At 34.5% G+C, this 70878-nt stretch overlaps 7 protein-coding genes across 12 annotated transcripts; 3 read left to right on the forward strand and 4 right to left on the reverse strand.

Moving 5' to 3' along the window:
* On the reverse strand, positions 1028–4322 carry LOC109720931 (54S ribosomal protein L51, mitochondrial). The gene is made up of 4 exons (XM_020248297.1): positions 4184–4322; positions 3379–3511; positions 1695–1801; positions 1028–1502 (listed from the first exon to the last, which is right to left on the reverse strand). Exons 2-4 carry the CDS (start codon positions 3456–3458, stop codon positions 1330–1332), a joined length of 360 nt encoding a protein of 119 aa, XP_020103886.1. The 5' UTR covers positions 3459–3511; positions 4184–4322; the 3' UTR covers positions 1028–1329.
* Positions 7401–11889, forward strand: LOC109721182 (probable prolyl 4-hydroxylase 9). 2 transcript variants are annotated; one of them, XM_020248632.1, is made up of 8 exons: positions 7401–7560; positions 8763–8894; positions 9534–9691; positions 10155–10257; positions 10666–10761; positions 11044–11109; positions 11188–11307; positions 11754–11889. In XM_020248632.1, the coding sequence occupies exons 1-8, from the start codon at positions 7420–7422 to the stop codon at positions 11835–11837; spliced, it is 900 nt and encodes a 299-aa protein (XP_020104221.1). In that variant the 5' UTR covers positions 7401–7419; the 3' UTR covers positions 11838–11889. The 2 variants fall into 2 exon arrangements, with proteins under 2 accessions (XP_020104221.1, XP_020104222.1); XM_020248633.1 differs by lacking the exon at positions 11044–11109.
* LOC109721692 (somatic embryogenesis receptor kinase 1-like) lies at positions 15799–18782 on the forward strand. The gene is made up of 7 exons (XM_020249433.1): positions 15799–16031; positions 16117–16249; positions 16352–16423; positions 16524–16667; positions 17378–17449; positions 17542–17613; positions 18476–18782. Exons 1-7 carry the CDS (start codon positions 15932–15934, stop codon positions 18543–18545), a joined length of 663 nt encoding a protein of 220 aa, XP_020105022.1. The 5' UTR covers positions 15799–15931; the 3' UTR covers positions 18546–18782.
* LOC109721694 (transcription initiation factor TFIID subunit 4-like) lies at positions 19024–24321 on the reverse strand. Of its 2 annotated transcripts, none has more exons than XM_020249434.1 (6): positions 23243–24321; positions 22837–23145; positions 22709–22765; positions 22475–22615; positions 20892–21036; positions 19024–20035 (listed from the first exon to the last, which is right to left on the reverse strand). In XM_020249434.1, the coding sequence occupies exons 2-6, from the start codon at positions 22903–22905 to the stop codon at positions 19845–19847; spliced, it is 603 nt and encodes a 200-aa protein (XP_020105023.1). In that variant the 5' UTR covers positions 22906–23145; positions 23243–24321; the 3' UTR covers positions 19024–19844. The 2 variants fall into 2 exon arrangements, with proteins under 2 accessions (XP_020105023.1, XP_020105024.1); XM_020249435.1 differs by having other exon boundaries at positions 20916–21036; positions 23243–24313.
* Positions 24669–31088, reverse strand: LOC109721173 (transcription initiation factor TFIID subunit 4b-like). 2 transcript variants are annotated; one of them, XR_002219163.1, is made up of 9 exons: positions 30502–31088; positions 28900–28991; positions 28657–28789; positions 28485–28540; positions 28357–28413; positions 28171–28278; positions 27127–27283; positions 25679–26205; positions 24669–25514 (listed from the first exon to the last, which is right to left on the reverse strand). XR_002219163.1 is itself a non-coding variant. In XM_020248623.1 (8 exons), exons 1-8 carry the CDS (start codon positions 30590–30592, stop codon positions 26066–26068), a joined length of 834 nt encoding a protein of 277 aa, XP_020104212.1. In that variant the 5' UTR covers positions 30593–31088; the 3' UTR covers positions 24669–26065. The 2 variants fall into 2 exon arrangements, 1 of the variants encoding a protein (XP_020104212.1); XM_020248623.1 differs by having other exon boundaries at positions 24669–26205.
* On the forward strand, positions 49727–52781 carry LOC109720993 (BTB/POZ domain-containing protein At5g67385). Of its 3 annotated transcripts, none has more exons than XM_020248374.1 (5): positions 49727–49912; positions 50413–50482; positions 50571–51185; positions 51329–51877; positions 52024–52781. In XM_020248374.1, the coding sequence occupies exons 1-5, from the start codon at positions 49818–49820 to the stop codon at positions 52525–52527; spliced, it is 1833 nt and encodes a 610-aa protein (XP_020103963.1). In that variant the 5' UTR covers positions 49727–49817; the 3' UTR covers positions 52528–52781. The 3 variants fall into 3 exon arrangements, with proteins under 3 accessions (XP_020103963.1, XP_020103964.1, XP_020103965.1); XM_020248375.1 differs by having other exon boundaries at positions 49757–49912; positions 50413–50495; XM_020248376.1 differs by lacking the exon at positions 49727–49912 and adding an exon at positions 50094–50141 and having other exon boundaries at positions 50413–50495.
* Positions 53577–55608, reverse strand: LOC109720994. The gene is made up of 3 exons (XM_020248377.1): positions 55447–55608; positions 54204–54407; positions 53577–54101 (listed from the first exon to the last, which is right to left on the reverse strand). Exons 2-3 carry the CDS (start codon positions 54282–54284, stop codon positions 53667–53669), a joined length of 516 nt encoding a protein of 171 aa, XP_020103966.1. The 5' UTR covers positions 54285–54407; positions 55447–55608; the 3' UTR covers positions 53577–53666.

Below are 70878 nucleotides of genomic sequence, written 5' to 3' on the forward strand. Positions count from 1 at the left end.
GTAACGAAATATTATATACTAGTGCAGAGACCCGCGCGATGCAGCGGGTAGATAATAGAAGTAAAATTTAAAAATTTTAATAAATTTTATATTTACGATTTATTGATATATAGAAAGCTATAACATATTAAGTACAGTTAATTTGTATGACTAAATTTACATAGTAAGCAGAGACCCCCGCGCGGACCGACTCAGCGAGCACTTATATAAGTCGCGGCTCGGCTTCGCGAGACGATGCTTCTTGAAGGAGACAATATTCTTCAGAGGCTCTTCTTCTTCTTCTTCTTCTTCTTTGTTAACACAATGAGAGAAAGAGGGAGATGAGTGCGGAGTAGGAGATTAGACAATGATATTTTTTTATGATGCATGTAAAAGAGTTACAAAAGAGAGGGGGTAGGAGATTAATTAATGGAGGAGGAGAGTGGTGCATGTAAAAGAATTACAAAAGAGAGGGAGTGGGAGATTAATGAAGGAGGACAGTGGTTAAAGTTATAAAATAGAATCTTAATATGGTACATGTAATTAAATATTGCATGTAATTAGAGTAGTGGTGAGGTGAGTTAGGCGTTAAGAAAAGAAAAAGGTGGTTTGATTTAAAGTTAGATTTAAAGTTACATATAATTAAATGTTGTAACTTACATATAATTAGAGGAGTGGGGAGGTGAAGAATTGAGAGTTGAAAAAAGGAGAAGGTGGTTTGATTTAAAGTTGGCTATGAGAAGTAAGAATAACATGCCACGTGGCAAAAAGTATTGTGGCTTCATATAGATTTCTAGATTGTATAGCTTGTAACAGAGGTTTAAAGCTAATTATGAAAGTAAAGAAACAAAGGTTTGATGTATTTTACCAAATATATTACATGATGAGCAACATCTAATCACAAATTTCACAAACATTCACCGCATTCAATTTATCCCTAATTAAAATTTCTTTATTCTCGTCGCATCCTACTGCGCACTCCTATCATCACAGAAACCTATTATCTCAATTCTATGAAATACCCAGCAATGATTCAAAAGCTTTCAACTTACTGAAATCACAACTGCAAAAACATTAGATGCAATGTAGTGTCAACTTCAGAACTAAAACCAAAGATTAAACATTTAACTTCAAAAGGTAAGATTCTTTCCATGTGCAAGCTTTGGCTAACATAACATTTCCGAAAGCTCATCACACAAGTAACAACAGACAAAATTGAAATTACAGAGAGATAGGATTAATCACCGGCGTAGGCCTTCGATTTGATTAAGCAACTTCAATGGCTATTAAATCACTGAGGATATAAAAAACTGCTTCACTTTTAATGCGGCAGAGATCGGAGAGATTCGTTTAGAATTTGACTGCGGTCGTCCATGTTCCTTGAACACTAGGATGTTTGGTGACATGCCTGGTCCTCAGCTTCACCACTTTCCTTCCTAGGGCATTCCTTAGCCTTGTTGCATGCAACAGTATGTCCTCGGAAGTTAAGTTCTTTACGCAGATCACCCTCTGGTTATGGTTTTCTGTGATAGGGCAAAATACCGTTATTCTAACTGAGAAAGGAAAGAAAAGTGGGCCCTGCTTTGTGTTTACAGTTTATACACAATTATGGATATATATACTTCAACAAATAAAGCTGTAGCATTCATAGGCTAAAGCTGTAACATTCATAGGCTTTTACATCCATAAGCACTTAAAGAGAGCATGGAACTTACTGTAATAGCCTTTCAAGTGAGGATGTTGACCCCGGATTAGTTCAGTAACCACCTCTAGCTGGGGATTATTCTCCTTGAATGCTGGTAAATGAGATTCCATGAAGGCCCTGCCATTTTGAGCAGTTCATTAGTATAGAAGACTTCACTGACGTGCAGTTGCTCTTCCTCTAATAATTGTGAATTGTCTAACAGCCAATGTATATTTAATTTGAACTCTACTTCTGCAGGTAACAAGTTATCAGCATTTGTAGAGAAGAATTGTATATACTAGCTTCCTGTATAGCAGCTATACAGTATACACTTTGCCTCTCTCCACAAAGCAAATCATCTGAGGAAAGAAGCACAACCAGCCAACAGACATCATGGCGAAAAACTAATGAAGCAGCTTGTGAGTTGTGACATGTAAGTTCCCAAGCAGGAACGGATAAATTCAGAGAAGCAAAAAAAAAAAAAAAAAAAAAAAAAAAAAAAAAAAAAAAAAAAAAACTTGAAGCAGTCAATGTTCTAAAGACCTCCAAATGCAGAGGTCGAATCAATTTGCTTTTGGTAAGGACTAAAATAATTAATCACTTCTTTTTGGGCTTTTTAACCCAATAGTGCAGGGTGGAGTTCCAATGATACGGAATATTTCCCTCCAATCCATTTGTACGGCTTTTACAGATTACTACAAAGAACTCTACATGCATCTATTTCGAACACATAGGTTAAAAGGCAGAAGAAAATAAATACTAATCATTTTACAACGAAGTTATGGAGCTAACAATGTAAGTGCAAAGGTATCCGTTCATGTCTCAAACAGCAAAGATGCCTAATTTCTTTGTAAAGACATTGCAATTTGGCAAGGTGAGTGGCAATTTATCCTTTAAAAAAAATGTAAGTAGGAAATCATAGACCAAGAATTTGACAATTTTGCAACTGAAAATACTCATGATGGATGAATATTTCTTTCTATCTTCAAAAATAAAGATAAATTTTGTAGTTACAAGAAAAATGAAACCCTATTCATTTTTTACTGGGGAAAACTAACAGCGATATGAGACTTGAGAACATGAATAGCATGACTCCCATGGGCAACTCAAGTATAGCAAATCATGACGTACTGACATAGCAATACCATAAGTTAGCTAAGAGATTGCAGAGAAGTTCGTAATTTATTAAGAGGTTCTAAAGCAATGATGCTCCTGGATGGTGAGTTCAACTGAAGAAGTAGCGGCAAATGCTCGAGAGAAAGAAACAGTAATGACTGCCTTGCAGAAGGTTCAATACAGAAGTCGTATAAATCTATGGCGGAGATGAATATTCACTTATCATCACTAAAATCCCAGGAGAAAGGGGGAAATAATGTCAAATCATTAGCATAAGGTGAAGTTCATTCCAGTTGTAATAAAATGAATTGATTATTCTACTAATAATCTAGCAGTAGTTCACAATTCGACAAGTTAAACAAGCGTCGCTCTAAATATATAAAAAGATTATTCAGCACATTTAGACAGAGCAAATCGAGTTCTTCATCTGCAATAATAATAGAAACACCTAGAATCATGAGCTCTACTTCCTCTTGGAGTTAACATTTGAATCAAGTACTTAAACAACTAGCTTTTGTGATATCTTATGTATTTAGGCCAGTTTCGTTTGTCGATACTTGTCGCAACAAATAGTATGCAGCGTCAAAAACAAGCCATACCTGATTCCCCTGCTACTTCCTCCCCAATCACAGTAGCTCACTATGAGTTTCTGAAGTTGCCAGACACCTCTCAGGGCCATTTATTCTGAATCTCAACCCACCAAAATATTCACCAGAAGTAGAAGAATTCAGCCTGCAGGGAAACAAAATGTCGCCGTCGAGCATAAATAAGCAGAAAATTAACAAGGAAGAGACTACTGAACAATTGACAGTGCTTCTTGCTACCACCAAATAGAAGCAAAAAAAGTATTTTTTTTCCCCTTTTTTCCTCAAGTTCTTTCATATGTAGAATTATTAATTAGTATAAAATGACATTTCAAAAGTATTAACTTTTTCCATGATAAATAGATTACATCTGAATGAGAAATAAACCCTACATCAAAATCAAATCATTCCCCTTATTTCAAGGCGAAGTAACTAAAAACCTAACCAAAGAGATTAAAATTGGGTACAAATCAGTTTTTGGTACACAAAAAGCTAGTTTCTACAGAAGATCAACATAATTGAAACAAAAAGATCTAACAAAACAAGGAGAGCAAATTAAATATAATCAAAATTTCCAAAAATAAAAATAAAAAAACAAAAAAAGAGCAAATTAGATCTTACTAAATTACCAAAAAAAAAAAAAAAAAAAAAAAAAAAAAAAAAAAAAAAAAAAAAAAAAAAAAAAAAAAAAAAAAAAAAAAAAAAAAAAAAAAAAAAAAAAAAAAAAAATAATAAAAAAAAAAAAAAAAAAAAAAAAAAAAAAAAAAAAAAAAAAACAGAGATCGGATAGAAAAAGAGTAAATCAAATACCGATCCTGACCTGCTTAGCAGATGGAGAGGAGAACAGCGCCAGGAGAGGACACGGAATCGAACGTAGAGAGAGAGAGAGAGAGAGAGAGAGAGGGCGATGGATTGGAGAGAGAGAGAGAGAGAGAGAGAGAGAGAGAGAGAGAGAGGGGTTTTTAAAAAAAGTTTATCATTTGATTCTTGGGCCTAGTTGAGTCGAAGCAAACTTTGGCCTATTTAAAGCCGAGCAAAGGAATATAGTGTTTCTATCGAAAATGTTTAATTCAAAATTTTATCATATTTTATCACTCCAATATAATTTTTTCGTGTACAAATAAAAGCGTCGAATTGAACTATTTGTTTTTAAGATTACCAAATGCTATCGAATGAAATTTATGTGATTTTGATTTATTCAATTTATACGATATATTCTTCTTAAATTCACAAAATCAAGTATAACCAAATATGTTGAGACGTAAACCTTATGCCATTAGTAGTGCACCGTTGGCACCGCAGTCCTGCTCATTGTTCGCGAGCCAGCTAGCGTCTGCTCGAAATGAGTTCGAGATCGATTGCTCATTTAATAAACGAGCCGAACACGATATATATATAAATATTAATAAATTTTTGTTATTAGAATTTTAGACTAACTCAAATGTAAATAGACCTATATTTTTTATAAATTTAATTATTAAATTAAGATTTTGATTTTTTTTAAATTTATTTTCAGCTTTTTATTTTGTAGTAGAACTGATAATATAATTTACTGTTTACGAATCAATTTATATTCAATTTATTAATAGACAAGCCAAACACGTAGCTTAATTTTTCGGCTCCAAGTTAGACCCTACGCTATTATGTTGGTAACGATCACTCACGTCGACGCATCAAAGCGTTGCTAAGATAGGATCATCAAACCTTGTCTTCAATTCCAGCCGTTCATCTAATGACGGTCAAGTCAGTGGAAGGCCGAGATTATCTTTCCCATTAAATATCCAAAATTTTATAATATGTCAATACAGTTCTGAAAAAAGGTTTTGGAAGCCAAAAACGAGTGCTTTGTTTGTAAATAGTCCCCTGACAAATTTTATTTGTAAAAATAGTTTCGTCCAAAAATTATTTATAAAAATAGCTCTGTCCCTGCCACACCAGCGCCACGTCAGCGCCACGCGTGCAGGGCGGGCCCAGGTGTTTAAGTTGAACACGGTGAACTATTCACCGTGTTCAATACAAGATTTTTGTATTGGACACGGTGAATGGTTCACCGTACCATTCACCGTGTCCAATACAAATACCCCAATAATGACTAAATTGGAGGTATTTGTATTAGACACGATGAACCATTCATCGTATCTAATTATTTGTATTGGAAACGGTGAATAGTTCATCGTGTCCAATACAAATATTTCGATCTTAGCTATTTTGTATTGGACACGGTGAATCATTCATCGTGTCTAATACAAAAACTTTGTATTGAGCACGGTGAATGGTTCACCGTGTTCAACTTAACCATCTGGCCCAGCCCCGCCCGCGTGGCGCTGACGTGGCGCTTTCGTGGCGGGTCCAGGGTCGTTTTTGTAAATAAATTTTTGACAGCGCTAATTTAAAAAAAAAAATTGTAAAGAGGCTATTTGCAAAAAAAAACCCAAAAACGATTTAGATATTTGTAAAAAAATTAAATTTCCTGCTACCAATAATGCAAGATAACTAAGTTTTTACATAATTATAATCTGATTCCCTATTTGGATACATCTCATTACTTTTGTAATGAACAATTATTTTATAAATTATTACAAAATACCCATCAAGTATCCTAATGATGAATTTTTTATTGTATTCTTCGCAAAATAGTATGACCGTCAACGGGCCGGATAGGAGCGAGCTTGAATCGCTTCGTGTTTATTTATTAAATAAATTGAATGCGAGCTGTCTCTTTAAAATTTCAACCTAAAAAATCTAATTCAGGGACAACTTATTTATTAACAAGTCGAACATGAGCAACCTCACGAACAATAAGTTAAATTACCAGCTTTACTACTGTATTAAAAATTTTTAAAAGTAAAAAAATTAAAATATTAATCTAATAATTAAAATTTACAAAATATAAGATTTTTTAGAACTGGGGATCGATTTCGAGCTAATTTTGAGCCGAATATGAAATAACTCACGAACATCGAGCTGAATTACCGGTCATATAGTATAAATCAACATTACAGTACGCAAGTGTGAGATCCACATGTCGGTGTTTCAGTTATGATATATATAATATAATTGTTTGACCCCAAATTTAGGTATGCTAGTCAACTCAGAATCGGAATTGAAACCTGAATTCGAAACCGAAATAATCAGCTTTCGAAAATCCATAATCAAAATCGTATCCGAAACCAAATCAGAATCCAAACCCAAAACGATCGTCTTAGTTTACCAAATTTCAAAAAATTCATATTTAAATCTAAAAGTTTAAAGTAAAAAATAATTATAAATTATTAAATATTTTACATATGTTAGACAATATAAAACAATTGGGGTTTAGATTGGATATAGACAAAAATTATATCCAAACTCCCAGTCCTTCCATTTTTTTTAATTAATACATCTATAACCGGAATAGATACTTATTTAGCATGATTGAACCTACACTGTCCAAATTAAAATTTGAATAAAAATTTCAAATATTCATATTTATTGACAACCTATATATATTTTACGTATTATTCATAATTTTGCTACCCACTGAATGAAGAGCAATTCTAATGTACGCAAAAAATACTCCAAATATACTAAGCTTCTCAATTATAGGCTATTTTTAAATTGATACCTCCTTAGTTTTAAATCTTTTAACCATCAATAAATCTAACAAAATTTATTAATTTGATTGACTAAATTGCTCAAATCAAAAAAAAAAAAAAAACTAAAAAATGAAATGATATAGAAAAAGTTCCATTTGATAATACCCTATAGTTTAGGCGTCTCCGTGCATTTTTACCACTCCGAAACTGTGGACGCAAGCGTTCACAATAACGTCGAGGGTCAAAACCGTCAACGTTCTTTTCTCCTCGGCCCGCACGCAAGATCATATGCGGACCCGCGTCCGCCCCCTCCCCCCCTCGGATCCAACGGACCAGCGCCGCGTCGCATAGAGACACTACGCTCACCACCCGCACCATCGTTCCCCGCCCCACAACGTACGCGCCCTCGCATTTTAAAACCTCTACGGGGGTGGAGGGATTCCGCATAGAAGGAGCCGCATAGATTGGAGGGTGTGCGACGATGAGGATGGTGAAGGTGAGCGAAGGGACATTAATGGGGAATCATCATCGGGGGAGCGACGTTGAGCTCGCGCACGTGCTCCTCTACTGCGCCCTCTTCTTCCTCGTCGGGTTCTTCGGATCCAAGCTTTTCTCTAATGAGGTTAGGTTTTTTTTTTTTTTAATAAGTAGATAAAATCCTTGTTACTAGTCGTGTTCTTATCTTTGTTAGAGATGGTGATTTGTGTTCTCCGAAAGATCGATCAAATAGAAAATAGTTTTGCAATAGTTTTTTTTTTTTTTTTTTATTTGTGTGTGTGTGTGTTTGATTGAAAGTAAGTAGTTTGATTTTTGGTTATTAAAAGATCTTGAGATCGATAATTTGGTAGAATAGCATAGTTCATCTACGATAGCATGGTTCATTTATTTTATTCGAATAAAATGACTAGAATGTGGAATATGGTATATTTTAGGCATTTGATTGCTCTTTGTAACAACTTAAGCTTATCCTCCGAAAGCTGCGGGAGCGGTGTTTTTAATATTTATGTTCAACGCTCTCCTCATTTACCAAATAATATAAATATTTTGAGTAAATCAAAAGAATATACCAAATACGATGTTCAGGCATCCAAACATGACTTAAATGATGAATGTGAGGAATTGAATCAAGGCCTTTTGGAATTGACGGAGCTTAGGACGTTTAAAAAATATAAAATCACCGTTTTCTATAAGCTTAAGCTTTCTGAGGATGTCGGTTTTTTCACATAATTTAACATGATATCAAAGCCGAATATACTGAATTCAAGTCACGTCAGACTCTTAACATAATTGATTTTCTCTCATTTAATTCAAGTTGGATTATGGATCTATCAAAATGTCTCAAGCCCGGAGCCCCAGACGTAAGCAAAAATGTTAAATATAAAAATATAAAAGTACCGTTCTCTTCAAGCTTATTCTTTTAGAGACAAGGACCGGGTCTCGTATCATATTGTCTAGAATATTGAATCAATAAGAATGGCATAATAACTCTATCTGGACAGATAGAAACAACTCTATTTTCAATGGAAAGCCGCCCACGGTTTCTGGGTCTCTTGAACGCCTCAAAGCTCTGATAAGCACTCGGAGTACATTGCTTTGACGCCCTCACGTAACTCCCCTTTTTTTTTTCTTTTTCTTTTTCAGTTTTCTTTTTTCACCTTTTTCCCGCTTACTCGGAGGCCTAAGCTGCCTCCAACTTGTATGCCCAGTTCATTAGACTTAATGAATGAAGCAGGTAGCTTGCTACCTATTTCTCAAAAAAAAAAAAGAAGAATGGCATAATGATATAGTTTTTAACAAATTTGAAGTTTTTTTTTTCCCTCCAAGGATTTTGGTGTTGGCCATGGAATGCGTCAAGAGAGGATGATGAGAGGAGTAGATGGAGTGGAAGAAGTAGAGTTGAGGAGTGTGCCTCATGGGGTCACTGGAGAATCTCACCTCTCTTTGATTCCATTTCAGGTTATCCATGTGTCCTTCTTTTGTTGTTTTCAATTGCAATCGATGTTTTACTTATATAAAGTAACTCATAGCTTGTTAGTCTATTATATAGATTTGTTAATTGTATTAGATTACACCATGGAAAAATTCTTCTCTTAAGTAACATTATAGCATTTTTCATGTAGATAGTCATTTTGAATTATTATCTCCTTTTGTATCGAGATAAGCGAAATCTCTGCTTCCTGATTTTGCGTAAATAATCCGTGAATTATTTTACATTGGACACCCATTCCTTTTTCTCTATCATAATATGGAAATGGAGTAATAATATTGGCATATTTCTGGGAATTTTACCGAGCATATGATGAAAGAAATGAAGAATTTGAGGTTCAAAGTGTTTTATCTCTACAAACCCAAACATATGCTTTGGGCCTAAATATTTTTTCGATCCTAACTAGATTTTTGAACATTAAGACCTCTATTTTACATCAATCCTTGGCATTTTGTATATTGTAATTCTAATGAACCTTAAAACAAATATCGCTTTTCAATATATCATGTTTTACTGCGCATTCAATTAACTTTTACAGGGTATCCATCTTGAAGTACTTCAAAATATTTATCAAGGAGTTCAATTATATACTCTATATGTGGTAATAGGTTCTGAGTTGGCAACCTCGCACACTCTATTTTCCTGAATTTGCTAGTGCAGAAGAATGCCAAACTATAATCAGAATTGCAAGATCAAGCCTTATTCCGTCGACGTTAGCCCTACGTGAGGGAGAAACTGTTGAAAACACCAAAGGAATAAGAACAAGGTAATTGTTTTCAAATTTCCATTATATTGTCCTTAAGATGAAGAAGATAAAGCTTTGTAGGCACCTTTTCAAGTGAACCTCATACTAGAAGAGTGAACCATTAAGCCTCATTTGGATACACTTCTCCTTCTCCTTTTTGTTTATGTTTCTTCTCAAGTTCCATGCTATTGGATGAGCCAGAAGTAATTCATTCATATTATTGTAATTGTTGGTTAGTTTGCAAACACTTTTCTTTTGTAAATAAGCAAAAGGTGAAAAAAAAAGTTGTTACTATTTTTCCTTTTGTTTTGTTGCCAAACAAATTAATTCATCGAAGCCGACACATTTAATCGCATGGAAATTGAGTGGGAGCAAAAAGTAAATGTAACCAAATGAGGCTTTAATGTCCTGTTTTGTACAACTACAGAGCCAAAAGGACAATTTAATTCAAGAACTATTTGACTATATCTGTTTAGGGAAACAGTACAGGAACATTTATCACTGCATCTGAAGATTCAACTGGCGTCTTGGACCGTCTTGAGAAAAGGATTGCGACAGTTACTATGATTCCAAGGGACCATGGAGAGGTATGTTGCTTTCCTTTTATTCTTGTTCGAAGATGAGCCTTATGCTATTGTCCTTATTATTAAACCACTGGAATCACCTCCTTTGGTAAATCCTTTCTTAGATCATCCATATCTATTTATCGCTTTTATAATACCGCCATAACAGGATGATGACCTAACAAAGATCAAAATATAACAACATTGTGACAAATTCTTTAATCTGTTGCTATATGTTTGTGCTTGTGTGCTGATCAATATTGTTTAAGTACGGGTGCCTTAAAATCAGAAAAATTGAGTTCAATACTAATTCACTAGCCAATCTTCATTGTACCGTCCTGTAAATGTTAGCTGATTAGTTGATCTCGATCTCAAGGAAATGCTGATGTATTATTGCATGTACTGATGTCGAGGAATGTGACCATGTTGTAGGCCTTCAATATTCTTCGCTATGAGATCGGACAGAGGTATGCTTCTCACTACGATGCATTCCACCCAGAACAATATGGCCCGCAGAAAAGCAACAGGGTATACACTGAATTATAGGTCTATTGTATTCCATATTTATATTTTGCAGTGATCTTAGATCCGTTTTCTAATATTGATCTCAACATAAATATTCTTTTCCCAGGTAGTAACTTTTTAAGCCTTAGAGATATGTATAAGCATGCACTAGTGAAAAGAAAAATGATTCGCTTCTGTCGATAATTAGAAAACAACATGGTCTTAAACTCTATAGCAGAATACTAGCGAAAAGATTTGGAGAGCTTTGTTCTGTAATCGTCGTTTTTCAATATGGTATGTTCTCAGGTTGCTACATTTCTATTGTATCTAACTGATGTTGAGGAAGGGGGAGAAACTATGTTCCCTTTTGAGGTGAGAGGAAGTAAAAGTTGTGCAGCAATTTGTTAGATCATATTACTGTTTATGTAAGGGGCCTTTTCTCGCTTGTAGAATGGTTCGAATATGGATATTGGCTATGACTACGAGAAATGTATTGGTTTGAGGGTGAGGCCGAAGAGAGGTGATGGTCTTCTTTTCTATTCAATGCTGGTGAATGGCGCAATTGATCTGGTACGCACTGTTTTTCCGTGAACTCCTTTATGAATGCTTAATTTTACTTACTACTCATTTTACTTTCCGTCTTAAGAAAGCAAATTATAGTGGCATAACCACGCTTGGTTCGCATAAGAGTGAATGACAAACATGATGAGTCTATAGGATGGGCTAGCTTAGTTTATAACTCGCTCTATTGTTACACTATTTACAATTTAAAAGATAGAAGTAAATATTGTAAAAAATCTGGGTTATCTTTCAATTTCAACCCTGTTTTCCAAATTTTTGAGACAAAAAGTTTTATCATTCCATAAACTTCTGCAGGAAATTTTGTTTATGAGTGAATTCATGATGTTTTATTATGTATTCAAATTAGTGCTGCTACTTTTTCTTTTTTTTTCTTATTAAGCTCCTAAAAATTATAATATCTGATATTTAATAACCTTTTTTGGGAATTTTTGTAGACATCGCTTCACGGAAGTTGTCCGGTGATAAAGGGCGAGAAATGGGTCGCAACGAAATGGTTAAGAGATCAGAAACAGGACTAAAATTGATAATCATAGATATATTTTTTTTGTTCACTGGACAATAATTATTCAGCAGTTATTTTGGGCAATTAAATGCCTCATATGTATGTGCAGCTAATATCAATTGATCACATGAAGCTCATACAAGTTTGTAAGATATCATTCTGTGAAATGCATCCTACTGAAATTCTCAAATTGTTATAATTTTCACATTGTTAGTTACTTCTGGGTTTTTATGTCCAGCTGATTTTCTTACATACAAACCCCCCAAATTTTTTGTTTTTAGACAGTGAACTAAATATCAGAAAAGCAAGATTTAGAGAAGGATTAAGGTGATCTATGAAACACTATTTTTCCTGCAAGTATGTTAAGATCATATGCCAGATCTTTATGAAATTTATATGAAAAAAACTACGTTTAAAAGTGGGTGTAGATCTTACTTTTCATCTATTCAATGATGAATTATTGTCCATCAGTCAGATGATGTGATTTGTTGAGTGAATCCTATCTTCGGATGGGATGAGTGTAAATTTTATACCACTTTTTGGGTGTATATTTAGCATCGGTCTTATTGTGATTTCTAGTTTGAACTTTCACAATTGTTGCAATTAAATTTTATAAGCCAATTTAACTGACTAAAAGCTAATGCATTGTTGATATGGATGTGATGTACTATTTTAATTTCTGAAGTATCATCAATAAAAATCCTGCCATTGTACATCACCGATACGCTAAAATTTAATTAATTAAATTGAATTGATTGCAACAATTTTAAAAGTTCGAATAAAAATTACAATAAATTAAAATTTGAGGACTAAAGTGCCACTCGCCTCATAGTTTGAGGACCAAATATGCAATTTACCCTTATAATAATCAAAGACGGTTTCATGTCCACTAATTAAAAGATCAAAGAATTAGATACTAGATCAGTTAAAATAATGAGATAAGAGCATATTGCATCATTACGCAATTGATTGCTTTTCACTTTCCTAACTTTTACAATTAGGTCTTTATTATCTACTAATTATTTTTGTTTTGATTAAGAAGCTTGTTAATCACTAAACATCTATTTTCTTTTATATAATATTAATGTTTTAAGCGATCTAATATAGTATTTTTTGAGTACGTGAATTAGCCAATTAATTTTTTTTATATTAAAATGTTAACGCTTTCTATGATTATTATTTTTTTTTTATATATAGTTGATGTTTAACAAATTTATATAACATTTTATAAGACGTGCCAACAATATATAAATACAACAATAAAAAAAAAAACTTTTATATACTAAAAAAAAAATTATTATCTAATTTACTAAAATAAACTTTTTTTTTATATAAAAAGAATATGATTCTTCTATTCCAACAAACCAACCCAAATGCAAAAGGCGTTTTATTGACTCGTCGTCCACCATTCTCTCTCGCGACAAAAAAACATAACCACGCTCAATCTGACACCCTCTATTTTTATTTTTATTTTTTTTTAACTTTATCATTCCCTTACTTTAAGGCTGCGCTTGATTCGGATATAAATAAAAATCGCTTATTTCAGATAAATATAAATACAAGTTTATGTATATCGTGTGTGTGTGTATATATATATATATACACACACACACACGATATAATTATCTTTATCTCTTATCATTCACTGTGAACCATTTGCATTTTTTTTTGGTGCAACTATTTTTACCTATACCAAAATATTCTTAAAATTATTTTTATTATAAATAGTTTGTGAGTATTATATTAAATTTTAAAAGATTGATAATTTCATCCTTTTTTGTAGAAGATGTAAAACATATGTCGAAATTTTAAATTAACCAAATAAGTAAAATAAAAATAAAAAAAAATATTTTTTATTTTATTTCTTACCATCCAAACATGTTTATATGAAAATTAATTTTCTTTTTTGTGAACCAAACAGCATAGATTAAAAATTTTTTCACAAAATTTTTTTTTCTCCGGAAATAATTCTTAATTATTTTTCAAGGAGCCAAACAGATCCCAAGCAAGCAAANAAAAAAAAAAAAAAAAAAAAATCAGGTGAGGCCCACCGCTGCAGTTAATTCTCTTTCCGTGAACAGTGGCGGGTTTTAATAGGGGGTGGTGCACTGTCATGTTAAAATCAAATTATTGAATCTAAGCGATTTGATTTGGTCAATAAGATTCGATTCGACCGATTTTTTAATTTAAATAATTTGATTTGATTCAAAATTTTAATTTTTGCTGTTCGATTCGGATGTCTAATTTGAAATCCGAACGGGTTGAATTAACTAATTAAATGCATCAAATTATTCTTTTAAGCTTAAAATTAAGCTATAATATTATCTATTTTTTATATACAGTCCAATTAATTTCGACTGAAAATAAAATTATTATAAATTAAATAAATAAAATTTGAAGTTGAGCCGGAATGCTATCAGTAGAAAACGAGATACGTTGCCACCTATTTGTTTTCAATAATAGAGTCTCCAAATCGACAATCGGCCCTGTTGAACATCATCTATGCCATTTAAAGCATTTAGAAATCAAATTTTATACTTTTTTAATATTTTTTTTTTTGTCCATTAAGTGAACACAAAAAATAAACGACTAAAAATGAATATCCTTTAAAAAGTGATGATAAGAATTTTGTAATCAAGATTAAGAGTACAGATATTGTTCTAAATAGTTTAAATAATTTTCTAACAATTAAACAAGGAAACAACTCATATCGATCATTAAAATTATAAATTTTAAAATATTTTGATCATTAGGCTAATAATATCGAAAAGATTTGAAATTTTATTTTTACATACTTCAAGTGGTATAGATATGTTCAACAGTGTCGATTATCGATTTATCGGCTCTGTCATTGAAAATAAATAGATGATAAAGTCTGCCTCCTACCTATAGCATTCCAACTTAAATTATAAAATTGGATATAAAGAGGGAAAATCACTAAACACTTTCGTGGAAACAAACTCGTCAAAGTCGTGGCGTTGCAGTTTCGGTCATGCACCTCGTTTCCCACGACGTACGGCGGGCCCTACCTAAACACGCCTAATCAAACCTCACGGCAACGGCGAAGGCGCGGGCCCCGTTTCTCTCTCTCTCAGGTCTTAGTACCATGGACCCGGTTCACCGTAGACCGTCCGTTGTTGTAGGAAGCTGATATAAAATTTTAAGCTCTAAAAATAATGAAGAAGTTATTAAAAAAATTTAATTAAATAAAATTTTTAATAAATAAAAACACAAAATAACACTCTAGGATTCAGATGGCACTCCAAAAGAGTTATTAAAAGATTTTAATATAATAATTCTTTTAATAAGTAATAATACAGCTAAAATAATCCATCAACAAATAATATACTTCCTACTAAATAAAAAAAAAAGAGAAAAAAAAAAGAATAAAATAATTTTCTTTCTTCTTCTCAAATTTTAATACAAAAGAGAAGAATACTTTTGGCACAAACTTTACATAACGTATGGGATCATTTCGAATCTGCTATCTAACATTTCGAAATTTTAAGTTTATTATTCAACTGTTCAATTTGTTTGATGTGAGCTCATTTTAAGTTTTAAGTTTAAGCTAAATACTTATTTTAGTAAATTTATAACTATAAAAATTGCATAAGCTATATTAATAAATCTGTAAACATAAACGACAGACTCAAATTTTTAAAGTCAAAGTATGGTTGATTGATTCAAATCAAAGAAAATAAAATGTTAGGTCGAAATAAATTTTTTTAAAAAATTAATTAGTCAATTCAAAATGCTCTATAGTTTCAATGGTTCAGATTAGTTCCATCAATTTTGATGAGCACCATCTTTTTAGGTAATTTATTTATTTTTCTATTTCTATCTCCATCAAATGGAGTCTAAAGTCTAAACTTGAAAAAGTGAGATGTGATGGACCAGGTCCATGCACTAATTTCTCTCTCTCTCCTTTTGACTGAAGACTCCCACTGAGAGAGAGAGAGAGAGAGAGAGAGAGAGAGAGTCCCTCTCTTGACCATCAACTACGCCCACTACCACCTCCTCCATTTCAAAAAGCTCCTCTTTTTCTCTTCTCCTCCCCCCCCAACCACCTCTCTCTCTCTCTCTCTCTCTCTCTCTCTCTCTCTCTCTCCCATGGCGCCGCCTCCTCTTCTCCCCATCGTCTCCTCCCTCGTCGTCGTCGTCCTCCTCCTCCTCTTCGCGCCCTCTCCGACCACCTCCACCAACTCCGAAGGTAACCTCTCTCTCTCTCTCTCACTCTCCGATTTCGATTGGAATTAGATCGATGGTGACTAGGGTTTTTTCGACCGCATCGGCAGGGGAAGCTCTCCACGCGCTCCGAACTCGCCTCTCCGACCCCACCAACGTGCTCCAGAGCTGGGACCCGACCCTCGTCAACCCCTGCACCTGGTTCCACGTCACCTGCAACGATCGCAACCGCGTCATACGCTTGTAATTTGATTAATTATCCATCCCCCTCTCCCCCTTTTCGATCTCATTTTGCCCTAATTTGATGCTGAAAAGATGATCTTTTTTTTTTGGCGCTGATTCTAGGGATTTGGGGAATTCCAACATCTCCGGCACCCTCGGCCCCGAGCTCGGTCGCCTCGAACACCTCCAATACCTGTAAAATTCGCTTCAAATTTTCCCACAATTTGTTGATTTGATGCGATTTTTGTCCCCGAAATTGGATTTTGATCGATGAGTAGGGTTTGATTCTGAGCAGGGAGCTCTATAGGAACAACTTTGAAGGGAAAATCCCCGAGGAATTGGGGAATTTGAAGAACCTAATTAGCATGGATCTTTACGGGAATCGGCTTCAAGGGGAGATTCCAAAGTCGTTTGCTAAATTGAAGTCCCTGAGATTTCTGTAAGTAACCTTGAAAAATTTTTGCATTTTTAAGATTTTTTTTTTTCCAAATTTTTTTTTTAGGGTTTGCAGCTCATTTAGAATCATTTGAGTAATAATTTATTCAGGGTGGAATAGTCATTTAAATACACAGTTGATTTGAGTAAATTGAGCTATTAGTCCTCAAACTTTCCACTGAATTCAATTTTAGTCCTCCATCTGTATGCCCTACACTCCGAAGTCATTAATCATTTGTCCATAGGGGTTCAAGGTCTCTAATATCGAACTTGAAAATTTGGGGGCTACCGACCGTCACTAGATCAAATGGCAAAGGGTGGTTGGTATCCGAAACCCAAGTTCGAATTCTAGTTGATTCACATTCCCAGCTAAGTTTATTTTTAAATAAAATAAACGAAGCGGGTAGCGTGCTACCTTTCTCTCTCAAAAAAAAAAAAAGGAAAATTTGAGGACTAAAATGAAACTTAGCCAAAAGTTTCGGGACTAGAGGTGCTATTTACCCTAGTTAGTTTTTACTGGTCAAGAGGAATAAGGGACAAATCTATAATTTAGCTACTTTGCAGGGATGTAGAGGCAAATTTTCTCTTTATTAGGCAAATGATCAAGTTAAGAAAATATACCTGTAATCTTGTCTTAGCTGCAGAGATGATTGGAACATTTGTGTTTATTTTTCTCTCTTTTTTCTTCTGATTTGTTCTATTTGGCAACACAAGGCGCTTGAACAACAATAAGCTTACGGGATCGATTCCGCGAGAGCTAGCCTCCCTCTCTAACCTGAAAGTCCTGTGAGTAATCGTAAATTTAAGATGTAGCTCTTGTGTATCGTATGTCGAATTCGCTATTGATTCGATGCTAAAAAACTTTTATTATTATGCAGCGATTTGTCGAACAATGATCTTTGTGGAACCATTCCTACTGATGGCCCGTTTTCGACTTTCACCCTTCAGAGGTAATGAATTAAGCAGTCTCTTATTTCAATCCAGATATTGCCTTTGATAATTCCTTTGGGAGCATTTTTTGGATCCCTATTTGATCTCTCTTTTCAAACTTACATACGAGTAGAGTGTTGCCGTGTTGCTATAATCAACTTGCGGATGGATTATAATGCCACTCGGTTCTTTGTTCCTGGCTTGTTTGAGAATAAATATTTTTATCAGACTATTTAGGTAAAATTATGACCTCCATACATAGATTAACTTTCCAATTTCATTTCTTGTCATCTGCAAGAAATGATGGCTATTCAAGATTGTTGTTTTAGTCTGCAAAATGCTTGTGATTGTCACCATTCAGTAGCAGTTATATGATATAAAGATTACTAAGAACATAAACGAGATTGCTTTAGGGACAATTGGCTGCATATCGGGTATTTGGAGATTTAACCAAGACTCTCATGTCTTAGTGAACACAGTTAGGGCAACAACGGATCTTTATGTTTCCCCCTAGAAGCTGCAAAATTTTTTAGTTTTACAATTTATTTGAGAAAAGCTCGTTGTCACCTCTGTTCTTAATTTTACGAGGTTGGAAACAGAAGCATGTATTACATATGTAAAATACGAAAGAGAAAAGAGGGGTCGGGCCGCCGGAAATGTGATATTCTAGCATTATAAAATAATCTTTTTGTTAAACAATGCAATCAAGTTTCTTCTGTTTGAGATTTCCAAAAATATCTTCTTTTTCATTTCGGGCTTAATTGAACCGAGAATAACCCTCACTGCTGTGTATGTAAATTTTATTCTCTTCTATATCAAATGGAACTTAGTTGATCAATACCGGACAATCTATATATTTCATCTTCTTTTTCTCTTCTGCAGCTTTGAGAACAACAGCAGACTCAACGGACCGGAACTCCAAGGCTTGGTGCCGTACGACTTTGGGTGTTGAAATCGCGTATTTGTAGTAACATAAATGAATTATCTAAAACCAATAGCAATCGACAAAATTGCATAGACTTAAAGGTTGTAGCATATTGGTAAGTGGTAACTGAGGCATAGCCTTATCTAAAGGTGTCTTACATAGCAAAACTATTTGAGGATAATGTAAAGTATACGACCATCACATATATTGATGAGATTATATTATATATATGGCATACTACAAATATCAGTGCTTAATTTTCAACTGTATGGTCTAGGGTTTAAGTACCCCTTGGTGAATTCGCAGGTTCTGGTGTAGAGTTGATGAATTAGTCGCGTCTTGATGTTAGATCGTTCATGCATGCAGCTTAATATAATTAGTGTTGATGACTTGACTATGAAAAATATTTAACTAGTGTTGATGACTTATTATGGGAACAGTTGCTAGAGGTAATAGAAGATACAAACCAGAGTGGATTTGTTCCTGTTGCATGTGTACAGGTGGAATTTAGTTGTGATAATCTTGTTGAGGTATGTCTCCATTTTTAACAGAAGGAATCAAGTTACACAAATGCTAACTCAGTCAGATGCTGAGAGAATGTGCATGTATTACGGGGGGGGTCTGTTTGGTGTTGGTGTTTGGTGGAGCTTATATAAAACTTGTTTAAGTAGATCGATGAAGCTAGTAGTTTTTGATTTTTAAATTAAAATCTTATTAATAGCATAATGCTGCAGCAGAGACAGAAACTTCGAACCCAGCTAGAGCGAAGCGTATGCTTTGAGCGATTTGATGACGCTGCTGCACCTATTTCTCGGAGCAGCTGTAGTACATCAATTATGACAAAAATCCATGTAGAGTAACACTCTCAAGTAACTTGAACAATAGGCGATCAAACAATATGACGTTAACCCAAAGATGTATACGAACATAAACAGAAAGGGCAAGTCTCCAGTAATTCGCACCATAAGAATGAAAATGCAAAGGGAACAAATACCTGAAACATCAACTGCTCGGTTCTTCAAGAAGCAATGCAAACAAAGTAATGCAGCATTCATCTGATGGACCCTCGCGTTTCGTCCAAGAATAATTGCAACTTCCGTTCTCAAAGAATTTAATTCTCCTTTGACCATTGCAGACCGCAGAGCCATTACTGTGGGAAAGAATTCATGGTTATACCGAAAGTAAGAACACGTTGAATATTACGTACAAAGAAACATAGTAATATCAACAAGAATGCGCGCTCGCATATGGTGTCAGCACTAAGAAATAAGCCTTGAATCTCTTTGAAGGTTGGATAGTTGGTTTGACAGAATGTGCTTCTTCAAGCTATTGTTTCTCTGAGCTTTGCCACAATCTCTCATACAGGCGATGGATCCACGGAGACTTCGACATCTGAGGATCAGTTTCAAGGGCTGCGATAAGGTCCTCGAGAGAGATGCGGCGTGTCTCTTCTAAGTTGGGGTGCTCTTCCTGCATGCGAAAGTTGTGTGTGTGCATGTTTCTTGGTACGCTACCGCCTATAAGTTGGATCAGCATAAGTGGATTGAAATGGAAATTAAAAAAAGAAAATAGCAGCAAGAACACTGAAACGACATACCTTTATATCATCTACATGATAATCTGAAATCAGGGTATGCCAAAGAAAAGAGAAAAATAAAAGGCATGAAGGAGAATAAGTGCTCCTTTCTTGAGAAAAAAAGGGAGTATTTAATTCAACGTACAAGATAGCACTGTGACTTAACAAAGATCATATTTCGAGTAACAGCAAGAACAAGATATGAGCTAAAACATTGTACATATGCTCTTCTAAACTTTTAAATTCTAAGCATACAAACGGCCAATTTTCCATTATTTCATGCATACGCAGGTGTTTATAGAATTTTACGCATCATGACTGCAAAAACATCATGGTAATACACATACGTATTCACAGTAGCATGGACATAGACTGCAGCGATAGAATAATGAATTATCCACAGTACAGGCTTTCTAGCTCTAAAACATCTTGTTAAGGTGCATCTCTTTCTATTATTTATCCATCTTTGCGATTAAAATGGAGGAATGATCATCTAGAAGCACCGAAGTTGGACCACGGACTAATTAATTAATATTGAGATAAAAGTGAACGGACTAATGAGTTAACATCTACTGACAAATGTAATGCACTGGGCCTGACTGTTCCTTCTGGAGCTTCTGTAAAAATGTTATTTGAGCTGAGCTATTCAAAGTATTCCAACAGCTTCAAGATGGATTCCAGAGTTAAAGATTCTACTTTTGAGTTCGAAAAGTTCATTTTGGACATTTTGCCAGAGCCAAAAGCTCTAGATTTTCTGGTCAACAAAGTAATGCACTCGCTTTTCGAGTGCAGTTTACCTGCTTGAGACATAGAGTCCTTACCCAGCCCTTCACGTTTCTGTTGAGCTTCTTTATACATGAGTTGCCACCTTGATGCCAGATCATTTCCTCCAACAGCAGCTCGCACAGCAACGTTCGCAGCTGTGACTTCGTCATGTTTTTCCTGCAAGCATTTTAAATCATTTCCTGGGTTTAATCTGAGGTGTGTTCCAAACTGAGCGAATTTAAAAAGTCTTATGGTAGTCTTCATCATTATCTTTTGCGGAACCAGATATTGTATCACCTCTTGGCATGTGCAAATAGCATAGGTCATATGCTAGTCAACAATTCCTTAAGGAGGATGTTTAAATGACAAACACTATGAAGAAAATAACAATGTATCGCTACAAAATTTTCCCAAAAACAACATTGTTAGCTGACAACGAATCACTAATTATTATCCATAGCTGGAATCCATTTTTTCCAGGAAGCCGTCTGATTTAGATCTAGAAAGGTGCAACTGTAAAGGATGCTTGCAAAGTATAATGCCTTTTTCTAATCCATGTAGTTCATTTCAGACAATATTGAGATTCTGAAACTAATGCAAAAACAAAGAGACTACTGACACAGTGGCCGTATACCTCCATACTCCCAGTGTTTCCCTATAGGTTGATATAGTTTACACACATCGATTCAGAAAATCAATTAAAAAAGATTCCATCCGCTCATGCAGCTATTTTTAAAAAAAAAAAAAAATAAAAACCAGAAAGGTACTTTGCTCTGCAACTAAACATATTTGAAAAACCATTGGACAAAACATCAATCAGCTTTCTGGCTTTGATGCTTCTTACGATAAGAAGACTAAGTATTAATCACAAGGAAAACAAAGTATCTCCGAAAAAAAAAAAATCAAAATTCAGGTGCCTCCTTGAAAAAAAAAACTCTTTTTTTTTCCTTTCTGGTCAAATAATTTTTCTTCGGAAAGAAAGAGGAAATGTTGGGCCTCCAATATATATATATATAAAAGAGCATATTACCAGTTGGAGCAACCTGATGTAAATTTTAATGGTGATTTATGAAATTCCGGTCACATGCCTGTTGATTTGCTTCTATACCTCCTATTGCTATGATTTGTTGATCAAAGTTGAAGAAGTGATGAGCTGTCTCTTGTCGACATCTCTGCCAAGGTTCATACATGCATAGATAGTGATGGGTTTCTCTTTGGTGGATTGAATTTGCATTGTGCTTTGCTTTGGACTGCTAGTTGGTTTTGGTCTAACAATGTGGATTTGATGTTGGTCTAGTTAGAATTCTGATTTTTGTGTGTCCAGCTAAGGTGTGTAATTGGTGGCTTTTAGTTTTATTATAAATCTTTGGAGCTGATGCAGGATTTCCTTTGCTTTAGTTGTGCTGGGCCTAACTGTATATATCTGTAATTTTCTCTCTGTTAGTTATGTTTTCTCTTCGGGGGTTTCTCTCCCTGTTTATACTCCAGGTGCCTCCTAACAAATCAAAATCTTAAGGATTGAACAAAGTAAAAGGTGAATAGATAAGATGGATCACAAAGATAATATGCTAACAAAACCTCCGCTCTAGTACATGAAGGCACTCAGACTGCTTACCTTTCTTTGTGGCAGAAGCTCTTCAGCTACTTCAGCCTGTCTTCTATCCCACTCCTCAGCTTTCTGGTTTATTGACGCAATCTCTTTCCGAATGTCTCGTGTGATAACTATCTGATGCTTCGTTTTTTCGATAACAACCCTCTGCAAAACAGAAAAAAAAAAGAAAAAAAAAAGCACTGAGATCATTATATAAGATACATTGAGAGCAAACCGATATAATGAAGACAACTCTACCTGTTTTGACATTTTCCTTGCACGAGTTATAAGTCTCAGTAAATACTCCTCCACAGACTAAAGAATGGGCTGAAGTAAGATTTAATAAGATCATCCACAAGTACAGAATTCACTAAAGAGAATCTAACCAATGACAGGCAGCGCTCCGCCTCACTGCTTATATTCGTTAAACCGTATTTTGACACCGTCATATGCATTAGCCACGAGTCAAGTGGCGCTTCAAGATTTCCAAGGCGACGCAGGCAAAATTTCGACAGAAAATGGAAAGCGGTACGAGCAGCTTAGCGAAAAAAGTAGTAACTGATGTCTGCTAGTTTTTGCCGAAGAGGACCCTTGTTCAGAAACAACTCTTCTTCTCCTTCTTGTAGAACGTTTCTAGTTGCTTCTGAGGCCTGTGCCCCTTCCTGGGGGCCAGACAACAGCAGCTTTTCTTCTTCCTGTAATTTTCAGAGAACAACTTATTTAGAACGAAAAGGGCACGAAATGAATTTAAATAAGTAAATGCATCAGAAGTTCAAGAACGGAATGTCGTACCATCAAATTAATACCGGTGACAGCTGCAAAGTTTTGGCCGAGAAAATCCGGGGATGTTCTGTTCTTTTCGGTAGGCGGACACAAAATGATTTCTACTAGTAGTTAACAGAACCAAAGCATGAGGTTAATCTTAGCCGAGGAAAACACGGTGTAAATCCGCTTATTAACCTAAACTCTAAATATTGTCCGAATGGATCTGTCGGGTACTAGAAATGTTGGCAAAACTTCACAAGAAATACGCCCCAGATCATTTTTCCTTCTCTCATCCGACTATTCTTTTTAAACAAAAAGAAACAGAATACGCAGCAAGAAAATCCTTGATTGCATTAATTCCCTGATTCGCTTTCGTATTTCGCATTGTTCTCCCACTAAGCATCATAAACAATACGTTGTTGTGAACTTTTCCCCCTGAAATTATAGCCTCATACACCACCAAAAAATATATATATATGAAGAAAAACTAAACACTAATTAAGACTGAGCGATCTCCCTAATCACTGATCTACATATAGAGATCGAAGAACTGCTTAGAATATCCCGAATAAATCTTCGATCTCTTCGGTTAAATCAAACCTAAACAAGAAGATCGCATCAAACAGACCAAAATAATAGGCGGAATCTAAAGGGAATTAACACCGGATTCGTCGGAGGGGGCGGCGCCTTCGATATCCCGACGCGGCGTGTCGACGACGAGCGGCGCCACCACGGCGGGAGGAAACGCGCGCTCGTCGTACTCCTACAACACCAATTTTAGGGCAAAGCGATGCATGTAAACACCCCCGATCATCTTCTAGGGCAAGAAACGGCCATTAGGGTTCGCACTAGGATGAGGAGAGCGAAGGATATTACGTACTTCCTCGTCCTCGGAGAGGTGATCCATGGCGAGGGTTTGAGGAAGGGGAAGGAGATTTGAATCTGAGGACTGAGGAAGCGCTTGGCGGGTTCGCATTTACAGGGGCTCGCACGTGCACGATGCACGTGATGGACAACCACTTCAGCCAATTGAAATTTCCCGGCACCGGGCCCACCACAGTAATTAAAAAAAAAAAAAACCTTCAAATACTATTCCGACGGTTTCGCACCTTTTTATTTTAGTATTCTATAATTTAAAATATATTAATTTAATATTTTGTAATTTTATTTTTATTTTTTTATTATTAATTTTATTAATTTTTTCGTTAAATCAGTGACAAAGTTAAAACTAAAGGGTACTAAAATAAATATTTGATAAATTTAGGTGGGGTATCTGAAATTTTTTTGTATATAATTTAGCGAAATATTAACAAAAAAATAAACGAAAAAATAAAAATGAAACCACAAGACACTAACTTTATATATGTTAAACCACAGAATACTAAAGTCAGAAAGTGCAAAACCACATGTGTGATTTTTAAAATTTATCCTTTAAAAAAAAGATTTTTGCTTATTTATCACTTCCTACTATACAAAATTTTAGTTATAATATAATTTTTAAAAAAAGGACAAGACTAGTGAGGTGATTCTATCCGCCCAAAGGTCTAGTTGTACAACTTTTTTTTTTTTGGTGTAAATCTTACATTCAAGCTATACAAGAATTTAGACTTAGATTTTTTTTATAGAGTAAACTTCAATGAGATATGGCTCATTTTCAATTTGTCATCTAGTAATTCAAAAAATTACATTTGATTATTTTATAATTTTATTTTTGTTTCAACACAAAAGCACATTGTAAAATAGGGTAGTAAATAAATATTTGAAAAATCTGGGAGAGATATTTTGTTTAACAACAGGTTCTTATAGTGAAACAAAAATAAAATCACAAAATAGTTAAATATAATTTTTTGAACCATAAAATGACAAAGTGAAAATGCATTATACCACCAAATAGTTAAGCCGAATGTTTAAAATTATGACCGACCATCCCTATCGCAAGTAGTAAAGGACTAGGTGGTTAATATCCAAGATCTCAAGTTCAAACCCTAGTTGATTCATATTTCTAGCTAAACTTGTTTCAAATGAAATAAACGAAACGGAAAGCATGCTACCTATCTCTCTCTCAAAAAATAGAAAAATGTTTTAAATTATGGAATAACAAAGTGAGAATACACTATACCATAATAAAAGGGCAAATTAAAATTTATCCTTTTTAATATTAAAAAAAAAAAAGTGATAAGACTACCATGAAAATCCAGCCTTTGAGTAGAGAGGGTCTATGATTATCTTTCTCAATCAGCTGTAAAAGCCAGTCGGGGTGAAACAGTAAACTTTTGAGTAATAGATGACACTCTTGCACCTGTTTCTCAAAGTAGCAAACCACTGAACCATAAGAATTATGCCAAAAATCATAACTTCAAGCAACTGATGGTCAAGTAAAATGGCTACTAATGTTCGCGGAAAAGAAAAGATAGTTTAATAGTAATTAGCACCATAAAAATAAAAAGAGAAGGGAAGAAATACCTGAAAATTGCACACATTCTGTCCTCTGTTTAATCAACAGCCAAAGCTTAAAGATTAGGATGCATTAGGCGTCGCCTAAACAAACAGCAGTAGATTGTAAACTAAAACACCAGAAACAACGCCATCGAGGTAGCTCATTCATCAAATGGACCCCAGTTTCATCTGAGGAAATTCTCAACCGTAATTCTCAAAGAATTCATTTCTCCTTTGATCATTGCAGACTGCAGAGCCATCACTGTACGAAAGAATTCACGGTCGTCCTGAATATTATGTACAAAGAAAAATATCAACATGAATGTGCGTTTGCATATGGTGTCAGCCTGAAAATGAGCCTCGAATCTCTCTGAAGGTTGCATAGGTGGTTTAACAAGAATGTGCTTCTACAAGCTATTGTTTTTTTGAGCTTTGCCGCCGTCTCTCACACAGGCCACGGATCCACAGATTCTTTGACTCATCAGGCTCACTTTCGAGGGCTGTGATCAAATCGTCGAGAGTGATGTGGAACGTCTCTTCTAAGTTGGGTTGCCCTTCAAGCAATTGAAAGTAGTCAGTTTGAATATTTCTCAGTATGCGACCATCTAGAAATTGGTTCAGAATAAGTGGATTGAAATGGAAATGGAAAAAATATAGCAAATAGGGGAATTACAGGCCACTATATCAAGTATCTAAAAGATAATTTGAAATCAGGGTATGTGAAAGAAAGAAGTAAAATAAAAGGTATGAAGAAGAAAGAGACCTCCTTTCTTGAGAGAAAAAGAGAGGAGAATTTAATTGATATTCACAATGGCATTGTAACTTCACAAAGTTCACATATGACTAACAGTAAGAACCAGATATGAGCTAAAAAAAGTGTACATACACTTTTCTAATTTCTAAATTCTAAGCATATAAGTGGCCAATTTTTCCATTGTTTCATGCATATGCAGGTGTGTTTATAGAATTGTATGCATCATCTCTGCAGAAACTTTGTTGCAATAACCATATAGTTGCATTGACATACATTGTAGCAAAAGAAGAATGAATTATGCACTGAATATATCATTCACTGAGTAGATTTTCCAGCTGTAGAACATCTTGCTTAAGTGCATCTCATTCTACCATTTTTCCATCTTTATGAATAAGGAGGGATGATCGTCTATCACCAAAGTTGGACCACAGACTAATTAATTAATATAGAGACAATGTAAAAGGAACTGAGTTAACATCTACAGATAAATGTTATGCACTCTGGGCCTGACTTCCTTCTGAAGCTTCTCGAGAAGGGTTGTTTGAGTAAAACTATTAAAAGTAGTCCAACAGCTTCTTTGATAAATCCTTGAGATGGCATTCCAAAGTTAGAGATTCTGCTTTCGGGTTCAAAATGCTCATTTTGGCATTTTGCCACAGCCAAAGGCACTAGAGTTTCAAGATACCAAAATAATGGATTCTGCTTTCCGAGCGCAGCTTACCTGCTTGAGATGTGAAGTCCTTAATCAGCCCTTCATGTTTCTGTTGAGTTTGTTCAGACATTAGTTGCCAATTTGACGCCAGATAATCTCCATCAACAGCAGCTCGCTCAGCAACATTTCCAGCTGTTCTCCAATTATTGACTTTCTCCTCGTTTTTCTGTAAGCATTTTAAATTATTTCCTGGGTTTTTAATCTGAGGGGAGTGCTCCAAACTGAACCACCTTAAAATTCTTATGGCAGTCTTCATCCTAATCTTTTGCGGAACCAGCTACTGTACCACCTCTTTGCATATACAGACAGCATAGGTCACAAATGTTTTGCTAGTAAACAATTGCTGAAGGAGGATGTTTAAATGACAAACACTTTTAAATAAGTAATGTATCGGTGCATAAAATTCACAAAAATAGCATTGTTAATTGACACCACTCACTAATTATTATCCAGAATTGATATCCATATTTGCAGGAAGCTCATTTTTTTTTCAAGTGCTTGAATCTGATTCAGATAGCAAGGGATGCATGCAAGTAAAGTACCTTTTGTTCATAGCATGCAAGTACAATAGTTCTGTTAATACATGTACTTCAATATAGATGACATTGAGATTCTGAAACTAGTGCCTACCAGAAAACAAGCAATCTACTAACGCACTGGCCGTACACCTCTATAGTTCCCAGGGTTTCCCTATAACTTGATATATTTTGTACACATCGACTCAGAAAAATCAATTAACAAAGATTCCATCCAGTCAATGCAACTAATTATTTTTTTTAACCTAAAGTTACTTTGTTCTGCAATTAAACCAACTTGTAAAACCATGGGACAAAGCATTTAATCAATCTCTGGGTTCGATGTTTCTTACAGTAAGAAGATTATGTATTAATAGCAAGATAAACAAACTGGCTCAGAAATAAAGTTAAAAAATTCAGGTGCATTCTGACAAATCAGAATCTGAAGGCAATAATACAGCATGGATTGAAGACTGAATCACAAAGATGATATGCTTACAAAGACTCCACCGAAGTGCAAGACACTCAAACTGCTTACGTTTCTTTGTGGCAGAAGCTCTTGAGCTTTCTGGTCTATTGATACAATCTTATTTTGAATGTCTGGAGCGGTAACAATCTGATGACTTGCTTTTTCGAGATCAACCCTCTGTGAACAAAAAAATTGCACTGATTATATTATATCAGATACATTGAGAGCAAACCAATATAATGAAGGCATGTCTACCTGTTTTGCTATTTCTATCGCACCATTTAACAATCTCCGTAAATACTCCTCTGCACCCTAAAGAATGGACTGAAGTAAGATTTAATAAGATCATCCACAAGGATGGAATTTGCTAAAGAGAATCTAACCAATGACAGGCAGCGCTCCGCCTCACTGCTTATATTCGTTAAACCATATTTTGACACTGTCATATGCATTAGCTACGAGTCAAGTGACGCTTTAAGATTTCCAAGGCAACGCAGGCAAAATTTGGACAGCAAATGGAAAGCGGTATGAGCAGCTTAGCAAAAAAGTAGTAACTGATGTCTGCTAGTTTTTGCCGAAGAGGACCCTTGTTCAGAAACAATTCTTCTTCTTCTTGTACAACGTTTCTAGTTGCTTCTGAGGACTGCGCCCCTTCCTGGAGGCGAGACAACAGCAGCTTTTCTTCTTCCTGTAATTTTCAGAGAACAACTTATTTCAAAATAAAAGGAACAACCGGCATACATAGACACAGAATTTAATAAGTAAATGCATCAGAAGTTCAAGAATCAAATGTCGTACCGTCAAATTAATAGTGGTGGCAGCTGCAATGTTTTGGCCAAGAAAATCACCGGATGTTCTGTGCTTTTTCCTTTGTGGACCCAAAATGTTTTCTACTAGTTGTTAACAGAACCAAAAGCATGAGGTTAACCTTAGTCAAAGAAAACACAGTATAAAACCATGCTGCTCTCAAGGCCCCAAAAAGGCCTAACCTAAACTAAACTCTAAGCCTAAGGGCTTGTTTGGTTCATCTATTTTAGACTATGGAGTCGGAATAGGATTCATTGATTCCGATAGTTGTTGTTTGTTTCGTAGGAATCATATTCTAATTCTCATTCCAATATAGAATAGGAATGGCTCAATCCGACTTTGAATTCCGGGTTGGCCTAGTCAAAAGTAAATCACTCAAAGCTCTCTCTCACAAACGCCTCCCCCCTCTTCTCTTCTCATCACTCCTCTCTCTTTTAATCAAAGCCTTCTCTCAAAATTCTAGATGTCTATTCCAATTTCCATTCCAATAATAAACTAAGGGCACCTTTGGTTCAGAAAAGGAATCGAAATCAGAATAGGAATGGAAAGGGGTCGGAATCAAAAACGAAATGATAAAAACAATAATTTGTTTGGTTCATAAGAGGAATTGGAATCGAAATCAGAATCATGTCCAAATTGAAATTCAAAAAATTACCTTTTTATTATAATTTAAAGTTGTTATTCAAATTTTTAATCAAAATTTGAATTTACAATTTAAACCTAAAATTTGAATTTATAATTCAAAATTAAGGTCAAAGTCAAAGTTTAAATTTAAAACTATAAATTAAAATTTAAGTAATTAAAATTAAATTTTAAATTCATATTTCAAATCCAAATTTGAAATTATTATTTAATCTACTGTATTTATATGATTTATATTTAATTTTAAATAATTATTAGACGAAAAAATCTTTTCTCAATTACTCTGGAATCAAAGTCAACTCCCACCGTAGAGCGGGAGTCAGTTTTGAAGAATTCAAAGCCCCTAGAATGGGAATCGAAATGCCAATCCCGCAATCCAAAGACTAACAATAGAAATGACTTATTTCCAATTTCCATTCCAAGTCTCAAATACTTCAAACTAAACATGCCCTAAATATTTCTGGATGGTTCGTCATTAAATTTCCCATTGCAATACAATCTAATTTCATTTTTCATTTCTAATCCAATCATAAACCAAACACGTCCTAAATCTTATCTGAATGGATTAGTCGGCACTAGAAATGTTGGGAAAAGTTGACAAGAACTACATCCACCAAATCAAAAATTTCTTTTTTAACTCCTACCCTTCTTAAAGAATAAGAAAAAGGAACAAGAATATACAGCAAGGAAAACCTTGATTACTTCAATTCCCTGTTTCCTTTTCGTACTTCACATTTTTCTGAACTTTGGTCGCCGAAAATTATAGGCTTTATACACCAGCACCCCACAACCCACCCCCAATCAAGACATAGCAATCTCGCTAATCACTAATCTACATCTAGAGATGGAATTATTACAGCATCCCTAATCACTCTTCGATCTCTTCGCATAACTCGAACCTAATCAAGAAAATCTCATCAAATAGATTAAAAATAATAGACGGATTCTTACGGGAACTAGCGTCGGATCCATCAGCACCGGCGGCGGAGGTGGAGGCGGCCGTGCCTATGATCTCCCGAGACACCAGCACCCCACAACCCATCCCCAATCAAGACATAGCAATCTCGCTAATCACTAATCTACATCTAGAGATGGAATTATTTACAGCATCCCTAATCACTCTTCGATCTCTTCGCATAACTCGAACCTAATCAAGAAAATCTCATCAAATAGATTAAAAATAATAGACGGATTCTTACGGGAACTAGCGTCGGATCCATCAGCGCCGGCGGCGGAGGTGGAGGCGGCCGTGCCTATGATCTCCCGACGCAGCGTCTCGGCATACGCCGCAACCACTGCGGGAGGAAACGCGCTCTCGTCGTACTCCTACAACACCAATTTTAGGGCAGAGAGATGCATGTAAACCCCCTCCTCCCCCGATCATCTTCTAGGGCAAGAAACGGCCATTAGGGTTCGCACTAGCTGAGGAGGGCGAAGGAGAGTACGTACATCGTCGTCCTTGGGGGAGAGCCCTGAGAAGGGATCCATGGCGAGGGTTTTGGAGGAAGGGGAGCGAGAGTGGATGGCGGGAAAGGGAATCGATCGAACCTGAGGAGTCCTTTTAGGCCGTTGCCCGTTGGTATTTATAGGGCCTCGCACGTGCACGACTCACGAGATGGACTCGGGGCTCGCACGTGCGCGATGCACGCGATGGAATTGGCCTAAGTCAATTAAATTTATTTTTGGATAAAATTCGAATACCACACCTATAGTTTTGTACTTTCTCTTAGTATTCTATAGTTTAAATCATATCTATTTAGTATTCTATAATTTATTTTTTTTTTCGTCAATCCGTCCGTTAACTTTTTGTTAAATCACATACAAAAAACTTCAAATTTTCCATCTATAGTTTATTGAATATTCACTTTAGTACCCTTTAGTTTTAACTTGATTACTGGTTTAACGAAAAAAATTAGTGAAGCAAATAACAAAAAGAAAAAAAAAAAACTACAGGGTGTAAAAGTAGTACACTTTATATTATAGAGTACTAAAGTGAGAAAATACAAAACTATATGAATGGTATTTGAAGTTTTTTTAAATTTTTTTTAGATAAAAATATAACAAATATTTACGTTTTTGGGTTATAATTTGGGAGCATAAATGATATAATGCAAGTGTTCTATTCTAAATTTTTTCCAAGTTACGTTTTTTTGGACTGAACGGCGAATTTTCTTTTTCCAGGCTCACCACATCAGCGGTTGTAATAAAAAGATAATGTTAATAGACGCGTAGAATTAGTAAGTTTTCATTAGTTAAAACATATCATTCATTTTTATTCAGTTGAATTTTATAGCAATCTCTTGAACAGTACGGATGGTGTAATTTTACGTGTGTATTATTGTGCTTAGGCATAGTAAAATTTTATATAAAAAAAATACGAAAGCAATAGATAGCCTTCTTTCGAGAATATCTTTTCTATCATAATTATTCCTATAATAGCCTCATAAAGATATATGTGTCATACAAAAATATTATAAATGTATTTTTTAAATATTATTTTACAATTGTTTTTTATTACATTTTTTTTTACTATCTCATGTGAGACAATACAATTAATTTGCATACGTATTTTATAAAATAAATAAATAAATAAATATATATATATATGTACCACAAGGAAAATTTCAGGGAAAAAAAGGAAATAGATATAGCATTGTAGTATGTATTATGATTATATATATTCTCTGTGGGCATTGATTGCTTCCATTGTAGTAAAAAACATAGACAAATTTAGCATATGAAGGAACGGGAGTTATTTAATGGTCTTAAATTATGCTCCTCCCATCGTTCTTAAATTTTATTACAACTAACTTCTATATATGCTAAATACAAGAAAAAACACAAGTCAAATTTCACTGGAAAAAGGAAAAAACAAATATATGTGGCATTAGTAGCTATTTATAATATTGTAGTGTTAATTACACCAATTTGGCATGTAAAAAATAAAAAAAGAAATAGTTATTAAATGCTGATTNAAGTCCTCTCCATGGACAAGTCTCCCAGACTTAACAGCGGAATACCAATCCAAGCATTTTGCCAAGCTTGCTCCTCCGCGAGACTTACAGCCCGACCTTTCGCCTGTAATCGAACCCCTCGTCGGACTCCTCGAGTTCCCAACGAGCAACCCCAATACCGAGGTTGGCCACCAAGCTAGGTGCATCCCGTCTTGCCAACCGATCTTTCCTCGAGAGTGCTTCATAACCGAATGCCTTGTTGCCTCTGTCACTAGCCCCAAGGACATTACAAGTTCTCCCCAACTTGTCCCATATGAGTATAGCCAAGCGTCTCGCCTCCCCCGCGTTTCGCTCCCGCGACTCAATCTGCATGCCTCAAGCGTCGAGGTCCGGGCTTCGCGACATCGCATGCCACGAAGGGCACTCATAACCATAAGTTCCTCACTATTGTGTCTCATGCGCCTGACAACGTCCATGGCCATACCGCCTACGTGGCCTGCTCGCTCGGTCCAACGGCTTACCTCCGAAAAGCCACCCAAGTGTGCGCCACAAGCTCGCTTGTCCCCAACATCAGCACCTCAGCATGACACCCCGCACGTCCATGCTTCGCACCTTGGTGCTTCGCATCCGACCCGTGCGGCCCTCGTGTCCCATCGCTCCTGACCAGGGAACGAACAAGTCCACACCGTGCTTCTCGACCGTCTCAACAACCCTCGCTTTGCCACGGCGCTCCGCGCCCTTAACTTCCATAGGTTCGCCTCATAAGGCCCCATACAAACGAACCGGCCTTGCTCCGCATCGCTAGCCACTGGCCCCGTCTTTGGCTTGGCCACGCCTGGCCGCTCACATCATTGGTCCAGTCTCTCAAGGTTCACTATACGGATACCGATATCGCTTGCCTTATTGGGTTCCGCCCCTCGAGTCTCGTAGGTCACCCACCTTACGAATTCTCCCTCGGCGTGCCTCCCTTTAGCGTTCCTATTGAGTCTTGCCTCCTTGGCCTTCGTGGGCGCCGCGCCCCACGAATCCCCGCTCGGCACATTTGCCTTCGCGAGCCTTGTCCTTTACGGAGGACTATCCGTCGCTAGGCTGTTCCTTATCCACTCGTACGCTCCACTACAGAGATCCAAGCCGGCATAAGGTAGCACAAGCGATCCTAGGGAGGAAGCCTCCCGGTATTCCCCGCTTCCGTAATGTCGTCGACCTCTCGCATCTCCGACATTACCCTAGGCCCGTGTCCCTTCAACCGTCCACTAACTGGCTACACGGAACGCTAGGTTTGGCTACTCCGCTAGCCAAGGGACGACCCATGTCCTATGGGTCGACGGGGGAGTCGGGGCCACTTACGAAGTGTCCACCCCTCCTCTAATACCCTTACGAGGCAGAGTCGTACTCACTTTGGCACCGGGCGCCGGGTACAAAGTGCTCGCACGCAGGGTACGTTTTCCAAATCCGGCATGTGGCACCTGTTTCCATGTCATGGCACAGGGCCATTGCTAGGGAATTGCTCCGGTTGACTTGACAGGGCGGGGGAAGACTCCTACCTGACGGAAGCCCAACTAGTGACTCCGCAACTCTATAATTTCGTCACGCCAAGGGGGGGAACCATGCCTACACAAATGGATCGGCCCCCGCAGAAGGTAGTCACGGGTCGAGTTCAGCAGGCGATCGACGCGGCCACGAGACCGCCACGCGGCGCGCGGGCACGGGCATGGGCGCGCTGGGAGCGTGTGCGACGGGGGCGTGGGGCGCCGGCCCCCGCACGACGCGGGCGAGCGGGCACCTCGCTGCCGGCCACGGGCCCGGAAGGGCGAGCGGGAGCAAGCATACCAGGCGGGGTGGCCGGGGTGGGCGGGGCACGGGGCGGGCTGCAGGCGGACCGTAGGGGCGAGGGGCGCCGGTGCGAAGCGGCGAGCGGCGGGTCATGGACCGAGAAAAATCGCGGCTGCATGGTTTCAGAACCCAAGCTCCAACAGGGCCACTCGGTCTCGTGACCACATAAAGGACCTAATCTCGTCTATCCTCTCATCATGCAGGGCTTCTCCGCTGACACATTCTCGTCTTACCTTGGATCTCATCACCCCATACCAAAGATCCGTCTCTGCTCTAACATATATAAATTAGTATATTATATTTATATATAGTAATTGAGGTTAGAGACATTTTTGAGTAGCAAGTCCCTTGGTGCTTCTAGTTTTCTAGCCTTGGATTTACCTTTCTTGATTACTAATAGCCCTTCTGATCAAAATTATTCCACCTACCCTACCTACACTTCATCATCTCAATCCCTAGCCGTCTCTTCCATCCAATGGCTAAAAACTAGGGAGAAGACAAACACCACTCTCATTGGTGCTTTTGGGAGTAGATTCTAGCTCAACTCTCTCCCGCTCAATCATACAAACACACACTATAAATACTAGCTAACATAGTGAAAGAAAACACGCGAGCCCGCCAGGCCGGCCGGCGTCCGGTCAGAGCTGAACAAAGATACAAGCAAGAGCACGCACCGGCGGCTCCGGCCTTCATATCACGTGTCACGGCTCCATCTCGTCACTATATATATATATATATTATATAAACAATTTTATTTATATTTATATTCATTTTATTATATGTAGTTTTTATGTTTTATATATGATATATATATTAAATAATAATTTATTTATAAATTTATAATTATTTAATAATATTTTTAATATATGACTTTATATATCATGTTTATTATAGTTTTAAATATATTTATTTTATATTATCTCGGCGCCCGCCGTGCGTAAGCTTGCGATTTTTTTTTTGTTCTTTTTTTTCTGTAGGACCCATGCCTCTCTGCATCTTTTGCTTTTTTTCAATGCACCGTTTCTAACTTTCTTATTTTGTGATGTTCTTGATCACATACAAAAAATAAAATTTTAAATTTAAATTTATAATTTAAATTAAAATTAAAATTAAAATTTTAAATCAAATCTATTCTTATTTTGATAGGTTGTGGGCCGTATATAGAAATTAAAATTTTATATTTAAAGTTATGAATTGGGAAACAAAAATTGTACGGCAGTCCTCTCCGTGTTAAAATAACTACCCGCAGCATCGCGCGGGTCCCTTAACTAGTATTATGTAATCCAAAAGCAAAAATTTTTGCAATTTATCAAAAAAAATATTTACGCTGCCAATTATGAATATATTTTTTTTAAAAAAATAGATAGTACTCTATCTGCTTTATTCATTTTATTTAAAAATAAATTTAGCTGAAAATATGAATCAACTAGAATTTGAATTTAAAATCTCGGATATAAACCGTAATGTATTGCCACTTGCACTCGAAAAGTTTGGCGCTAGTAATCAATACATATATTAAAGGCTCAGTTTTACTGTGGCCTAAGTGGCGCTTTCTCAGCGCCCCCGCTTGCTCCGCGTTGCAATAATGAATATTCAGGCAAGGTCGCTGGTGCCACGTGGACCGAAAGGGTGTGAAAAGGGTTCACGATCCGAAGGAGTTTAAGGATTGGATTTGATTCTTATATATTCTTTCTGTGCCCGGTGCATACACAGCACATGGTGCACTGCCTAATCTCCGGCACCGAATAGCCAGCGATTCGATGACGTGGTGCACCGAGTTCAGCCAATTAATTAGTTTCTCGAATTTTGACTCGGACAAGGAAGTCGACTGACACACTAGCCTTTTCTTTTTATATTTATTTATTCTTTAATTTTGTCTTTTCGCCCCTTTCTTCCTGTGTCCTTGTGGATTCTGATCTTTCCTCTTTATTTTCTACTAGAGGCCGCATTGATAAATGCTACCACAAGATTACGATTTACGAGCCACGCCCACATCCACGTCCACCGGGATAACGCACTAAGTACAGTGTATACCAGCAATGTCGGATCCAGCAGGAGTTCCATCCGCCGACGCCGCCGTCGACGCCGTCGCCGCTGCGGAGGAGGATGTCCCGGTCCCGATGGGGGTGGCGCACCCTCCTGCTCTCGGCGGGGCGGAGGAGGAGTTGGTGTTCCGCGTGGGGTGCCGCACCCTCCTCCTCTCGGCGACCGCCCTCATCTACGCCCTCGCAGTCGCCGGGGACCCGACGCTGCCGGTGCCCGCCTGCCACCTCCTCCTCCTCTTCCTGCTCTGGGCGCTCGCCCTCGGGCTCGTCTACGCGTCGACGGCGGAGCTCCGCCGGTTCCCGCGCGGCGTGGTGGTGGCGGCAGTGGCGGTGGCGCGGGCGCTCCACCGCCTCCTCTGGGAGCAGCGGCGGTGACGAGGCCTCGACGGATCATCTTCGACAGAGGTGAAACTTTACAAACCTAACTCGATCTATCTCTCGATCATCCTCCATCTCTCTCTCTCTCTCTCTCTCTCTCTCTCTCTATATATATATATATGTGTGTGTCAGTGTGTGCGCACGCGCGCGCGTATGTGTGTTTGTGTGTGTGTGTCGTACGTTTGTGTGTTCTATGTGTGCGATGTTTTATATCTTCTTATGCATGATTTCTTCCTCTTCTTCTTTGTGGTACTGTATATATATGGAATGTTATAGAGGAGATTTAATATCAAATTATGATAATATATATGTATATTTTTATACATACTACTATCAAAGTCTGGATTTTTTCCTTTGTTCAAGTGAATGAAATGGAATCGGATCAAGACCAGCTATAGTCTCTTCTTCTTCTTCTGGTTCCTTCTTTTTTTTTCCCTTTTTTTTTATGGCCTTCTTGGACGCAAGTTATAAATAAGGGCTAGGCCCTTTATATAAGGTGTCTATGTTCATGATATTGATGAAGACAATGGATTAATTATTACAAAAGAAAGTAGAGAAGAAAAAGAAAAGGAACCAATTAAGAAGATATATACACAAAAGTTAAGCACGGATGAGTATCTATCTATCATTCTATCTATCTATCCTAGGATTAAGAACCTCTGATCCAACTAAAATCGCCGCAAATAAGCATCGGAAATTATACAACCTGGAAATTAATCAACAAACCTCCACAAATATATATATGAAATTCACTCCATCAGCTCCGGGGCGAAAATGAAGTTATAAATGCTTGTTCTCCGAACATCCTGTGCGAAGTGCACGCAGTCTCATATATAGTAGAAGGCGTTGTAGTGCAGCAAAGAAAGAACACAAGCGTGCAAGGTGGGGAAGGGGTGTGGGATCGATGCATATTTGGTGATTACTACTACATTGAAGCTCTTAATTACCTTCCCTTTACTCTCATTAATTATTTCTTCCTCTTCTTCTACTACTACTCCTACTTCTCCTTCTTCCACTTCTCCTTATTCTCCTCTTCTTCCTTTTTCGTTTTATCGATCGTTATCCTCCTCCTTATCCTTCTTCTACTTCTCAGACTATTATCATCATTTATATATATATATATATATATATATATATATATATATATATATATATATATATATATATATATATATATATATATATTCTCCTCCTCACACTTCTGCTATATGTGTATTTCATGCACTAATTAATTATTGTTTCTTTCCTATATATATGGTGATCATGATACATATATATATATATACACTTACGTACGGACACCGCGGATATATGCGTGTTTTGGATATATAGGCTTCTACAATTAAATTGTATCTGTTTGTTTTGTTAATTATTTCCTTTTTTTGGGTTAATTAGTGTTCTTCGCATCTCTTTCTTCTGCTCCCCTTGGGTTTTGGAATTAAACCCTAACCTTAGCCAGAAAGGAAATTAAGGAAATGAAGAGAAGAATTAAACTAATTAAGTATTTAGATTTCCCAACTCTCTATCTGGATTGATGCTGGGCCTGACGCACCCCACGTTGCATGGACCCACCATCCTCCCACCTCTCATCTCTCTCTCATCCAATTTATCCTTTATATATGATTCATGATCATTTACGTTTCCCAACTTGTCGATATAAGTAAATGGATAAATTACCTGAGTAATTAAACAAGCAATCCTACATCTACAAATCATTTTCTGATCGATTATAATCTTACAGCGTGTACATCCATACAAAGACTGAAATTTTTACACTTACTTTTCTCGCCACTCTCTCTCTCTCTCTCTCTCTCTCTCTCTCTCTCTCTCTAAAAAAATTATTAGTGGATCCCAAAAAATATTGTTTAAACTATAGAGGAGAGAGTTTAAACCCTTGGATGGAGGATAGCAGGATTAAAATTCGTTTTTGAGTTTGTAGACTAAGCAATTTTCATAACAAATTTTTTTGTTTTCTTAACTTTGATATGATGGGTAATTCATTGCAAGTATAGCACCAGGAAACCTCGTAGTATTGGTTCATTGTGTCTCCTGCTAATTAGTTGGATAATTTATGGCAAATAATCAAGGGGACTTTCATAGGTTTTTACTGTGAATGTAAAAAGGTTTTCTATAAATCCTGGTCATAAAAGGGTGGATTTTCACCACAAATTAAAGCTCAATATAAGGAATTTTGAACTATATAAAGCCCAAAAAGATTCAAGCTTGGGACACTCCTGGCTCAGATTTCCTGTGAAACAATCAATTAATTTTTTGTCTCTAAAAGCTCCAACCAACTTTGAATTATGTTTTAATCATTTATGTTCAACACTTACAGCTACGAGCGACTCATGTTCTGTTATTTCGTTAATTATATCTTGTGTTTCCTCGAGTCCGGCTACTATACTCTTATGAGTACAATCTTCCTTGTACTCATAAGTCGTTTTCGATAATAGAGCTTTCGAATCGGCGATTCATACCGTTAAACATTATCTAAAGCATTTAAAACTTTTAGAAATCAAATCTTACAATTTTTTGACATAATTTACCATACGATCAAAATGTCACAAAATTGACAATTTTTAACTGCCGGTATGGAATACTTGCTAATTTAACGGTGTAAAAGAATTGAAATTGGTTGAATTTTTGATAGAAAATTTTATTTACTATATAGATAAAGATCAATAACTCCGATCTTAAATTAAAGGATTTGATCATTCATTTTTAAGACGTCGTTCGATTTTAACTGTTCATTTTATATCTGCTTGATGAAATTTATTATGATTTTGAAAAATTACGAAATTTATTTTCTAAAAGTTTTAAATACTCTAGATCATATTTAACGGAGTGGATCATCGATTCGGAAGCTCCATCATTAAAAACAACTTATGAGTACGAAAGACTCTATACTTATAAGAGTATAGTACTACTCGTGTTTCCTCTTTGACAAAGCATATATAAGGCATGATTCATCAAATTTTCATTGTACACATGATATGAGTGTGGATATTGCTAATGATATTTTTAGGTACTATTCTCCATCAAATCAATTTTTTTGGATAAATTTGAAAATATTTAATGATGTTGATCTTTCATTTGTGTGCATACACTATTGTTTAAAGCAAAGCAGATAATACAAAGATTTAATGCAATCAATTGTGCGGTAACATATATAGTAACATTAGTTAATTACATTACTACCTACGCACACCACCCCCTCTTCTTTCTCTTTCCTACTATAATTTATGACTTGCATCTATTACATTATCTTTTAATTTTAAAATATTGGCCAGCAAATTTTTAGTGTGGCGTATGTTATTATGAATTGCTAACATGGAAGTCATATATAGAATAACTGGCCATCTCTAGAGCAAGTGACAAAAGGTTTAGTGGTTGGTACCCGAAATTTTAAGTTCGAATCCTAATTAATTTATATTTCCAGCTAAATTTTATTTCTAAATGAAATAAACAAAACTGGTAGTGTGCTACTTATCTCCTATATCTCTCTCTCTCAAAAAAAAAAAAGTCATATATATAGAATATCTCCACCCATCGTTGAGTGGAAAGAGCCCACCAAATATAACATAGGCGTTGTCACTAACGGGGAGGCTACATTATCAATTTAATTTTTCAAGCACCAGGAACCCAACTCATTTTTTTTTTCTATTCAAGGAATAATAGGACGAATTATTATTATTACTATTTTGGAAGAGTAATAGAACAGATTAGTGAATTCTATTCCCTCATATATTCTATTGTCTTTCTTCCTTTTTTTAAAAAAATTCATCTCTTTCGAACTCAAACTATTTTTGTTTGCGTGTTCCTTTTTTTTTTTTTTTTTTTCAGTTGTGTTATTAATACCGCGGTAATTGTAAAAGTTTGGGCCTTTGGAGTCTTTGTTCTTTTTTATCATAGCAATTTAATTCGGCAGGAACATTCCTCCCCGACCAATACATTTCTTTTTCGTTTTTTCTTTTTATTTTTTTGAAAGTGAAAGCTAGCATAGTACCCAGCTACATTGTTCATTTTTTTAAAAAAATTAATTCAGTTAGAAATATAAACCAATTAGGTTTCCAACAGAAGACTTCGAATACTAACCATTAAGCCTCTAGTTAACTATACTAGGTACAGCCTTTATATTAAAATTGGTTTTGGTTCACTGCATCTGGTTGATGACCTGGAACTTAATTATAAAAGCTTTGACTTAATTTTGAAATATATATACTTTTCTTGTCTCTCACCTAAACTAAAACCTTTAAAGGCATGTTTGTTTCAACGTAAGTAGACTTGGGGTGGAAGTGGACTTTGGGTTGAAGTGAAGTTAGGGTGAAAATTAATTCACTTTCGCTGTTTGTTTCTAACTGTGAAAGTGTAGTTCTGCGAGTTCTGTTGTTTGTTTGGTAAGAAGTAGATGACGTAAAAAGTGTAGTTCTCTACTCCCGATATACTTACCTCTAAAGTAATATTATTGTCTATTTTGTAACTTAGTGAATAATAAATTATAATAAATAAAAATTAATATAATTATATATGTATATAATTATATATATGTATAATTATAAAATAAAATTTTAAAAAATTATATTATTTGTTTGCATATAAATTATAATAATGCGACAAATAAAATTCTAAAGTTAAAAAATTATTAACAATTTAACAAATTCATTTTTCATCATTTTCTAAATATACAAATTAAACAAAAAATATATTAAAACTTACTTAACCAAATTTGATCATATTTTAGACATACATTCAAAATAAAAAATTTAATTACTTCCACAATTGAATATATTTGCATGAAAGGAAAGGGTAGAGAAGAGGATAACCCTAACACATCAATTCCCACTCTTGTCTCTTTTCACCTCACCGAAATTGACTTCGCTCTATGAGAGGGGGAAGTCAATTTCATTAATTTAGGTGAACTAGACTTTTGGGCGTAACAAAATTGCGGTAAACCAAATAACGAAAGTGGTCAGTTTTTACCGAAAATTACTTTTCCCTTCCCACTTCCACCCCACTTTCGTACAAACAAATAAGCCCTAACTGTTGTTCTCTCCCTTTCAAGGAGTGACCCCACTTTCTCTCTCACTTTCTGCCAGCTTTTTCCAGGGGGATATATAGAAATATCACTTTCCTACACTAAAACCTTAACTCTCTCTCTCTCTCTCTCTCTCTCTCTATATATATATATACACACATAGTCCAACAATGCTACTTTTAAAAGTACCAAATAATTGGTACTTGTAAATTTTTTTATGATTGGATCTATTTCTTTAATCAATTTCACTCCTTAAATTATGCTAATCCATAAACCACCAACTCAATTTTAGAAGACCACTATTATTCCAAGAGTACATTTCTTAATCTAAGGGCCGAAAATGTAAAAGCACTAATGACTTGATACTTTTAAAACCATAAGAACTCAATTATATATATATATATATATATATATATATATATAGTGTTTATTTTTCTAGCTGTAGAAAGAAAAAGGCATCATTTTTCTGAAGTTCTATTCGCAAGAAACAAAATTGGCACACTTGATAATTAAATTGCTTATCTAGAAGATGACATACATCTTAATAAATAGCGGAGATTAGATTGATTAGTTTTTATACAAAATTATCAGCATGCTCAAAAAATCGAAGGAAAAAAGAAAGAAGAAGAATAATCCCTTCAATTGGGTGCCCAACTGCACACGCTGAAGCCCCTGAGGAGCCGAGCCAAGGCTAGGAAGTAATAGTCAGGGAAAAGCATTACACCTACTCTCTCTCTCTCTCTCTCTCTCTCTCTCTCTCTCTCGTTCTTTTAAGAAGTGACCAAGTTTGAGTTTTTCCTAGTATGACTCAGTCAATTAGATATTAGAGAAAAATTTAAATCTTAATTATTTGATTGTTATTAGGATTTGGAGTTATATTAGATTATAATTTATACTTTTTTGGGCCTATATATGAAGAAAAGAGATCAACCGGTTCAAATCTGAGCACATCCCTTTCTTCGATGTGTAAGAAAACGAAAATCCAAATTTTCTGCACATCCAAGATCACACAAATAGAAGAAAAGAACGAAGAACTAGAAAAGTCACAATAACAAGCACAAACAACTCCAAATATGAATTTAGCCAACTTCTCCAGAAAAATCAAAACACCAGACAATAAAAAACTAAAAATTTAATACCAAATAAAAACTTCAACCCAAAGCACTTTACAGTGAAAGTTCACGAGAGAAGAAAAGAGGCTGATAAAATATTACCCATCTCAAATCTAAGCAAAATATATATGTACTGAAAAAATATATATATGTTTCTCTCTCTACTTGACTCTCATATGACTCAATTTGACTCAAAAGAGAAAAGGTTAAAAAAAAAAATCTGTTTAAACATTTGATCCAATGGATTCCCACAAATACTATTACTAATCAAATGTAATAGAAAAAATAAAAATAAATAAATTTAGCATATATATATATATATATATATATATATATATATAGGCCGTGGCTACTATACTATTATGAGTATTGGAGCCCTCGTACTCATAAGTTGTTTTCGATGATGGAGCTTCCGAATCGACGATCCACTCTGTTAAATATGATCTAGAGTATTTGAAACTTCTAAAAAATAAATTTCGTAAAGTTTCGAAATCATAATAAAGTCCATCAAGTAGGTATAAAATGAACGGTCAAAATCGAACGACGTCCTAAAAAAGGATGATCGGATCCTTCAATTCAAGATCGGAGTTATTGATCTTTATTTAGGTAGTGAATAGAATTTTCTATCAAAAATTCAACAAATTCCGATTCTTTTACACCGTTAAACTAGCAAGTATCCCATACCGGCCATTAAAAATTGTCAAATTTGTGAGCTCTTGATCGTAAGGTAAATGATGTCGAAAAATTATAAAATTTGATTTCTAGAAGTTTTAAATGATGTAAATAACGTTTAACGGTATGGATCGTCGATTCGGAAGTTCTATCATCGAAAACGATTTATGAGTACGAGAGCAATCGTACTCATAATATATATATATATATATATATATATATATATAGAGAGAGAGAGAGAGAGAGAGAGAGAGAGAGAGAGAGAGAGAGAGAGAGAGAGAGAGGAGCGCCGCTGTGCTCTCCGTGCTCCTGAGCCGTTTTCGATGATAGAATTTTCGAATCAACGATCGGCTCCGTTAGACTTGATCTACCGCATTTGAAGTTTTTAGAAAATAATTTTTGCAATTTTTTGATATCATTTACCTAGCAATCAAAAGGATTCAAAATCAATAATTTTTAACGGCTGAAAATAAAAATTTTATAAAACGTGGTAATATAGCGCTAAAATTTTTAATCAGAAATATTGATCTTATTGTAGATAGTATAAAGAATTTTGTATCAAAATTTCATCTGATTTGAATACTTCTACACCGTTAAACTTGAAAACGACAAATATCAATCAGTAAAAATTATTGATTTTGAACCCTTTCGATCACTACGTAAATGATATCAAAAAATCGCAAAATTTATTTTCTAGAAACTTCAAATATGCTAAATCAATTCTAACGGAGCCGATCGTCGATTCGAAAATTTCATCATCGAAAACGGCTTAGGAGCACGGAGGCCTCCGTGCTTCTGAGAGCACAGCAGTCCTACTCTCTCTCTCTCTCTCTCTCTCTCTCTCTCTCTCTCTCTCTCTCTCTCTCTCTCTATATATATATATATATATATATATATATGCAAGATGTTGTGATATGGTGGACCACTGCTTATTAAGTCCCCTAATAACTAGGATTTTCAACGCCCCACCGAGTAGGAGCGAAACTCTCTAGCGTGAAGGTCATTGTCGAATTAATATTTTTCAATATATTTTTTAAATTTAATTTTATGAAATTAATTTTTAAATTCAGGAAACAGTAGTAGTTTATTTGATATGAACACATTGTAAGAAAAGGAATATATATGTGTTATTATGCTTTTATTTCTTATAAAGAATCTTTTTTTTCATGAAAAATATCGAATTCTTTTCTTACGCCTTTATGCCTTTGTACGTAGTATATTATTTTTTTTCTAAAAAAAGACGAAAGGAGAGGCGTAGAAAAGTCTTTGGAATATTCTTCGGCAAATACAAATCTATCTATCTTTGTTCTTTAACTACATTAAAAGAGGGTTTGGGGACCTAAGGATGGCACGTGCCCCCACCCTCTCTCTCTTTCTATATATATATATATATATATAGAGTTAGGCTGGTATGCTATCGGTAGCACGAAGGTCTCTGTGCTATCAAATTATTTTTAATGATGTGGCTCTCAAATCGACGATCGGTTCCGTTAGACTTGATCTATATTATCAAAAGTATTTGGAAAATAAATTTCATATTTTTTCGATATCATTTGGCTAGTGATCAAAAGGTCTCAAAATTAACAATTTTAACGGTAGATGTGATGCATTTGTGAATTTAACGGTATAAAACAATTCAAATCTGATGAAATTTTTATAGAAAATTCTTTTCACTATTTAGAGTAAGATCAGTACCTCTGATCTTAAATTCAAGTCTTTTATTATTATTTTCTATGAGATTTTTATTTTCAGTCGTTTATTTTTAGACTACTCGTTTGATGAGTAAATGATGCCGAAAAATAATGAAATTTAATTTTCAAATACTTTAAATATTTTAGATCAAGTCTAACGGAGCCGATTGTCGGTTTGGAAGCCGCATCATTGAAAACAACTTGGTAGCACAAAGGTCTCCGTACTACCGATAGTATACCAGCCTAGCTCTATATATAATTGAGCTCCTATACTTTTAAAAGTCCCAAGTTGTTGGTGCTTGTAGATTTTTGACCATTAGATTAAGGGATGTACGGTTAGGATGATATAGCCCCCCTAGGGTTGAGTGGGTGATTGGTTCAATAGTATAATCTAACGGTGAAAATGATAAAATGTGTAGATTTAACGGTAAAAAATTTATAACATATTTTTTAAGAATTCTCTCTCTCACTCTTTCTCTCTCTCTCTCTCTCTCCTCCGTGCGTAAAATTATATTTCGTATATAGTAGTGAATCTAGTAGTGAATCGATTATAACGTATTTTTTATGATATTAGCTAAAAATAAAGAAGCATATTTCTATGTAATTTCGTCTCCCGTCCGTTTTACCTATTACTGTTAGATAAAGCTTTACTGCCAGACAATACATATCTCATATTTGGCCCCATAAATTTTTTTAAAGTATTTTTAAATATGATTATATATAATTAGATATGTTGATAGAGGGGCATTTCAATTTTTATTATGGTTGATTATGTAGACAATAATAACTAGATGGATCTAAATCACCAATCCAAAATATTTAAGTCTAGTTATTATTAATTTCTATGGTGGAGGCGTCTTATGATCAGATTAAGAATGATATTTAACTCTAATATCAATTATAACAATCCGGCCTGCTAACAATAATAACTCGATGGGCTCAAATCACCAGTCCAAAATACTTAAATTCAGTTATTATTACTATGATGGATGTCTCACATATTCCAATTAGAATCAATTTTCTATCATATGTGGGACAATTGGGATGTTATTATTGCTAGTAGACTGGATCGTTACAATTGGTATCATAGCGAAATACCGACAGAAAGTGTGAAAATTAAGTGCTATGCGGGGCAAAATGCTATACTACGGGTTTGTAGAAGCCACCTCTTGAACCGGCAGAGTCACTTATAGAATCTTACATCATCGGTATTTTTGGTCTATATATTTGTGATCCGATTTGGATCTGACGAGAACGTAAGTATCTAAACGGGGAGAGTCTAACACCACAATAGTCTCATATAGGATGGAAAAAAAATTCTTATTTCCAATATATAAGGCCTTACGTCCTAATAATAATAATTGGGCTTAAATATTTTGGATCTATTATTTGGATCTAATCTAACGAATTATTATTGTTATCAGGTTGGATCCGAGTTATAATTGTTAGTAGGTTGGATCGTTGTACTAACAAAAATAAAAAATATAATAATGCCAAGCAAGGCCTTAAGGTTAAATTATTTACTTTCGAATATCCATCAGCTTTCTCATAAGGGCAACTTTGTGTTCAATAGTTAAATACTAGTGAAATATCCGCGCGATACTATAGATATAAAAAGATTTTTATAATAAATTTTATTTTTTTTAATATTTTTATATAGTTTTATAAATTTAATTATTAATTAAATAAAAATTATATAAAAATAATTTAATAGTTAAATCTATTTAAATAAAAGTCATTAAAATTAATATATGCGCAAAGTAAATTTATACAATAATTTATTTTATAAAAATTTATATGAAAAAAGATTTGAGATAAATCTATCAAAATAATTTAAAAAAATCAATAAATAGAAGAAAATTAAAATTGTAGAAGATATTGTTTAATAAAATTAATTATATATACACACATACACTATATTTCTAAAATTTTACTTCTGAAATTTAAATTCTGTATTTTTTTTTTATACAATGAAATTTTAGGGCGTAATTTAAATTCATCTATCAATAGATTTTATTACGCAATTTTATTATGATGTATATTAATAAATTAAATAATTATATTATAATATAATTAATATTATATATGATAATGTAAAAAAAATTTAATTAATGTAATTAATTTCATAGAGTTTAGTAGAATTTTAAAATTTTAGACTTTCGAAAGCTTAAAATTGAATAAATTTATATAGTTAAAATTTAATCATTTAAATTTAATATAAAATAAAATTTAAAATTTAAATTTGAAGTATCTAAAATTTAAATTTTGATATCAAAAATTAAAAGCTTTATATACTAATTATAATATATATATATATAATATATATATATACTAATATATATATATATAGTACGAGAGTGAGGGCTCACTATGCTATCGGAAGGCAAGGCGGAGGGCGCCCAGGCTGGGGAGAATTTTTGGAGTCCTCGTGCTCTTCAGCAATCGGCGTTCGATAGTTGCGACTTCGAATCGAGTCGATGGCGGCCACTCCGTTAAATCTTGATCTAAGAGTATTGTGAAGTAGCTAGCAAAAAAATTTTATGATTTGCATACATCAATTTGCCCTAGTGAACGAAGAGAGCTCAATACATCAAAAGGGCTGAAAATAAAAATGCTTACAAAAATGTAATAAACTGACATTAAAATTTAAATCAAATCTCAAGATATTGATCTGTTTATATAGTATAGAAGAATTTTCTATCAAAATTTCACCGTGATTTGATATTTTAACTATCACGTAAAGCTTGCAAACGCACGTCTACGGTTCTCATTGAAATTTGTTGATTTTGAGCTGCCATTCGATCAATTAGGCAAATAGATATGAAAAATAATATAGATTATTTTCTAGGTGACTCCAAATAGCTCTAGATCAAGTTTAACGGAGCCGATGACGACGATTCGAAAGTCAGGTGCACAATCGAAAACAAGCTGGAAGCAAGCGGAAGGTTCCAGTGCTTGCCGATAGCATAGGACCTCACTGCTACTCCTACTCAATCTGCATCTCTCTGCGCCATCATCCATCCTTCCTCTATATATATATATATATATATATATATATATATAGAGTAGGACTGCTGTGCTCTGAGGAGCACGGGGGCCTCCGTGCTCCTAAGCCGTTTTCGATGATGGAATTTTCGAATCAACGATCGGCTCCGTTAGACTTGATCTAGCGTATTTGAAGTTTCTAGAAAATAATTTTTGCGATTTTTCAATATCATTTACCTAGCAATCGAAAGGATTCAAAATCAATAATTTTTAACGGCTGAAAATAAAAATCCTATAAAAAGTGGTCATATAGCACTAAAATTTTCGATCAGAAATATTGATCTTGTTGTAGATAGTATAAAGAATTTTATATCAAAATTTCATCTGATTTGAATACTTCTATACCGTTAAACTTGAAAAATGCCTTGTCCAGGTGCTCCCGGTGCAGATATAAAGTGGTCATATATTCTCGTTTTCGATCTTAGGGTGTTCAAATCAACGATCCACACCGTTAAAACTGATCTAGGGTATTTAAAATTTTTAGAAATAAAATTTTATATTTTTTCGACATAGTTTACTTTGTGGTCAAATCATTTTAAAATTGTCAATTTTCAATGACTACTATAGTGAGTTTGGAGTTTAACGGTGTAGAAGAATCTAAATTTCTTCGAATTTTGATTGAAAATATTTTAAACTATCTAGATTAAGGTTAACATTCTTGATCTTGAATTTGAAAGTCCTATGCTCAAATTTTAAAGAATATTCAATTTTCACCGTCCATTTTAACATAATTTATTTACTAAGTAAACGATGTCGAAAAAAACTAAAATTTTATTCCTAAGAACTTTATATACTCTAGATCATATTTAACGGTATTTATCGTTAATTTGAACACGTTAAGATCGAAAATAAGACTATAGTATCGGAGCTCCGATACTATAGATAGTATAGTAGCCTAATTCTATATGTATATATATTTTTACTATTTGAGTTCTAGGCCAATCCAAATATGAATATATCTAATATTTTATGAATTTTAATTATTAAAGTAAGATTCTAATTTTCTTTCAATATTTTAAGACCGACAATCTAGCTTACTATTTACGAGTGAGTTTGTGTTCAGCTGGTGTAATAAATAAGCAAAAAAGAAGTAGCTTCTTCTTCTGAATTTGTGATACTATTTCTATTGAGTCCATACCATCGGAAGATCTGTCAATTCGAAAGAAAATTGTTACATTAGCATTTATTTCGGCAACATTAACATATTCAGCAACCAAACTTTGAATTGCGGCCAAACATGAAAATTATTGAAAAAAAGAGGAGGGGAGAAAAAAACAAAGGTTTTGGCTTCTCATGCTATCTCTTTGAACCACCACCACACCCTTCAGTGTCATCACTTGGCATCTTAATCCATTCACTGCTCCTCCCTCTGCTCCTTCCACAAGTACATGCTTGTTTGTTTATATGATGGGGACATGACCAAGATAAAAGAGAAAGAGGAGGAATAATGAGAAGAACATGAAAGGTTATTGAAGGCTCAAGTTTCCTTTTAAGCTACAAAAATGGTGGGGGTTGATGAGGATGCTGCAGCTCCTCCTACTACCAATCCAAAGAAGCAGCAGTTACTCTCATCTGCTATGAAGAGAACCACTGAATGGTCTCCCCCTCTTGCTCTCTTACTTTTTTTTTTTTTTTTGTTATGTGCAGTTCATTAAAGAAGATAAGAAAAAGTACATAGTATGAACACTCACTATCCTATTTCATTCACCTTTTAACCTTTTCAACTACTGTTGCTGTGTTTCCAAATTGATATGTTTTGCTTGTTTTGTTGTGTATTTGAAGAAGCAGCAGTTACTCTCATCTGCTATGAAGAGAACCACTGAATGGTCTCCCCCTCTTGCTCTCTTACTTTGTGATTTTTTTTTGTTATGTGCAGTTCATTAAAGAAGATAAGAAAAAGTACATAGTATGAACACTCACTATCCTATTTCATTCACCTTTTAACCTTTTCAACTACTGTTGCTGTGTTTCCAAATTGATATGTTTTGCTTGTTTTGTTGTGTATTTGAAGATACATAGGTTGCTTTTATTACTGTGTTTTTACAGTACTTGCACACAAAAGAAAATCACAAAATTTCTTTATTATTATTTTTATAGGATTTTTTCACAAGACATTCCCAGTGACATCACTGTTCAGGTTGGAGATGCCACCTTCAACTTACACAAGGTGCTTTAAATATGTGAGAAAGTAATATAATCTCCAAACTGTTTTATTAGAGCCCAACTCAAATGTTGAGTTCAATCCCTTCTTGCAGTTTCCTTTGATTTCCAGATGTGGTAAACTAAGGAAGTTGATCTCCCAATCCAATGACGCGCAAATCTCCTATATCGAAATCCCCGACGTGCCTGGCGGGCCCGAAGCATTCGAATTGGCGGCGAGATACTGCTACGGACTAAACTTCGAAATCACGACGGAAAACATCGCGACGCTCCGTTGCGCAGCTGAATATCTCGAAATGAACGAAGACTACGTGATCGGAAACCTGATCAGCCAAACAGAAGCATTCCTAGAGGAAGTAGCATTGATGAGCCTCTCGAATGCCGTAAATGTGCTGCGCAAATCTGAAGAGCTTCTTCCGATCTCTGAGAAAGTGAAACTAGTCAGTAGGTGTATCGATGCGATCGCGTACATAACCTGCAACGATAGCCAGCTCTGCTTATCGCTGAGGGGTGAGAGTAGCCATGAGAGTGCGGGCGCTTCTCTGGCGTCGCAGCCGAAGGCGATTGTGGAGTGGTGGGCTGAGGAGCTGACGGTGTTGAGGATCGATACGTTTCAAAGAGTTCTCGTGGCGATGAAGGCGCGGGGGCTTAAGGAGTACGCACTCGGGCCGCTTATCATGCTATATGCGCAGAAGTCTCTGCGAGGCTTGGTGAGTTGCCTAGTTTATAAGTGAACAACATTATAGTTTGAATCTCATATCCAAAACTGTTATTTGAATCTTTATGAATAGTAATGTTTCATATGTGTGTAACATATTCCTCTGCATCTATCGACACCGGAAACTCGGTGCAGGACATATTCGGGAGGGGAAGGAAAAGGATCGAGCCGAAACAAGAGCACGAGAAAAGGGTGGTCCTCGAAACCATCGTGAGCCTTTTGCCGAGGGAGAGGAACACAATGTCGGTAAGCTTTCTATCGATGCTTCTGAGGGCGGCGATATATCTCGAAACAACCATAGCCTGCAGGCTTGATCTGGAGAAGAGGATGGCCCTGCAACTAGGCCAGGCTGTTCTAGATGATCTGCTGATCCCTTCCTCTTCCTGCAACGGCGACACGATTTTCGACGTGGATACAGTCCAGAGGATCCTGATGAACTACCTCGAGCTCGAGGCGGAGGGGAGTCGGTTGGGTTATACGACCGACGACGATTTCATTTCTCCGCCGCCTCTGAGAATCAGCGACGTAGAGCAGGTTGGAAGGCTCATGGAGATCTACTTAGCTGAAATAGCTTCTGACCAGAACTTGAGTCTTGTGAGGTTCATCGGCCTCGCTGAACTGATCCCTGAACAAGCAAGAGTTACCGAAGACGGCACGTACAGAGCGATTGATATATACTTGAAGGTGCATTGCATTTTCAACTTACAAATTTCTCGCATGTTCGTCTCTTGAGGCGTGCAATTTGAAATGTAATGCTAGATTTAGTGATCTCCTAGTAGTAATGGACACTATAATCTTTGTGATAGTATATCTTGTATTGATATTCATAGGCTCACCCATCTTTATCCGACGCGGAAAGGAAAAGGGTTTGCGCCTTGATGGACTGCCAGAAGCTCTCAAGAGAAGCTTGTGCTCATGCCGCTCAGAACGATAGGCTCCCGGTGCAGATAGTAGTCCAGGTGCTTTACTACGAACAGCAACGCCTTCGAGATGCAATGAGTGGTGGCTTCATGTATGGGGATTCGCCTGCGCTTTCCTTAAAAGAGACTACATTGGGGACTAGATATCACAATCCACCGGACGAGCTGTCGCGCCTTCGACGAGAAAACGACGACCTCAAAATGGAAGTCCTGAAGATGAAAATGCAATTGAAAGAATTAGGCAATCGTTCGGGAAGCATACCGTCTGCGAATAAGCCTCCGCTGCCGAAGAAGTCGTTCATCGACTCCGTTTCTAAGAAGCTCGGGCGCCTCCCGTTTATGCGTTCGGATAGCGTTAAGCCTACAAAAACAAAAGCAAAGCCTCCAAAAGACCGAAGGCACTCGATCTCTTGATGTATCAGTGATTTGCTGAATTTTCTCTACCTCTTGAATTCATAGGTGTTTCATCTGTAAAATTGTTGCATCTTTAATTGTGTTGAGACTTGAGAGGTAATTGATGAAAAATGTCATGTTAATCTTTTTGAGGTTTGAAGAAAGATGATAGTTCTGTGGAGTCATGTAATTATCTTTGGTCGCTTCATGTACATAGTAACATTGTCATAAATTGGCTATATTTGATCCTGCTCAATAGCTATGAGTTTATAGAAGTTCACTTGTTCTTTTGCGCTGCTAATATTACTGATACATCAGTTCATGAATTGAGTAAGAATGAGGTAAGCATCCTGTTGGGGGGGATTGTAGGCTTAAAGGAGCCGGCATCCTGCAATTAGGATTAATGGTTAGCGCCAATGATCCGACAATATGTACCTAAACTAACAACAGCGACAAATACATTAATAGAGGATACGATGTTCGCATTTGGAGCATATCATTATACAAAAAGCGTTTATCGCGAAAAGTCTAATGACATGACACCCTCGAACCGGAAAATGAAATAATTAAGAAGTATGTAACAACTGCTGATATAATCTGACATTTTTATCTTTGATAAAATTCCTGAATGATTACATGGGAACTAACTAACAACATCAGACATGTTAATAAAAGGATATGATACTAGCATCCAGAGAAGTCTAATAAGCATGATTAATGATGGAGAGTGATAGATCATTGGCATCCAGGATCATAGGATTGACAAGTGATGATCAATTAATGCGGAGTGATGGAGTATCCAGAGAAGTCTAATAAGCATGATTAATGATGGAGAGTGATAGATCATTGGCATTCGATTAATATATAATAAGATATCGTACAATGATTATATACATCTATCAAAGTTCTAATCAACCATCCGTTATCTCAATTTCGTGCATTATATGTGATGAATTATTGATTAGACTGTCTTTCTGTGGGGAGGCTCCCTATATAATTTTTTTTCCCTTTTATACTTCTTTAGCAGTTGACTGAACGGAGGACGACATCGTTGTATGAAGTGATCGCAATTCTAAACTTGAAATTGGAATGTTTTACTTCGCTGTAACCACAAATTAGGAAGATACAGATAAACTATATGCAAAATTAAGTTCATTATGCTATGCTATGTTCAAATTTAAACATTGGTAGAACCAAGGAGGATGCTTTAGCCCATCCTGCTTCATATGATCATCGATATTAAATCCGCTCTTCCTCTCATTCTGAAGCCTCGGAGCTACATTAGATTGCTGAAACAGTCCCCGTCTGTTGTTATTTACTATCTGCCCCCCAGAGTCGGTCGAAGATGAAGAAAAGCTCGGCCCAGAATCCGTAGTAAGTGATGTCTCTTTCCTTCTCTTCTGGTTTCCGCTGATTCCTGTTGCGAGTGTCAGCTCTAGATCACTCTCTTCATATTCATTCTCATTATATTCTTGTGCAGGGACTTCAAACGAAGGCTTCGTCCGATCCGAGTAATGATAAGATGGCTGATTTGCGTCCTTCATATGTGTCATTAGCTGCTTCTGAACACGATAAAGGCGGTGGAGTTCACGAACCTGAATCGAGCATTTGAAATGAAAAGTTAATGAAAATCCTTCGAGAATGGGCAGCGATGGGCATTAATCGAACAATGGTAAGGCTTGTCATGTGCTCTTTACCTGTTGTCTGAATGTTTCTTCATGCTTCAGTATAGCGATCTTCATGCATTCCTTTTCGTTCCGTTCTAAGTTCTCCTTCATTTCTTCTTAAATTATTTCAAATTTAGCTATGATACACTCTGCAATGGTTAGTTGAGTCGCAAATAATCACAGCATTGCCTGTTCCTGTCACTATCTAATTTGCCGCCGACTCTGTTCTCTTCCCTGCCCAAAAATAATTTCAGAGCCATTACATAAGTATTTTACAGTGATTTAATAACCAAATCAAGTGAATTTATTCACTGCCTAATCAATTACATAACTCAAAAAACTGGAAATATGAAAAACCGGAAGTGTAACCGAATAACTTCTTCAGCCATTTCTTTTGTTAACTATCGCAAATGTCGTTGTTAATGCAAAATCCTATGTTATTTCACTGTTATTAGAATGTTTGGTGAAAAACTTTGTTGTTTAAATTAGTTTCTTCTCCAAAATCTAGCTGGAAATATTTATTATCCGGGACTAGGTCAGATCTAGAATGAGGATTGGTTTACAATATAATTTAGAATGAGTATTCCAAAGTAATCTCTTTGAAGGAACACATAAGTAGTTCTCATAAGTTGTTCACTAACTAAAATTAACAGAGGAGCAATCTTTCTAATTAAACATGAAAAAACAGGCATATCTTAACTGGAGATACCAGAAAACAAAGAAACTTGAGAAAGAAATATGAGACCTTACATATGTACAAAATCAAGGCAAAAAGTAAACATAGGGGGAGTTTAAATCTCCCAGCAACTCATATATTAAACATATTTCATTTAACTATGAACACAATTCGGTTTTCGAAAAGAAAATAGGAACTCATAAGGCATTTGAAGATTAAAAAATATAACATATAAAAAAAGGGGACAATTCCTCCATTTTCTACAAAAATGAGACATTGTTTTTTTAGCCAAAAAAACAAATTTCATGAAATTCTCTTATGGCACAAACTTACAAGCTCTTGCATGGTAAAAGCAGCAGCAGAAAAATAGCTGTGCAGAAGACCATCTAACTCTTTTCAGAAAAGAAAAATGAAAAGAGGTAACAAAAGGCTTCATGCAGAGCTTGTTTACTTACCATGCTAAGTTGCAAAGCAAGATGATATAAAGTGAAAAAGAGAATTCTTAAAAATAACTCATGGAAAGGAGAGAGAGAGAGAGAGAGAGAGAGAGAGAGAGAGAGAGAGAGAGAGAGATAATCACAAGATCATGATTCTCACCTGAGAAATTCTATGATCAACTTTTTTTTTTTTTTTTTTTTTCTTTCCTCCTTGTTGTCTCAATCTTAGGTTCTACTCAATCTAGTTATTATTTGAAGCAGATGAGGGGATTGTAAGATCCTATCTACACAGACTCTCACCAGAATAAATAGTGGGCTCTCAAGGATTGCCAACCAAATCTAAGCAGCCCAGGCCAAATGCAGGCCAAGAAAAGACAGAGATAATTAAATAGGAGGGCCCACCTGTAATATAATTATTCAAAGAAAATATTAGGTAAAAATGTAACATATGCCTTTTAAATTAGACCACTCCTTTTAAATGAGAAACCCTATAGCTATAGCCTAACATTAATGATTGAATTCAATTGAGAAGAAGGTAAAAAAACATACATAACTTACCTCAAATATAGACCAATTTGAACCAACTACTCAACCTTCAGAATTTTAATTCTATTACTCGGTCTTTCAATTTGTTTAACTTAAGTTAGTCTACAACGATATTTTGACTTTAAAATTTAAATGCATTATTTATCTTTACTAATTTAATTATGATACTTCATATAATTTTCGCAAATCAAACAAATTAAGAAATTGGATAGCAAAATTAAAATTTTGAAATGTTGCCACATAGTTCAGATAAGTTCTGTAAGTTTTTACCTCAGAAAAATAACTTGAATTGTAATAATAGTTAAATGTCGAGATGCGTCCATCAAAGAAAGTAAGTTGAAGGAGCTATTTTAGAACGGCTTGTTTTCAAGGGGATCTCCATGCATTTTTTCTAACCAAAATATTATAAATCACTAGCTAGTTCAAAAGAATCATTAAGCAGACAACTTAACATGCAATATGGTAGATCACACACTCACATGTGCCCTTGAATTCTATGATCATATATATATATACACCCAGTTGTCTCAGCACATAAATTATTGCTTGAGTGTCTACTTAATCTCCTCATGTTAATTATTAACTAATTTTATGCTACCACATGCTATGGTGTTTGTGTGTGAGTGTGTATATAAGAGGTGGTGGGGATGAGTTGGGCTGGGTATAAATTGGAGATGAGACATAAGTTTTTGTTGGTCCCATCAATTAGTTTTCTGGGGGGTCTTCACTGTATATATTCTCTTGACTTTTTGGAGGGATTCTTCTAAATTTGGACAACTAATAAGAATCCAAAGGTGAGGGGACATGGCATGATTCATCCCAGAACATGTTTCTCATGCATGTCATCATCTCTATCATCCATTAGCTGGATTTGTCCTCCTTGTTTGCTAGTGTAGTTGGTGGGTCATCTTCTTACAATTGTTATGCCCCTCTTTAGTCCACAAGTCAATTCCCATTCACAATGGTCCCACCACCCAAAAAAAAAAAAGAAAAGATTAATCCCTTATAGTAACCTGGAAATTTTTGGTTCAATAGAGAGCTACTACATTATTGGTCTTCTATTGTGTTGGAATTGAGGGGGATTTTGAGTGGAATCTCTATTGGAGGGGGTTATATATATGTGCTTTGACTTTAAATTTTAAACTAATTTCTTACTTTAATGAATTTATAATTACGAGAATTGCATGGAGTATGCTAACTAAACTTGTAAATATAAACCACATATTCAAAATTTGAAGTTAAAACATGAACTTGGTTGAATGGTTGGATAGTAAAATTAAAATTTTGAAAAATTGAATAGCTGATTCAGAATAGTTCATAGTTCAGATAAGTTCTGTACGTTTTTACCAAAGAAAATTCAAATCTCAAGTCCACTTTCTTCTGCAATAAGTTGTTTTGTTTTTCTAATATTTGAATCTGCCTATCTACTTGGGTTTTCCAACATGAACTTGGTTGCAGTAGTTTTTATGGTACAGTGATTCATTAATTTGAAGTAGTGTACTGTGTGAGACAAAACTCATAGCATAATGATAATAAACAAATAATTATGACATTTTATCAATCTAATGCGGTACTGGTCCCTATCTAGTTAGCATAAACAAAAGAAAAAAAGTTCCTGGGTCGGTATCAGGACGATAAATCGGTCATAAAATACGATGAACGGTGAGAATTAATCCATCGACAAAGACACTTCACCACTTCGCTTTCGATCATGAATAACGCAACGATAATTCATTTTTTTAGAGAGATTACAGTATAATCATCTAGTAGGCTTAGAAGTACTTAATTAATATCCTTTACATTCATTCTGCTCAAATCAATCTAAAAATTGATTGGACTCAGAATATTGTCATTGTTGCATATATATATATATATATATATATATATATATATATATATATATATAGTAAATAAATAATATATATATGAGTCCATGCTAGAATGCTTGTAAAAGCACCAAGTAGTTAGTGCTTGTAAGTTGTTTCCCGTTTACCGTTAATCTACTTTCGCATCGAATTTTCAACCATTAGATTATACTATTCAACCAACCACCCACTCAATCCTAGAGGACCCAATCATTCTAACCGCATATCTTTACTCCAATGGCTAAAAATGTACAAGCACCAATAACTTGTTACTTTTAAAAAATAGGGAGCTCAATTCACTACAACAAAACGGTCTATAGCGACACTTTTAAATATAGGTACATGTCAAAAAAGTACTGCTAGCTAAAATTACCGACACTTTTAAAAAGTGTTGCTATATGTGGGGTCGCTAGGTATATAGTGACAGTTAAAGAGTGTCGCTATAATCTAAAAGAGTGCTGCTAATTTACCAACACTTATTTAAGCATTTAGCAACCGCCGAAACTTTATCTCGTTGGTTGCGGTGGCAGAGGAGGACGACAGTAAAGACTCTTCGTTTAGAATTTCAGTGGATTGAGTGAAGAGAGAAGAAAAGATGGTAATTGATTTTTCTTTTTTTTTTCTTTTCTGTTTGTAATCGGGCCAAATGGACTGGGTGTGGTGGATTGAGTAGAGTAATTTTTTATTTTTGGTTGGATCGGGCTTTATATTTAGGCACTAGTAGATGTGTTTTTAAGTTTTAGAATAAATGGGACATTTACTTAAAAGTGTCCCAAGCATGTATCCCTATAACCTAATTCTATTGTAGTGATTATATATATATATATATATATATATATATATATATATATATATATTCAAAAGGATAAGGAGACAACTTGATTGGTACAACATTTATTTGTCTAATTAATTAAGTTCCATTAGGTAGAAACTAACGACTTGCATGATTATGCCCAAAAAAACTAAATATTTCACAATCCAATGAGCTAAAATAACTTATGTAGATCTTACCAAAGGTTAGGTACATTCTCCAATGGGGCTAACTACTTAGTCATTTATAATTAATAATTGATATATTAAAAATGACTTTAAGAACAAGGGGGTGGCACATGGGTTTGTGTGCATCATTGGCCTAAGTAATAATACAAAAGCTCCTTCCATTTTCTTTGGGCTTGGTTTTTGTCCTTGGTGTGTACTCAGATACATAGATCCTATGTGTATATATATATATATATAGAGAGAGAGAGAGAGAGAGAGAGAGAGAGAGGATCTGATTCCTATCAATAATGTGAACTGAAACCAAAGAATATTTGCACGTAGGAACTTAGATGTGTGGGGAAACTCTGATAACAAACACATGCATGTGGGGGTGGGACCTTGTGTGTGTGTATATATATAGGAGATTTTGTTTTTTTAGAAAAAAGTAGCTTGTTACCGCTCTATTCATTAAAATTATGAACTAGGCTCTATTCATTTNTTTGATCTGTTTCTTCCCTCCCCGAGGCCTTGGTTGTCTCACACCTGTAGCCTAGTTCATACTTTCTATAAATGAAGCAGGTAGCGTGCTACCTTTTTCTCAAAAAAATAAACCTCAGTTGAGATAAAAAAAAAAGGTTTAACAAAATACAAAGTAGCTACTTTGCCGAGGTGAATTCTTCTCATAAATTTTTCAAGTATCTGATCTTATCGACTGTTATAAAAGAATCTGTGTTAATCATTTTTAAAAATCGTATTGTTTCTAACATTCCAAATAGCCGACTAGCAGGCTATCAGTTTGGTCAGCCTAGAATGAGTAAGCTGATTTCTAAATGTCGAAATTCACTTATCCTAGACGTGGGACACTTCGTCACCTAGATCTATCGATTGAATCCCCTCTAAGACTGTCACTATTAGGAATTTAGTAAATACACTATCGATTGATCCCCTCTAAGACTGTCACTATTAGGAATTTAGTAAATACACATTGCGTGAATTGATGGTTCATAGTTTTCTCTTCCAACCCGCATAGTACATAGGCTATAGTTCTCATCCATCATCTTTTAAATAGGTTGTTCACTGTAAGATGCCTCTTCTTAAGAACGAGTCAGGTAAAGATTTTAACTCTCAAGAATATTTCGAGACTCTAAATTTTACTAGCACGTGCGTCCCTCATACCCCATCACTAAGGGCGGCATATATTGACTTAACGGTGAAACTTCTATTGAAACTCCACTGTCAAGCCACTTCATCCGGTCTCAATTCTACCTTGAACCCTGAAATTCTATCCTTGAATGCTAAGATGCTAGGGTTACTTCCATAGTCAATAATAGTGATTTCTTTTTAAGGTCGTACTTCATTTCCATCCATCGCTCGCCATGCACAGTGATTCCTCTTAGGAGAAATTATTGCATTCACATTGGGGTATGCATATCCAAAACTCAAATTTAGAAGTCTTGAAATAAAATAACCAATTAAGCATTGGGTATGATCTACAGTACTTAAAGTATTGGCACTACAACAGAATTAGATTATAGGGATACATGTTTGGGACACTTTTGAGTAAGTGTCCCATTTATGCTAAAATTTAAAAAAATATCTGCTAATGCCTAAATATAAAGCCCAATCCAACCAAAAATAAAAGATTACTCTACTCAACCCACCACACCCAGTCCATTTAGCCCGATTACAAACAGAAAAGAAAAAAAAAAAAGAAAAATTAATTGCCATCTTTTCTTCTCTCTTCACTCAATCAACTGAAATTCTAGACGAAAAGCCTTTCCTGTCGTCCTCCTCCGCCACCGCAGCCAACGAGATAAAGTTTCGGCGGTTGCTAAATGCTTAAATAAGTATTCGTAAATTAGCAGCACTCTTTTAGGTTATAGCGACACTTTTTAACTGTCACTATATACCTAGCGACCCCATATATAGCAACACTTTTTAAAAGTGTCGGTAATTTTAGCTAGCAGCACTTTTTTGATATGTACCTACATTTAAAAGTGTCGCTATAGACTGTTTTTGTTGTAGTGTGGTGGGTAGCTTTTATATATTTTGGATAATTGATTTTTTCAAAATTATGACCGTTTGTACTATTTATACATTATAAATGATATCTAATTTTAATTTTTAAACTTTAAGACACCTTAGTTTGAGTGTTGAAAACGCTGACGATGTTGAATATAAGATGTTAAACCATCGTTGTGCCATAGTGAAAGCTTTTAGGGGGAAAAAAGATTATTTAATATAAATTTTATATGATATACTAAATGTGAAACCTATGGGACATTGTTTAATTTTCTTTTTTTGAATAAATTTTCACGTATGTTTTATATCTATTAAAAAGTCTTTGACCCCGTTTGGATTGGACACAAGAGGGGGATGAGAGCCTTATCCTCCCAATTGTACCCAAACAAAAATTTTTGGATTGGAACAAGCTTGTTCCCACTAAAGCTTGTTCCTACTCACCCCCTGTTGCTATAGAGAGAGAGAGACTTTTGTTTTAAAATACAATTTAAATTTTTAAAATTTGTAATTTGAAAATTAAAATTTTAAATTTTAAATTTTAAAATTTAAAGTTTAAATTTTAAATTTGATATTTTAAAATTTTAAATTTTTAAATTTGATATTTTATATTTTGTAAATTTAAATTTGGTCTTAAATTTAAAATTTAAAATTATTTGATATTTTAAAATTTTAAATTTTTAAATTTGATATTTTATATTTTGTAAATTTAAATTTGGTCTTAAATTTAAAATTTAAAATTTAAAATTTTTAAATTTGAAGATTTAAATTTTAAATTTTAATTTTAAATTTTAAATTTTAAAAGTTAAAAGTTAAAATTTTAAATTCAAAATTATAAATGTAAAATTTAAAAAATTAAATTCAAATATAATAAGAGGAATAATATAATTATTTTTTATTTATAACTATTCATTATTCTTCTTATTCTATTTTATCCATCCAAACACTATTTTTTTTATTCCCGAAAACAACCTAATTTTCATCCGAATGCAAAATTGGTCTAGTTTTCGTTTATAATTTAACTTGTATCTATCCCTGAAATAAGTAGTTCTTACTTAATTATACCCAAACCAAATGAAGCCTTTGAATCCACGAAATTATTTTTTCAACGGATAATACTTTTTAGGCTAAATTATAGAAAATCCTCTTATAATACTTTTTTTTTTTACTTTTCCTCCCCAACTAACTTTCAAAATCTACATTACCTCTCAACATTTCAAGTTATTGCATATAGCTCTCCCCTCCATCAGGGTTTCATCACTATTCTGTATATTTCTTATAATTTATATCGAAAATATCCTTTAAGACGATAGAAATATGTTAAAAAATTATTTTTTCTTATAGACGAAGTAATGCTAATTTGATTATTTTATCCTCTCTATTAATGTCGTATTCCTTTAAAAATATTTCAGAAATTTTAAAGGGGCAAAATATAGATTTTTAAAAGTAATGAAGCAAAGGTGAGTAAGCGGATATTTATAAAAAAATTTTATATATTTTATCCTACTTTTAATTACAAATTACCACTTTTAGTTCCGAAAGTTCCGCTTCTTCTTTATAAGTTGTTTATGTGTCAAATTAACAAAAAAATAAGTGAAACTCCCAAACTGCATAATGTAAATAAGCCAATCAAAAATTCTCATGTCATCTATGTCAGCATATCAGCAGTCTATAAACGCACGTAGCATTCTTTCTCTACATTGTGGCTATCCTTATTGTTGGAAGCATGATTTTCTCTGATACCTATTATTGGGAGCGTAATTTTCTCTGATATTAATTGTTGGAACTAGTATTTGTGCTAATACCGATTATAGAACCCAGAACAAAACATAATATGAAGAAAATATATTATGGGAGGAAGAAAAAAATAAATTAATACTTTATTAATAAAAAGTAATTAATTATATTCTGGACAATACCCATGGAATTATATCTACCGTGACTTATTCCTACGCCTAACTATATATAACTATCGAGTCATAAGAGATGATAAATCCAACTCTTACTTTGGATAAGTAACCTAATATTTTTTGATAAGTTTAGATTTATTTCTGTCAGATTCATCTCTTAATATTTTGTTGGTTAGACATAAGAGATAAGTTTAAATCTTATTCAATTATTAGTATTAGGATTTTAATTTATGTCTATACATTAATACATATATATATATATATATATATATATAAACTGCTGCAAATGTGTGAAAAATAATTCACTACCGAAATCTAGTCCAAGAATATTTAATAAAATTTTTAGTTTAATTTGCTGCAATACTCCTCTCCAAATGATATCGAAGCAAATTACGCTTCCAACACTTAGGGACCGTTTGGTTAGATATAATTATAAATACAGTGTAGTTAGAGGCACAAGCAGTTGAAAATGTAGCCGTTACAACTATATCCATTCTGTTTGGTTAGATGTAGTAGAAAATGTTGCAAGTATAAATAATTTATTTGGTTGCATGCAGTTGAGATATAATTTCTAAAATTTTATTATTTTATATATATGATGGTGAGATTACCTCCTATGTAAAAAATAAAAAAAAAATTTGTTTAAAAAATAATTGAGCAGGTAAGTATACCTTTTATTTAAAGTTACTCTCTGAGTCTCTTCAACTACTGCGGCCAATTTGGGTATAGTTCGAACTGCCGTATTTGGGCCTCCTGCAGTTTTTACTACACCAGTTGGAGTTAAATATATTAAACTAAACACTATAGGTAGCATTTGGATTGGGGATAAGGAGTGGAATAACCCCTTATCCCCTCTTTATACCCAAACGCTAATTTTTTATTCGAGAATAGTAGTTCTCGGTTACCTATAATAACCGGATATAACTATTCCCATCAACATCTCCATTTTCTATATATAACTACCCATTAATTTTCTTATTCCATATTATCTATCCAAACGCTATTTTTCTTATTTCCGGAAATAACCTAATTTTCATCCAAACGTTATTTTTCTTATCCCCATACTTGTACCTATTTCTGTAATAGCTAGTTCTTACTTATACCCGAACCAAACGCTACATAGTTATAACTACAGTGCAGTTACAACTGCATACAACAAAACGGTCCCTTAGGGGGTGTTTGGTTCCCTGTAAAACTGGTCCGAAAAGTTTTTTTCGATCGAAAATTTTTTTTCCGATGTTTGCTTACAAGTAAAATTTTTTTTCGGAAAAATTGTTTTACAGATTCTCCGAAAAAACCCCATTTTCGTTTTCCGCCAGGTTTTCGCGGGGGCGGAAAACGAAACTGGTCTCAAAAAATCACGGCTCACAGGGCCTTGCGCGCACGCGGTCCAGGAGATCATCTTCATCTCATGGACCCGCGAGAGAGAGAGAGAGTCCACGGTGGACTCTCTCTTCCTCTTCCATTATATATATATATATATATATATATATATAGTAATTTATTTTATAATATTAAATATATATTATTATATATGATATTACATATTTATTGTATAATATGTTTTAAATATATTTTATTTATAAATATAAACTAAAAATAATAATAAATATAGTATGATATTTATTATTTATTAATAATATATAATAATATAAAATAAAAAATATATATATTAATTTATTTTTATAATTTTTTCTTTCTTTTATTTTTAATCAACTAAACAACCGTAACGGAAAACTAATTTTTTTTTCTACAAACCAAACGTTAAAGAGCGTAAAACCTTTTTTCCTCCGAAAAAAATTTTCTGTGAAAAATTTTTTTCCTCAATTTTACGTGGAACCAAACACACCCTTAGCAGCAGATAGCATTCTGATGACCGAGAGGGAATTAATAACCCTCTTCTTCTGCATATAAAATACAAGATTTTTCTGGGAACAAAGTTGTACCTACCAAAATATGGGCCTCTCTCTCTCTCTCTCTCTCTCTCTCTCCTAATTCTCTTTTGGTTTCTTTCTTCTTTGTGAAGACACAAATTCAAATGAATTAATGGGAAGAGTAAACGGAGAGGGTGGGGGAGGTAAAAGGGGCCGACATTTGAGCACGCGTTGCCGGAGGGGGGGAGATTCACAGCCTGTATGGGTGCGGTGGGTCCCACCCTCTTTTGGACCCTGCGAAGACGACGACGAATCAGGGCCCCACATCTTATTATGATGGTTAATGTCGAAATTTTATAGCTTTTCGCCTTTTCCGTTAAGTGATCAAATATAAAATCTTTATTTCCGAAAAAATCTGAAAATTTTTCTATATCTTAAGATGAAATTTTATAAAAATACTACGTGCGTTTGTGTATATATATATATATATATATATATATATAGAGAGAGAGAGAGAGAGAGAGAGAGAGAGAGAGAGAGAGNTTGGGCCTTCCACTGCAGCCTTCTTACAAGTCCTAAACAATTCAGACCTGTTAGTGATTAATAATGTAAAAAAAAATAAACACACATACACATACACACTTAAATAGTGTATACTTTTTAATGTGTGTAAAGGAGAGAGAGAGAGAGAGAGAGAGAGAGAGAGAGAGAGTGAGTGTGTGAATGAACGAAAGTTTTTATTTTTTTAAATTATTTTTGATAATAAGACATTTAATTTGACAATGGGTTCTATTAGAAATGATCTACGTTGTCATAAAACTATCAAAAACTCAAATTTTATATATTTTTAATATTATTTGTTTTATTATCGAAAATAGTTTTAAAGTACGAAAACTTCCGTACTCTCTCTCTCTCTCTCTCTATATCTATATATATATATATATATATAGTTTAAGAGGCCTACCGCCAGAGTTTTCATTTTTCGCTCTAGAGAAGTGAAGAACGAAAAAACTTAAGTTTTTCAAAAAAAAATCCATAAAACTATTTTATGAGGAAATTTTTGTACATTCAGAGGAACAATCAGCTGAAAAAATATTTTTTGAGCCGAAAATTGTGTTTTTTTTTTTTAGAGAGAGATAAGTAACATGCTACCCGTTTCGTTTATTTTATTTAGAAATAAATTTAGCTGAAAATGTGAATCAACTAGGATTCGAACTTGGGTCTCGAGTACCAACTACCAAGCCCTTTGCCACTTGCTCTATTGACTGCCGGTGAGCCAAAAATAGTGTTAGATCTCGTTTTACGAGGAACCAAAGGCACCGACAGCAGCAGAAAATTGCAGAGTTAAAAAATTCAGGGAATTTATGTGTGGTAATGTTAAAATGTTGACAGGGCCAGTACATGAATTTTGTTCCACATTTCAAACCTGCGACTCTCATTTATAGATTCTTTTCTCTGAGGATCTTTGCTGTGGACACGAAGAAGGACCACAATGAAGAAGCTCCAAAGAGAGAAATTAATGGCTCCTTGACCGCAGCAGCAGCAGCAGCAAAAAATCAAACTAAGTATGGGGTCTTAAATTCGAGCTGCAGTTGGGAAAACCACTGAAGTAGGGAGTATACGAGACTGTTTAAGCTATGAAAGCTGTCAGTGACATTTTAATAGGCTCAAAACACGAAAATACCGTAAAACTGTTGTTTCTCTCTAAAAATTTAAATTGTTATATTCAGTATGTATAGACCATGTTAGCTCCTACATTTACTTTTAGAAACCACAAACAACACAATAAGATCAGTGGAAAAGAACTAGACCGGTATACTATCAGTAGTAAGGAGGCATCAGTCCTATTAAGTTGTTCTCGATGATGCAGCTTTCAAATTAACGATCGGCTCCGTTAGACTTGGTCTACACTATTAAAAGTATTTGAAAACTTAATTTTATATTTTTTCGACATTATTTGGCTAGTGATCAAAAGGTTTCAAAAATGACAATTTTAATGGCTGATGTGTTGCGTTTGTGAATTTAACGGTGTAAAACAATCCGAATCTGATGAATTTTTTATAGAAAATTTTTTTATTATTTAGAGTAAGACTAGTACCTCTAATTTTAAATTCAAGTCTTTTATCATCGTTTTTTATGAGATTTTTATTTTCAGTTGTTCATTTTTAGACTACTCGTTTGATAGGTAAATGATATTGAAAAATTATAAAATTTAGTTTTCAAATACTTTCAATGGTGTAGATCAAGTCTAACGGAGCCGATCGTCGATTTGGAAGCTGTATTATCGAAAATAACTTGGTAGCACAAAGACTTTCGTGCTACCGATAGTATGCCAGTCGAACTCCACTGAAAAAATTCACTTATAAATAACACATATATAACCTAGATCTGTCGCTGTCATAATTTTGTTTTCCTTTCCTTTTGACAGTGACACCGATGCACTCATTTTCATGTACTATTGCTTGCTAATACAAGGAACTTAGATATTTCCTCATTGCATTTAAGAAAAATAAAAAAAAATAAAAAAACTACACTTGATATCATCTCTTTACCCACTTTGAATGCTATATTTATGAATATAAACTAGCTACATCTCTCACTAGGTCAACACAAAATTGGTTCCAAACAAAAGACTATATACATTTTGTCCACACTCTAACTTGTGTGTCCCACTTACACCTGATCCACACAAGTGGAGCACTCTACTTGTTCCTTCGAAAGCATAATAATGGGTTTATATTGGAGAGATGATGGTGATGGATGTGCCATGGTTAATTATCTCATAATATATTTTTGGAAAATTGTTTAGTATATAGTAAATTATAAGTCAATTATATAATAATTTTTTTTTCTTTTTTAATATTTAACATATAAAATTAATATTCAGGTCAGACATTATGTTTTAAATCTGATCAGTCACAACACTTAGATGCCAAAAAAAAAAAAATAGTACTAATTTCTATAAGGATAAACTTCAAATACCATTCCTGTGATTTCGCACTTTCTCATTTTAGTACCATGTGATTTAAAGTATGTCAAGTTAGTATCATGTGGTTTCATTTTTATTTTTTCGCAAGTTTTTTTTTAATTAATATTTTGATAAATTATATACAAAAAACTCACAGATATCCCATATAGTTTTATCGAATATTTATTTTATTACTCTTTAGTTTTAACTTTGTCACTGATTTAACGAAAAAAATTAATAAAATCGATAATAAAAAGAGAAAAAAATGAAACCATAGTACTAAATTAATATGCTTTAAATTCTTCATTTGTTACGATCTTTACTTTCCATTATGTTAAATATGTGTCACATCAAGTTTTGGATCCAATCGACATCTAACGCATGCCTTCATCTATCTTGGCCTTGCTGTTATCCTCTTGCAGGAAGAGAAAGTCTTCTTTTCCAACAGTGGTGAGAGCCGCAATTAAAAAAAACAAAAGTGATATAATCATTAATTTTATCGCATTAAAAAAGAAAACTTTAAAATACTTTTATTAGGTTTCTCTTATCTCCTAAAGCATAAAAGTGCACCCATGTGAACATCTCAATCCAACAAGTATGCATTATTTGCTATTAAAAAAAAAAAAGTGTAATATGAAAATATATTCTATTTATTTTCGTAATAAATCATAGAGTTTATTAAATATGTAGATTCAATTAAGATATATACATTTTGCGTTTCCTGAACCAAAGAAAAATATAGCCTAAACAAGAAAAAGGCTAAGCCAAGGCATATAAAAAGAGGTATCACAAAAAGAATAATAATTTACATATATAGTTGCGTACTTACATATATTCGGATAACACTTTAACGGGGATTTCTACAACGATATCTCATTAAAAAACTCCTGATTCGTTTTCACGTGTTAGTTTTGTTTTAATCTAAGAATTCGTTCCGTTTGGTGTTTTTTATATTGAATTTCAAAACAAAAAAAACTCTAGAAAGAAGAATTATAAGCTTTGGATTAAGATGAAAGGCAGTGAGACAGGAACTTTTCAACGAAGCGTTGTTGGGGAGATCCCTAATGAAGTTATTACTTTACTTTGTGTACGCGTATCAATCGTGCATGGATTATTATTACAAAGTTACAACTGAGGACCTATATATAAATATATATTTTGGAATCTATAAAATTAAGTTTCAAGGTCACAATTGGCGGGGGGGTCCCTGATGTTCCTTCTATAATATATATATTTGGCTTCTTGTGGATTAATTGGAATAAAGAATCCAATAACAACTCATATCAATTCATGGAAACTTTTGCTTTTCCCTTAATAAAAAAGAAAAGCTACGGTGAGAAAAGTCATGGGGAATTAATGGCTACTCTTCTGGTTCTTTGTCCTCACTCCATGGCCTTCACATTTTCTTAATTTGATATTATTTGATTCGGCAATAAAATTTTTCCGATTTACTTTTAGACTAAAATACAGAAAAGTTTTGTCTTTTTTTTTTGTTTGCTAACTTTTAAAATATTTACATTTTATCCTTTTAAAATTTCAAATTAATGCATTTAGACCTCATTCGTTAGGTCCGTCACTATTCCGTCTATTTTTTTATAATTTATACTGAAAATATTCTTTAAAATGACATAAATATATTTAAAAAAAAAATTTCTTATAGAACAAGGGTGATTTGGTCATTTTGCCCACTTTCATTGAGGTTGTAACATTTTAAAACATTTTGAAAATTTTAAGGGGGCAAAATATAAATTTTTAAAAGTCTGGAGAAAAAAGTAAAAAAAAAAAAGGTATTTAAATAGAGATTTTCTGTATTTTAGCTTTTTTAATATAGATATAATTTTTGAAATAAGTAGAAATTAAACAAATTTTGTGTTTGGATGGCAATTGAGTTATTCTTGCAAATAAAAAGAAAATATTATTTGGACTATTAGATTGAATAGTGGGAATAAAAGTAATTTCATATTTCTTAAAAAAAAAATTATCTAGTTTATGAATATCAAAATATCAATTAAATAATAACTTAACAAGTTGATTAATTAATTAACTATGAAATAATTGATTATAACAGTAATTTCATATATTTATTAAAAATAATTTAATAATTATAATAATTAATTAACTAATTATAAAATAATATATTATATTAATTATATTAATAAAGGAACTAATTAGATCGAATTAATTTCTAATTAATTAGATCGAATTAATTTCTAATTAATTAGAATTAATAGGACTAGCGTTAGTTTGCTCTATATTGATGTTTATGTATTTGGTTTGGGCCAAATCTTTTGACCCGGCCCTGCGTCGATGCGCGACCCGTAGACGCTACGAGAATCGGCCCAATTTCCTCGAACAAATTGAGCAAATAGATGCCATATTTCAAGTTTGCTTCACATCCGCCACCTATCACTACCTATCACTATCATCTCAACCCTACATCTCTCCATCAAATGGCTAAAAACTCAAAAGCACCAACCCCTAGGTATTCTAGCTCAACACTTATATAATATATTATATTATATATATAATATATATTATTATATATATAATATATGAATTAGGCTGGATGGAATACTATTAATAGTAAACGCTCTTTTTTGCTATCAAGTTTTTAACCCTTGGATGAAAATTGTAGCGGTCAGGATGATATTAGTCAGTTATAGTTGAGTGGTCCCTTAGGGTTGAGTGGTTCCACTGCTTATAGTATTTAATCCAATGCGTTAGAAATAATGAAAAAGTTGATCCAAATGCTAAAAACCCCGGGAGCAACAATGAGATTTTTGCTACTAATAGTTAACCCAGTCAACTAATATATATATATTATATATATATATATATATATATATATAGAACTGAGCTCCTATGCTTTTAAAAGTACCAAGTCATTGGTGCTTGTAAGTTTTAGCCCTTGGGATATAAGGAATGTGCGGTTAAAATTGTGTGGGCCCCTAGGGTTAAGTGCGGTGGTTGTTGAATAGTATAATCTAAACGGACGTGAAAATGATCAAAGCGCGTAGATCTAACGGCAAAAATTTACAAGCATCAAATACTTGCGTACTTTTACAAGCACCATAGCCGGACTATATATATATATATATATATTATATATATAATATATATAGAGTGAGGCTATTATGCATATCGGAGCCAGCGAGCTTCCGTGCTTTCAGCTCCTCGTTTTCGATGTTCCGACTTTCGAATCGTCGATCGGCTCCTTAAACTTGATCTAGAGTATTTGAAGTATCTAGAAAATAAATTTTTATGATTTTACGATATCATTTGCCCTAGTGAACGAAGGCGGTTCAAAATCAACGCTGAAAATAAAAATCTTTACAAAAATGTAATAAATATGACATTAAAATTAAATCAAAGATATTTATCTTGTTTTATTATAGTATAAACAATTTTCTATCAAATTTCACGTGATTTGGT

This window comes from Ananas comosus, linkage group 15 (assembly GCF_001540865.1).
Source record: "Ananas comosus cultivar F153 linkage group 15, ASM154086v1, whole genome shotgun sequence".
Lineage (NCBI taxonomy): Eukaryota > Viridiplantae > Streptophyta > Magnoliopsida > Poales > Bromeliaceae > Ananas > Ananas comosus.

Excerpts from the sequence above, each read along its gene's own strand:
- LOC109720931 (XM_020248297.1), bottom strand. The coding sequence starts at position 3,458 with ATGGCCCTGAGAGGTGTCTGGCAACTTCAGAAACTCATAGTGAGCTAC. Across the intron at positions 1,802-3,378 it reads GGAAGTAGCAGGGGAATCAG|GGCCTTCATGGAATCTCATT; the intron begins GTATGGCTTGTT and ends TCAAAATGGCAG. Across the intron at positions 1,503-1,694 it reads TCACTTGAAAGGCTATTACA|AAAACCATAACCAGAGGGTG; the intron begins GTAAGTTCCATG and ends GCCCTATCACAG.
- LOC109721182 (XM_020248632.1), top strand. The coding sequence starts at position 7,420 with ATGAGGATGGTGAAGGTGAGCGAAGGGACATTAATGGGGAATCATCAT. Across the intron at positions 10,258-10,665 it reads TTCCAAGGGACCATGGAGAG|GCCTTCAATATTCTTCGCTA; the intron begins GTATGTTGCTTT and ends ACCATGTTGTAG. Across the intron at positions 10,762-11,043 it reads GCCCGCAGAAAAGCAACAGG|GTTGCTACATTTCTATTGTA; the intron begins GTATACACTGAA and ends GTATGTTCTCAG.
- LOC109721692 (XM_020249433.1), top strand. The coding sequence starts at position 15,932 with ATGGCGCCGCCTCCTCTTCTCCCCATCGTCTCCTCCCTCGTCGTCGTC. Across the intron at positions 16,424-16,523 it reads CTCGAACACCTCCAATACCT|GGAGCTCTATAGGAACAACT; the intron begins GTAAAATTCGCT and ends GATTCTGAGCAG. Across the intron at positions 16,668-17,377 it reads TTGAAGTCCCTGAGATTTCT|GCGCTTGAACAACAATAAGC; the intron begins GTAAGTAACCTT and ends TGGCAACACAAG.
- LOC109721694 (XM_020249434.1), bottom strand. The coding sequence starts at position 22,905 with ATGCATATGACGGTGTCAAAATACGGTTTAACGAATATAAGCAGTGAG. Across the intron at positions 21,037-22,474 it reads AGCTTCTGCCACAAAGAAAG|GAAAAACATGACGAAGTCAC; the intron begins GTAAGCAGTCTG and ends AAATGCTTGCAG. Across the intron at positions 20,036-20,891 it reads GGACTCTATGTCTCAAGCAG|GCGGTAGCGTACCAAGAAAC; the intron begins GTAAACTGCACT and ends TCCAACTTATAG.
- LOC109721173 (XM_020248623.1), bottom strand. The coding sequence starts at position 30,592 with ATGGGTTGTGGGGTGCTGGTGTCTCGGGAGATCATAGGCACGGCCGCC. Across the intron at positions 28,414-28,484 it reads CGGAGCGCTGCCTGTCATTG|GGTGCAGAGGAGTATTTACG; the intron begins GTTAGATTCTCT and ends TCCATTCTTTAG. Across the intron at positions 26,206-27,126 it reads GGACTTCACATCTCAAGCAG|GGCAACCCAACTTAGAAGAG; the intron begins GTAAGCTGCGCT and ends AATTGCTTGAAG.
- LOC109720993 (XM_020248374.1), top strand. The coding sequence starts at position 49,818 with ATGGTGGGGGTTGATGAGGATGCTGCAGCTCCTCCTACTACCAATCCA. Across the intron at positions 50,483-50,570 it reads CCACCTTCAACTTACACAAG|TTTCCTTTGATTTCCAGATG; the intron begins GTGCTTTAAATA and ends CCCTTCTTGCAG. Across the intron at positions 51,878-52,023 it reads CGATTGATATATACTTGAAG|GCTCACCCATCTTTATCCGA; the intron begins GTGCATTGCATT and ends TGATATTCATAG.
- LOC109720994 (XM_020248377.1), bottom strand. The coding sequence starts at position 54,284 with ATGAAGGAGAACTTAGAACGGAACGAAAAGGAATGCATGAAGATCGCT. Across the intron at positions 54,102-54,203 it reads AAGAAACATTCAGACAACAG|GTTCGTGAACTCCACCGCCT; the intron begins GTAAAGAGCACA and ends TGCTCGATTCAG.